The sequence below is a fragment of the Chelon labrosus genome (genome assembly GCF_963514085.1).
Source record: "Chelon labrosus genome assembly, chromosome: 17".
NCBI classification, from domain to species: Eukaryota; Metazoa; Chordata; class Actinopteri; order Mugiliformes; family Mugilidae; genus Chelon; species Chelon labrosus.
The window spans coordinates 3928330-3988318 of NC_140350.1; the positions used below are offsets into that span (position 1 = coordinate 3928330).

General features: G+C 40.7%; 7 protein-coding genes across 8 annotated transcripts; 4 read left to right on the plus strand and 3 right to left on the minus strand.

Annotated features, from left to right (window-relative positions):
• Nucleotides 1-218: 218 nt before the first annotated feature.
• On the minus strand, nucleotides 219-15907 carry LOC311501982 (gap junction delta-2 protein-like; the record flags this gene model as incomplete). The annotated part of the gene is made up of 2 exons (XM_084564064.1): nucleotides 219-1196; nucleotides 15837-15907. 2 exons carry the CDS (start codon nucleotides 15905-15907, stop codon nucleotides 332-334), a joined length of 936 nt encoding a protein of 311 aa, XP_084420190.1. The 3' UTR covers nucleotides 219-331.
• Nucleotides 15908-20652: 4745 nt separating this feature from the next.
• On the plus strand, nucleotides 20653-29459 carry LOC311502807 (ras-related protein Rab-6A). Of its 2 annotated transcripts, none has more exons than XM_084565198.1 (8): nucleotides 20653-20995; nucleotides 23683-23741; nucleotides 23836-23889; nucleotides 24546-24651; nucleotides 24860-24971; nucleotides 25359-25452; nucleotides 26899-26965; nucleotides 28036-29459. In XM_084565198.1, exons 1-8 carry the CDS (start codon nucleotides 20926-20928, stop codon nucleotides 28098-28100), a joined length of 627 nt encoding a protein of 208 aa, XP_084421324.1. In that variant the 5' UTR covers nucleotides 20653-20925; the 3' UTR covers nucleotides 28101-29459. The 2 variants fall into 2 exon arrangements, with proteins under 2 accessions (XP_084421324.1, XP_084421325.1); XM_084565199.1 differs by lacking the exon at nucleotides 25359-25452 and adding an exon at nucleotides 26124-26217.
• A 535-nt stretch (nucleotides 29460-29994) lies between these two features.
• Nucleotides 29995-34830, plus strand: dnajb13 (DnaJ heat shock protein family (Hsp40) member B13). The gene is made up of 8 exons (XM_084564376.1): nucleotides 29995-30362; nucleotides 30456-30559; nucleotides 32977-33138; nucleotides 33236-33387; nucleotides 33534-33647; nucleotides 34161-34274; nucleotides 34369-34445; nucleotides 34640-34830. The coding sequence occupies exons 1-8, from the start codon at nucleotides 30295-30297 to the stop codon at nucleotides 34797-34799; spliced, it is 951 nt and encodes a 316-aa protein (XP_084420502.1). The 5' UTR covers nucleotides 29995-30294; the 3' UTR covers nucleotides 34800-34830.
• Nucleotide 34831: 1 nt separating this feature from the next.
• ucp2 (uncoupling protein 2) lies at nucleotides 34832-37423 on the minus strand. Its single transcript, XM_084564377.1, has 8 exons — nucleotides 37136-37423; nucleotides 36893-37046; nucleotides 36541-36741; nucleotides 36207-36423; nucleotides 35713-35910; nucleotides 35527-35628; nucleotides 35239-35419; nucleotides 34832-35089 (listed from the first exon to the last, which is right to left on the minus strand). Exons 3-8 carry the CDS (start codon nucleotides 36664-36666, stop codon nucleotides 34978-34980), a joined length of 936 nt encoding a protein of 311 aa, XP_084420503.1. The 5' UTR covers nucleotides 36667-36741; nucleotides 36893-37046; nucleotides 37136-37423; the 3' UTR covers nucleotides 34832-34977.
• A 1494-nt stretch (nucleotides 37424-38917) lies between these two features.
• Nucleotides 38918-42012, minus strand: LOC311502241 (dicarboxylate carrier UCP2-like). Its single transcript, XM_084564375.1, has 7 exons — nucleotides 41257-42012; nucleotides 40897-41084; nucleotides 40591-40798; nucleotides 40308-40505; nucleotides 40120-40221; nucleotides 39833-40013; nucleotides 38918-39733 (listed from the first exon to the last, which is right to left on the minus strand). Exons 2-7 carry the CDS (start codon nucleotides 41020-41022, stop codon nucleotides 39619-39621), a joined length of 930 nt encoding a protein of 309 aa, XP_084420501.1. The 5' UTR covers nucleotides 41023-41084; nucleotides 41257-42012; the 3' UTR covers nucleotides 38918-39618.
• A 2748-nt stretch (nucleotides 42013-44760) lies between these two features.
• ppme1 (protein phosphatase methylesterase 1) lies at nucleotides 44761-53171 on the plus strand. The gene is made up of 14 exons (XM_084564190.1): nucleotides 44761-45057; nucleotides 46017-46110; nucleotides 46789-46881; nucleotides 47066-47123; nucleotides 47369-47420; nucleotides 48369-48523; nucleotides 48648-48738; nucleotides 48878-48943; nucleotides 49025-49151; nucleotides 49248-49377; nucleotides 49545-49589; nucleotides 49692-49756; nucleotides 49943-50010; nucleotides 50404-53171. The coding sequence occupies exons 1-14, from the start codon at nucleotides 44972-44974 to the stop codon at nucleotides 50405-50407; spliced, it is 1134 nt and encodes a 377-aa protein (XP_084420316.1). The 5' UTR covers nucleotides 44761-44971; the 3' UTR covers nucleotides 50408-53171.
• Nucleotides 53172-55053: 1882 nt separating this feature from the next.
• Nucleotides 55054-57977, plus strand: LOC311503065 (odorant receptor 131-2-like). Its single transcript, XM_084565580.1, has one exon. It carries the CDS (start codon nucleotides 56026-56028, stop codon nucleotides 56998-57000), a length of 975 nt encoding a protein of 324 aa, XP_084421706.1. The 5' UTR covers nucleotides 55054-56025; the 3' UTR covers nucleotides 57001-57977.
• The last annotated feature ends 2012 nt before the right edge of the window (nucleotides 57978-59989 follow it).

Sequence of the window (59989 nt, forward strand, 5' to 3'; positions counted from 1 at the left end):
TATTTGTAATTGCTCAGTTTTATCTGTTGGGTTCTTCAAAGGCACCTAGTGTCACCTAGGCAGAGCAGGACTCTCATATTGTCAGCTTTAGGTGTAAGCTCTGTTACAGCAAAACAGTTGCTTTTTGGGAAGGCAGTTCTTCTTCTCTCTTGAAGTGTCAAAATGTCTACTTGGTGAATTAACGTTTTGTCATGACTATACACAGAATCTATCTGTGCTCCTGAATAATAATGCAGTGGTGATCGCCCTACTGATCCGGGCTCCGGGGCCAGGGGAAAGCTCTTCGCCAAAATTTAAAAGGTCCTCGAGCCCCCAGGCAGAGAAGCCTCTGTCAGACGTAGGCTGACTCACTAGACTGGGTCCTGCCCAGGTTTGGGGCCTGGGACAGGTGTGAAACATCCTTCTTGCGCACTTCACAGATGGACTTCCGTCGGGCCTGCACACCTCGCATGGCCGTCTTTATCTTCCTCCAGCCAAGGTGGTTGAGCTCAGCCAGATTGAGCAGCACACATATGCCACTCACTGCAAACATGAAGACCAGAAACACAGTCTTTTCTGTGGGACGAGAGACGTAACACTCCACTTCCTTCACACATGGGTAGCGATCGCACTCAAACATCCCTGGAACATTGAAGCCATAGAGGAAGTACTGGCCGGCCAAGAAGCCAATCTCCAGCGCGTTGCGAAACACAACCTGGATGACATAAAAACGGGAGATGCCTTCTTGCCGTCGCACTTTAGAACTCTTGTGTGTTTGAGGGAGTCCCCGGGGTCCGTTAGGGATCTCCTTGACCTCCAAACAGTCATGATCTTCCTTACTGCTGTCAGGGTGCACCAGAATGCCATTGATGTTGCGAGAGTGAAGCTTGCGAGCATGATGGTCATGATGGCGACCATGGTGACCATGACCATGGTGATCCATGTGAGGATGCAAGAGAGAGTAGCTTCGATCGCGTGCTTTAGCAGACTGGTGAACAGAATACGTGATGAAGCACAGGCTCGGCGTGCACACCAAGATGATCTGGAAAACCCAGTAGCGGATGTGCGAGATTGGGAAGGCCTTGTCGTAGCAAGCCTGGTTGCAGCCGGGCTGCATGGTGTTACAGATGAACATGATTTGTTCATCTTCATACACCTTCTCGCCCACTATGCCGACTATTAGTATACGGAAAATCACCACCACTGTCAGCAGGATCCTGCAGAGAGACAGAAGGAGAAGGAAAGGACAGGAAGGGGAGGGAAAGGGAGAAAGACAACATCAGTTAATGAGGTGAGAATGCATAGATTTTCAGGGCTTATCTGGGTATGACTCCGACCATTTAAAATCAGTAGCAAGTCTTGGTTCAGTATAATCTAGCCGGTGATTGAATGATTTCTTTGGAGATTTTTAATTTCGTATTGTTTTTTTTTTTTTTAAACTTAAGGTACAAAGTGACATTTAGTCACTTTTTACCTTAAATCCATCTAAAAGCCATTGAATGAAAATAGTTTTCAGGCTAAAACCATACAGCCTGTATGTACATGTGCATAGGTTTGTGCATTCAAGAACGTGTGTGTGTGTGTGTGTGTGTGTGTGTGTGTGTGTTGGTGTGTGTGTGTGTAGCTACACGTGTCATCATTCAGCTGCTGTGACAGACAATACTGTGGGATGGTAGAGTTATGCTCTGTATAGCATGCACACATCTGGTCACTTATCATGGGAGACTCAAACAGGAGGAAGATTAAGGTGACAAGTCATCTTCACTGCTGGGCTGCAATGGAACAACGGCGGGTGTGAGTACAGTACATGCTTAAACAGTGATTGTGTCTTAAGAATCGGTGTGGTACCATTAATTGTTATTATATTTTGATAATATTAATTCCTGCCAGTCATTACAATCTCAGAAATATTGTTATCGGTGCCAATAATTAATATTTAGTAACTTGCTTTACAAATGAGCTCCTTCTGTCGTTGCTGAACTATGAGATGAGAGAGAGAGGAGGAACACCAAGGGGCAAAAACACCTAATCACCTAATATGGCCCTCTCGTCTGCCCCCCTTGGATGAAGCCACCATATTAGGGGGGAATAACTGTCATTGTTTCAGATCTTATCTGTTTAAAGAGCTCACATACCAGACTAGTGAGTTGCTTTAAATCTGCCAAAAGATGGGCAGCTGCTCTCCAAAGGGTCATAGCCTGACACTTGGTTATTAACAACTTATCGCTGAACCACATGGGCTACATTTTCTAAAAACAGAGAGGACTTCCCATTGAGCATTATTAGTGCATTGCTGCAGTCACAGCTAGCCGTGTCCAGGGACCTGTGAGAGTCTAGAGAGTAGTGCAGCTGCCTCTGAGAGACTGGTGTGCTGTACTGTTATCTTCTGGTGTCGATCCAGCATGGGCACTGCGGAGGAGGACTGGGGCTTTAGGGCTGCGCAGTCAGCTCTTTCTAATGAGTGAGGAAAGCCTGAACATTATGGGGCTCCCCGGTATTTATGCCACAATGCGGTGGACGTGCATGCTCCCTGAGTGGAGGAACCAATTATGAAACACATTTGTTTCAAAGCGCAAGAGGGCCACCCACAGCTACTAAAGGAACTGAGAAAGACCTGAATAAATAGCATCTACTGTACTTATGACAGTACCGTTTAAGGGTGATTAAAGGTTATGCATTTCCTGTGTAATTTAAATATAAAGTTCTGTTATTTTGTTCCACACTTCAAATGAGACTCTAATAAGAACTCAAAATGGCCTATTACCGCAGCAACCGGATGAAATATGAGGATCTTAAAACAAGTGGGGGGTTGTAGAAGATGGAGTAAAAAATTGTCTAAAACTATGACTAATGTGTGACCGGTTAAAATTCCTTGGGGAGTAAAAAGCTCAATGTCTCTGAATGAGTCCATCAAACAGACAACTCGGACATTAGAGTGGAAAACAGGTGAAGGTAAGCGGCAGAGCAGAGGAACACGTGTTAGCGTAAAACAGAATTAAAATAGAGCAGTGCGCCGCTGCAGGACTGTTCCTGCTCCACCTGCGAAAGCATGCCTGTGTATGTGTTTTTTTTTGTGTGTGTGAGTGTGACAAAGACAGACACAAGGACACAGAGACAAAGAGGGAGAGTCAGCCATGTGTATGACTTGTACAAAATGGCAAACGCGTCCAGCCGCCTGCGCTCAGAGCAGCTGCGACTGTATACGCTACACTGGCTTTAAGTGAGTTTGGAAGTACAGCAAAATCCCTGCGCTTTTGGTTTTCCTGGAGTTAAATGCAGATGCTGTGTATAATTTACATAAAGATATTCAGCCTGTCTGTTCCTTTACCGCGCGCCCGATGTGTATCTGCCTTCAGTGGTGATTTGCCGGCCGCTGATTTGACCAAAGGGCTGATATTGATGGTTCTCTGCAGCACAAAGAGTCACTTGACGCATACTGCTCACTGAGATGGAAACCTGTGGTCTGCTCCGCTCTCCTCATTTATATGGAAATATTTGTTTAGATAATGCGGTAAATACGTCCAACGCATGTCAGTGTGAGAGTCTGCAGAGATGTACACTGAATTAAAACTATATAAGAAGCGGGAGAGCAGCTTGACTGCATGAGTGCATCACTTTGTGTGGTCTGCTCCTTCTCATCCCACTGATAATTACTGGGCTACGTCGTAATAACATTAACTAAATGTCACTAAGTCTGCCTGCTATCCATATCTCCGTATAGTGACACACGCTCATAACATCCTTGGTTCATTTTCTCTATATTGTTTTCATACCAGATGGTTTGTAACAGATGGGTTGTGTTTGACTATTAATAGATGGTTTATGGAATCTCTGCAGAATAAAAGGATACATCAACTCTGTGAAACCACTCTGCAATCAACTGGAAAACGCTCTCTTTGCAATATGGTCTGTGCAGACTTGTGACATCCTCCTCACCCGCGGACACGTCTATCCATAATATGCACTATGCGCCAGACTGCGCTGTATCCATGTCAGCTTGTACAAGGTTGCCTTCCCATGCATTAATTTTTGTCCTATTTGTCTTTTAAATTGTCCCACTGTCCTTACCCCTCATGCAATCCATTCTTTCTAGTTTTTCAGAACAAACTTTGCAGACTGAGCATAGATTTAATTTAGTAGAAAGCTGCCAGAATACATGAAAAGTGTCTTTAAAATGTTGCAATTCCTTAATAATATCCATTGAATGTATTCTATAAGGAATATTAAAGGGTTTAAAAATGTAGTTTCACTATTTTTATCCACAAATACACATGAAAAATAAAAGTAAACACTATAATGCAGTCTATTAGTAGGTATAAAGATTTTAGCCCAACTTCTTATTGTGTTCCACATCAGCCTTTTCATTTTGTACATTATTTTAAATAAGGTTATGTCTTTTTAAATAAAACATACTAAGAAGAATATGAATGAGGACTTCCATTTGGACTGAACAAGTTTGTCTTCTATAGGATTCATTGTGGAATTATTATAGGCTGACTCATACCTTCACATAGGCCAAATGTAACAGCATGTGTTCATCTCCATGGCACTAGCAAGTCCAAACTATGACTTTATACTGTTTACACTGCTTAAGCCCTTTTCTTTATAAATAGACAGAGCCTGTGTGCTAGTCTCCTGAATGTGTGCTGACTGCTTGAATGCAGCATAAACATTTGATTGGGGCGCTAAAGATTTTGGAATTACATGCACCCAAGGGTAAATCTTTCGTGACTGCAGTTTTCGCAGTGCAGCTTTGTTCACCTCAACAGTTAGAGCTTTCAGACTTTCTTATAAACTTTCAATAGTTATTGCAGATATTTGGCCATTTGGTCGGTACGTCCGCACTTTTTTGTCATTAAAAAAACCCCCAAGACGCTGCATGTATCGAGCGCTGTGGTGTGTTTGCTAGTGCGTGTGTGTGCATTTGTGTGTGCTGGTGTACGTGTGTACTGTACTGCTGGATAACGGGATAATCAGCACGGCTCAGATTGCTGCATTAGCAGAAAGCAGTGCACGGAGGTTATCTGCAAACATCAGTGTTTTAAGTCCTGCAGAGTAACAAGCCGATACTTTGAATTAGAAGAGGATTTGGGCACGACAGCCGAGAGGCCTGAACCTGCAGAATATTCAATAGCCATCATAAATGATGGAAAAGATTTTAGAGTTTTTAACATCTCAAATCTGAGGGGCAGAAAGTAAAAATAAACCAACATGCTGAGTTGGCATTACAACACATTTCTCTATCATGTGGTGCTTATTTATTTAGTTGTTTGTTTTTAACAAAACTTCCTTAACTAACCGGTAACTTATCTCCCACTGTCAGTCACCACACATCACTTCATTTGGTTGCATCCTTCCCTGAGCACTTGCTTGAAGCTAAGACTAATCATGACATATTTGGATACCTTCTACAATAGATTCCTCACACTGTCAATGAAATTTAATTAAATCTGATAGTAAATGAATCCTTCTGTGTGCCTGGATTGTGTTCACATGTCAAACTTCTTTCCTTATTTTCATTTTCTTGTGGTGCTGAGCTGAGAGCTGGCATTTTCACAAAGTGCAACGGCAGCTCATGGCTAATGTTAATATCTAGAGGGACCACGAATGGACGACGAGGTAAAGAAGGACACGGGCCTTGCTTTGTAACTCCTCATGCTCATCGGTAGGAAGCTGTCTGACCTGTAGGACCGTGGCTATAATGGTAGCTGCTCTTCAGCTGGTGTGGTGGCTGGACATGTTTGCTATGTCTTTCCCAGAGGCTTACACACAAACACACGCACACACACATATGCACGTTCATTCATACAGCAGCTGCTGTCGCCAGCCTCCACTGAGAACAGTGGCCCCGAGCACAGGAGCAGATGCATCAGGAAACACGCACACACACTTGCTCTTTCACACAGATAGCGAACATAATAAATCTTGGTCTACTGTATATGAGTCAAGACTAACAAACATAAGAAGGTGTAAAGTACATCTGCACATATAAGTGCACAGACAGGCCTCCGAAGGAGCGGATAAGTGCATACCATGGTATAAAAATATTCTTCCCGCCCATACTCTCTCAATAATAAGCTCCACTGATTGCTGATGGCAGCACATAATGAATAAAGACCTTACCAGGCCTAGAAATTAGTCATCGTAATGATCAGAGTGAAGACTTTTCTTGTCTCCCACCCCTCATCACCGCTCCTCTCTCAAGCTGTTTTAATAGTTTAAGGTCTTGCCCACATATCAGGCCGACAAGCACGACTGCCTGAGGTGCCGCTGAGAGTCGGTGTGACGAATGCATTAATATAAGCCAAACTTGTGTGCCTTCAGCTGAGCTGGTGCTCTCCACAGTTTAAAATACTTTAATGGGAGTGTAAAAGCTATAGCGGTTTAAAATGAAACTGGCCTGATACTTGTGATATCTTAGACTGGAGGACTTCTTGTGAGTTTCCTTTGTGCCACAACACAGACTGAGCACGTGCAGAGATGTAATTATGCCACTTGTTCATTCAGTGTCTCTGAGGGAAATGGCTTCCAGCTGTTTTCCAGGAATACAGGAGGAAACAGAGAGAGTTAATTGGGGGCGACTCTACAGGTATCAATGCCAATTATATCTATGCTAACAACAACATCAACAACATCTGAGTTTTGGTAGCACTGTACGTGTTGTTGTCGTTTGCTTTTGAGAAAAAGACTAGACCGTGTTTGAATCTTCCTGAAGGATGTTTCTTGTCTTATGCACAACTGCTTCTGGTTAAACAGACAACAAAACTGCAGGAGGCTGAAGAAATTGCACACACAACTTATATATTAACTCTTTGCAAGGCCTAACCGTGCATGATGATGATTCAGAGCACACCAGATGCAGATTTCCTCAATCCCATTTGTCTTTATGTCATCTAAAATTACTTTTTCATCTCAATCCAAGCTAAGGGAGACACACTTTTGGCAGAAGGGATTTTATCTACAACATCCTGAAAGCTACAAAACCACTCAAATGACTAGATCCTGACCAGGACATTTTGCTGATTGCATCAATATGTGATATTGCTTCAGTGTGAACAGAAAGAACAGAAAGGTTCAATATAATCTGTGGATATAAATTGTTTCTGCCTGCGGTACATCTAACTTTTTAGTAGAGATGCACCGGATCCTGATTTTTAGGATCCTGCCGGATACCGGATCCACTGCTTAAGATCCTGCCGGATCCGGAACCGGATCCGGATCCTACTCCGATCATCAGCTTGTACATTATAATGCAGTAAAACAGCGGAGATGTTGAGTACACTTTAACGTTTTTACCTCGAGACAAACTTTGACAGCAAAGCGTGCATATCGCATGACTTGAATCTCCCTCTACCAGTTTAAAGTACTGCCACACAGCACTTTTTCGGCTCCCTGCTTCCATTTCCGACGAGGACTGCTAACACAATGTAGTGGATGGCTTCTCTAAACATTAACCGCGTAATCACGTTCTTCCGGGTCCGGATCCGGTTGCCACGCTAGGTATCCGGCAGTAACCGGACCCCATAAAAACGCCATTATCCGGCCGGATCCGGATCCGGAACCTGGATCCGGTGCATCTCTACTTTTTAGTGAAGAATAACTCAAGTGGACTTTAAATTGCACAAATATTTCACAAAACCCATGCAGCACCTAAAGGGAACTGAACTCAAATTTTAAATGGGTTTGTTCAGCATTTTATTTCAGTTCGAAAGTTCCCAGAATACATTAGCTCTATTGTATCTCTGTAATATTTTAGACTCACTGCATGGATGTTTGTTTTTAAGTGTAGCTGCAGGGGAAATAAACTGCTTCTAAGAATGTGTACTGAATCTGTTTAATATTTATACACCTGAATAAATCAATAGATTATGTAAATTAATTATGTATTTTTCATGTTTTTAATGCATTCAAATTAACCGGAAACACAGAGGACTGATGTGAGTTCAGCTCCTCAGTCATATATGTGGACACTGACTAGGCTGAACAGAGATGGCCCCACTTGGCCCACTGAGCAGAACAGAGTTGAAGATGGAGGATTCAGGGATGTAGAAATAAATCTGACTTGACATGAACAATGAAATAAATGTTCATAACTGTTCTTGTTCTGAATGAAGCTCTGCGCAAAACACATTTCCATCACAGTGTGTCACTGTACGTTCAAGATGTCAGGTGTCAACTGAGATCAGCGACTGAGTTTCTGACACGTCTCCTCCCTTTTTATATATATATATATAGTACTAATATTTAAAACATGCCTTCATTGTTACATTTTACCTTACAAAAACACTGGGGGACATTTGAAATTATTATTTTTGTGTGTATCTAAAAAGGTGTGAAAATATCCCTCCTGTCCTTCTACTGTTCATAACTTTTAGTGAATGCGTTTTTTGTTTCCACTAACTAAAAGAAATACAGGAATCAAAACAGAGAAGCTAGAAGCTGTGACACCAAAATGATGGCCTGAAAGATGATAAAACTGTAAACTCATGTGCTAACTCTCAGTAGGGTCCCTGTGAGTGGCCCATTACACAGTGGTCCTATATTAAATTAACGTAGTACATTTAAAAAGCACAGCGTTAATTAATTGGCCACCGTCAGTCTTTCCTTGCCTAGAAGGCTTCTGCAATATTTTGTATAATCTCCCAATATGATGCAGTCACCCTGCCACTAATATTTGTAGCAAGTTTTCTTTTTCACTTCCTTTCATAGTTTTTACCTTATTTCTTAATTTCTTAGTTAATGGGTGAAAATATTGTACTTTTGCGCGATGTTTGGTAATCAGTGTTGGCCATTCCTAGTTAATTTGGTCTTTTGCTTAATCAAAGCTTAAAACTTAAAGCTCAGCTCCACCAAGAAAAGAATACACTGCAAATAAAGACAACAGTTGTTAAATCTCAGAAATCTGTTTTGGTAGCTGCCTGGATTAGGGAAAGATGAGTCACTGTCATGTTCAGCACGACCGTACTGCAGAGAAATTGACATTGATGGATTGCCTTACATTCTTTTTATCTTTCTAAATCAATCTTTATTTTCGCTTGATGAAGTAAATGTATGGGGCAGACTCTCTGATATCTGGTTTTGTTTTCTCTGGCCAGTGTTAATAATCTGTCCATGTCTTCAACCGCTCAAACCTTCAGTACCTGTGCTCTGTATGAGTTTTGGGATTTACCAAAATATCACAAAATTGAACAAATCCCATTGTAACCTAATCAAGATGTTTCGCCACAAGAATAAAGAACATTTAATCTATGTATAGAGAAACATTACATGGCCAGTAAAGCTCATACTCACACCGCTGATGTGTTGCCGAAATGAATAATGGCCTGCGCTGAATGAAAGCTGAGCTCAGCTTTACCAGCAAAATCCGTCCTCCCCGTCAAACACTACAATCAATAGCATTCAACATCGGGGATTGCTGCACAAATAAACTAATGGCATCTCTGGATGTGCAGAAAAAACGGTTTAATTTGAAACACAGCCCCGCTCTCTGCTGCTGGATGATGGATTACTAATCCTGTTGAATGCCGAGAAATTGACGCCATTGTTTTGCTGCGCAACACAATATTCTCTGGCAGTATAGAATTTATCCAGGAAGATGACTATTAATGACACATTCTGGTTTACTACTAGGCAGCATAATGCCCTCAATTCAAGCATTCCCACATCTCAGATTATCTTGGGAGAAGTGTGCTTCTTAAAGTAGGGTGCCTCCTTCTTGTGGGTATCCTGACCCATTTAGGAAAAGTGGAAAGATGAAAACTACAGGAGTGAGCAACTTCAGGTTTAAAAAAACACACTTCGTCTGTATTTTTGCTTTTAGAGCCAACAAAAAAGGATGTAGACAAATTTGGTTTCATGAAACCTTTCAGGACTAGCCATTTGAGTGCAAACCGCAAGGACGCGCAACAAGGTATTTTATCCACCACTTTGTTTGCTGCATTAATACGCTGGTCAACCCTGCATACATATTTAATGAATTGCTTGACATCAGTTGCAACTTGCAACAAGAGCCATATAACATTTATTAAGATTTTATGATTCATAATGCTCAGGTGGGAAGTGATAGACCATAAATAATAGATGGTGTAGCTCTTTTACTTAGGGGGAAAAGCAAATAGGGAAACATTTATAGAACTTTAAGAGTACATACATTTAATGACTAAACAGAATTTTCTAAAGAAACATTAATGTCACTGAAGTACAATATATCAAATGTAATAAAAAAATAATACATGAGTCATTTTGAGTCGACAACAGAGAGCTCCTGCCTCTTACTATCCGTGCTGCTTATTCAGCCAAACCTGTATTGCTGCATTCACACGGGTGGTTAAATTTGCATGTAATTCCTCTCAGAACGGCACCACCCTCGCCTTTCACAAGAGCTACATTGTGAACTTTCAGAGGAAATCAAAAAAAGGTCGGGTGTATTTTCAGCGAACCTCATCAATGCAGAGGACACATATTGGGTTTGTGTGTGCAGCAGCGGGGTCAGTCAGCAGCTCCAGAGCAGGCAGCTCTGACACAGATTCTCCGTGCTAAACCTCTGCAGAGGGAAAACTTTTCTTCCTTCCTCTGCCTCCTGCTTCCCCCGGCTGTACCCTTTTTGTTCTGCCTCTACAGCTCACATCATCTCTTCTCTGTCCATCTGGCAACCTTCATTATTTTATCTTTCTTGGATCGCTCTAGTCCTCCATTAGCTCTGCCTTTTTTTTTTTCCTCTACTTGTCTTTGGCGGTGACCTCACTACAGCATTGCAGTCTAAAGGAAGATGCATCAACACAGTTCCTTTCTCTCTTCCTTTCTACCTGCAAGGTACATAACTCAAACCCAAAGGCTTCTTCTTCTCACGGTAGAATGCATCCTTTTCCCCCTAAAACCACAAACATGCACACCTGAGGTCTGCAAAACATCTGTGTTTGCAGACCAAATGTGACAAAAAAAAGATGTTTTGCATCGTGTTTTAATATGAGAATATCATAAATTGTATTACCCCATAAGTAGAATGTGTTTAATGTGTTTTTATAACAACTCATAGCAAAAAAAATGGATTGTTACACAAAACATTTAGGCCAGCCCTAAAGACATGTTCACAAGGACAAATGGTTCTCACTGCTAGACACGTTCAGTTGTTTGCAGTGTTTTTGGCAGCAAGCAGTCAACATTTTATTTGCATGTGTTTGTATATTGTGAAGGTGTTCATTTGTTAGTCTGATAAGCAAGAGTAATACAGAATAGGGGAAAATAGAGGAACTATTGCAATATTCGTCTTGTGAAAACCCTTTGTAAATGATGATACTCCAAAATGCAACACCAATCCTACCAGCAAACCTCTATCTGATTGGTCGATATCACTTACAAACCTGTATATTTTTACAAATCACAAAAATGCATTTACTCTCCTGAGTGCAGTCATGTGTGTAAATTAATTATTATGCACAACATTTTGAGACATTAAGACAGTCACAAACATTATCAAGGCTGCTGGTTTATATTTTACAAAAAAACTGCTGTACCATCATGTTGATGGTACAGCAGTTTTTTTCTGCACATCCAGAGATGCCATTAGTTTATTTGTGCAGCATAAAAACATTTTATTTATTTTGGTGGCGGCTATCGAGCATAGCCTACAGAGATCTCTAAACGGAGACAGAGAGCAGTGGTAATGAACTCCACTTGGCAGTTGTGATCAAATAACTTGTGTAAGATTGCATTTTTATTATAACCCTGGATCTGCGATGACCTGTTAGCAAGCTATCTCTGCCCATCAAGACCAGAAAATGAATTTAAACTCTTAATTAACAAACTGAATGAACAGGTATGGCTTTACAGGCCATACTAAACTGTCAGTTATCTATCGATGAAAGCCCCAGGGTCATTGTAAGTGTGATTATACATTAAACTTTATTTTGGTCTAGAGAATGAGGTTAATGCAGCCTTGACAATGATTTCTTTCACTGAACAATCATGATTACAATTATTGGTTATCCATGCACACATTATGTACATTGCAGAGTTAGAAGTCAAGCTTATGGAAATCACAATACACAACATTAATCTTTGAATGAGTCACAATATGCAAGGCACCTGTGGTTAGTCAGAGGCACAGAAGCAACTCTCAGTTTCAGTTTGTCTGTTTGAAAGACCATAATTAAGCTAACCTATGCCATTGTGTAGAATTGGTCTATTTCTATTTTTAGCACTGTTCCATGTTCCTGTGCTGATTATCTATCCTATGCCAGGGCATAGGTTAGCTTAAAACCTACAATTAAGAAACAGCTTAATTGTAGCTGGAAAAGACAGTCTAGACATGTGGCAGTACTATGTGACTGTTTCTGATAGTGGAACTACTGTACATCCTCATGATGGCACTCAAAAAGATGACTGACATGCAACCATGTTCCAAAGTGTTGATGCAGGGGAGACTTCAGCCATGGGGAGACATCACTGTTCTGTACTTTGGAACGGCATCCTTTGAACTGCAAGCGCACACATGCAAACTCTTTGAAAGTAACGACACACAGGCTGAACATCCTACTTGTGATGCCATCTAGCAGTCGGTGCATGCTCTGGCCACACCCTGTGAAGTGCAGGACTTCACAATGCACAACAGTGCAACACTACATCACAGTTGGTTGTGTTCACAAGGGCAACGGACCACACCTGACCACACCCAACAATACAGTTGGGTGTGGTCATGGTGCGACAGACTCGAACCTTTCAACCCATAGAGGTCAGTGCAACAATTTTGACTCCATATGTAATTTATTGTGGAGTTGCTTCATTAACAATCTACGAGGCACCTTTTCAGCACAAAACTGTGCCAGTGGTGAACAATTCTCCAACTTGCCGGTACATCCAGAAACATCATTCTTATTGTTTAAATGTTAAGTGTCATAGATTTCCTGACCATGCAGACACATGCTTCAGATTAAGAATCAAGTTATTATCTTTAGCAGTTTTCCTGTTGTTGCTAATATTCCCTATCTAATATCTAATGTCTAAAATGCCTTTCTATATGAAAAAATCCAGGATCCAGAAAATAGGTTTCTACAAGTTAACCCAAACTCGCTCTTTCCAATCTGCTTAAGAATTGTCTAATACAATTTTTTTTTTTAGATATTCTGCAAACAAGCTAACTAACAGGGACCAAATTAAATTGATTTGAAAAGGTAAAAAGAAATTCAGGGACCTAAGACAAACAAAATACTCACAAATACTGTTCAAAGTGACGCCAAAGACAATGTTTCTTGGCTCACGTAGCATAGACAAGCAGAGTAGAAGGAGGGAAGCCCACTGGAAAGCAGCTAATGTTACAGCTAATGCCCTAGGGTCAACTAGAGAGCCTTGTAGGACAAACACAGTCTGAGGAAAGCCAAACACAAAGGGATCATTTACAAAGCATTTCACTGTATTCAGCACAGTAACACAAAGCTGTCAATTTTGTACAAGCTAATTCCTGAATGAGGGGATCTTTCATCACATTATCATTTAACTGTCTAATGCCATGTCACTTGGGAATATTTGACGCTGTGGATTTCCAATCTAGCAGACTCTATCATAGGTCAAACAAACACTGATGCATGTAATGTTATTCTAAATTAATTCATAAAGCACTGCTCATTTTACAGACACATTTTAGGTATTCAGGGAACCCTTTTAAATGTTCAGCCAGTGAAGTGCATGATCAACAAATAGCTCAAATTAAGCATATGAGAAGAAACCATTTCATCATCAGAGATTTCAATATAACTTTTGAAAGAGGTAGCAGACAAATTGAGAGTTGCTTCTGTGCCTCTGAAAAACTGTAGGTGGCTTGAATCATCCAGAGATAAATTTTCAGCATACTTTGTACCCTGCACTCGCAGGGTTTTACTGATTCAGCTGCCAGGACTGGATTTTAAAGCTGCATTAAGTAATTTTTGACCACTAGGGGGCGGAAAGACTCCAAAACAAGTTCACAACAGTTAGCATCTAGCTTATCAAGTTGTTATGGCTAACGTGTTAGCAAACAGTTGCCTACTCACATATCCAGCAGAAACAGAGCAACGCGGACATCCCTTTGGTCTCCTTTTTCTGGCCACCTGTTGAATGTAATTCCGATATTGACTGGCATTTTAGCCCTTGCTTGGTCCTCCAGCTCATGAAAAAAATACCTGCCTCTTTTTGACTTGCAAATTGTCTGACTTCCTTCAACAGTACTTCGGATCTTTGCCATTTTGCGCTTGGCATTTAGCCTACAATTAATTAACTTTAGCTTCTGTGCTGGGAGCGGCTACCAACGTTCCTAAACGAGCAGTCATTGTTTGGCTTTGTCATTTTGAGAACCAAAACAATGAGCTTAAAATGGCTAAAAAAAAAAACCTGCGCAGGGCTTCAACGCGAGATGTTGATTCTCAGTGGTAGCAATAATACTACCAATCCCAAAAGTGGGAGGGAGTCATGTGATTAAATGATCCAAAAATATTGCTTAATGCATCTTTAAATCAAGTCAACATGCAGGTTTTCGTTCCATCTGAGGACTAGACCAGGTAATTTCATTAGTTAATGCACTGTCAGAACTGACTGAAATGACTTGGTGTAGTATTTGGTTGGAAGGAAAATCTCCATCACACATGGTTTCAGATCCCTGATCCCTGATCAACACAAGTTGGGCTACAATGCAGCTCACATCATCTCTGTCAGTCCGATGCAGTTGCAGTTATTTGGAGGAGACATCTTTATGGCTCTATGCACCCAGGACAAAGTATAGTCAATGAATGCATGGGCCAATTTCTGCTCTTTAACACACACACAATCACACTCACACTCACACACACATACGCACACTGCCTCACAAAAAACCACTGGAGCAGAGAAAAGGTCAGGCCATGCCCTTATTGCAGGCTACCTGTGATTTGGGTTAATGGGCACAGTGGTGCAATCACATTCATTGTCTTCAAGATTGTGGTGTTAGTTTTTTTGTTTTTTCTGGAAAGCAATTTTCAGATTACAGATCTATACATCCAGATTTCACAGGCTAAAGCATGTCGACTCTTCACTTTTCCAAATGAGCATCCCAGCATGACATTTGGATTATGTTCACTGGGTGGAAAATTCCACTTTTGCATTTAATTAATCACACAGAGATGATGTGGAGCACATATTTCACACAGATTTTACAGCATGTCTCCATGGCATGTCTCCACTGCTAATCAAACTAAAAGCTCATCTGTTCAACTCTCCACCACGAACCGTTGTCACGCAAAATATGAGAAATGATTGCAATTTGGTGTCTGCTGGAGGAATTGAACTTTAACTTTTTTACTGAAGAAACTATCTCTCAGAGTTCCGTCATTTACTCCTCCTTTGATTCTACATTCTACACCCGCTTGCTCACCATCCTTTCATCTTCCGCACCTCTGCTCTACTCGCACTCCTACTCCCCTCTCCTCCTCCTCCTCCTGTCCCATTGGTCTGTGGCCAACAGCATCAAGCACAAACTATCAATAGCTAGGCTATTAGGTAGTACCAACACAGGAACCCCTAGGAATTAACCATAATGCCTAGTAAAGCCTGCTATTGATTATGTGCAATTAGTTTATCCCTTAACTAATGATGGATGGAGAGGATAAGAGTGAGGAGAGCAGGGAGGAGGAGAGGGCATGGGATGCAGGGAAGACTGTGGGGGATTGTAGAACAGAGGAGCACTGGGACAAGCCTGAGGGGGGGGGGGGGGGGGGGGGGTCTGTAGAGATGCCATCAGCTGATCTCTACAAAATAACATGTACTGTACAGAAAAACACCCAGCTCATTAGTATAAATCAAAAACAGAAAATAAAACCTTTGCACGCAAAACCACACACAAATCAGTGTCTTACCTTCCAATCATGGTAGAGTGCTGCTGGACAGCCGCCTCCAGCAGCCTCTCCAAAATCGTCCATTCTCCCATGGTGGCGGCAGAACGGTCCGAAGAAACAGCACTTGGGAGCTGACCTTTCTTCCTCCAGCGGACTCCTTCTTCTTCCTACTAGGACCAGCCTGTACTCTTGAGGACCAGCAGGGGTGCGCCTAACCCCCGTCCCACACCAGCTCCCTTATGACCTCTACACGTTGACCTGGCTGCTCGTCAGATCGCCTTGGTGTGTGTGAGTAAGTGTCTTCTGCTGGGCCTGTCCCGCTTCCCTTCCTGGTGGAAGAGAGGTGCTGAGCTGATTGCCTCCCCCTCCTCTTTCCCTCAGTCTCTCCCCCTCCCCTGTGCAGTGATGCTTGTCCTCCCCCTGCAGCACCACTCTGCTCTGCGCTACAGCATATGCTATAGCTCACTGTATGACAGCCATGATCACCCTCTCTTTTCCACTTGCCTCTACCCGTCCTTTCTCCTCTTCCTCTTCTGTCCCTGCCTTCGTCCTCCACCCTACCCCCAGGGCACTCCTTGTACTTTAGCTGCACTCCCTGCCATCAGTGCTGCTCTGCACTCGTCCTTGCATTGTGTGGGATCTTTGCCTTTGCTGCACTCTTACTGCTCTAACCTAAACACACTCATGCCTCATATAGATGATCCTCCTTGGCTCACCTCAGCTAACAGAACTGTAAACACACACACACTTGCGCTCGCTTGACAGCTCTGAATCCTACTCTCGCACTTCCTACTGAGGACTGCAGATCCACACCAGCACACAAAGCTCCTGCCTGCTAAATGTCATTTTATGACTGGAGGAATGGTCGCTCCCACCGCTCCGAACGCTACAAGGACCCATAAAATCCTGCATACACACACACACACACGCACACACACCCAGAGCCACACACACAAACACGCTGCCACCCAGCCCCTCAGTAATAAATCAGCTGCCTTGCTGCATCCAGTGAGGCTGAACCGAGGCAGTACACTGCAGACCTGCTGTCCTGTGTTGTCCCCCTGGCTAATTTCAGCACAGTCCAATGCCCAGAGTCACGTCTGCTGCGGAGAGTAGGGATGAAAAGCTGTCCTGTGAAGCCTATTTCTGGGCTCCATCATCTTGCATCCCCCCTTCTCTCTCTCTCTCTCTCTCTCTCTCTCTCTCTCCCCCTCGCTCTCTCTCTCTCCCTCTCTCTCTCTCCCTCCTCCTGCTCTCCTTCAGCCTCCACTCTCTTCCTCCTTTCCCCTCTTTTGCTCAAGCCTGTGTGTAGATCTCAGCTACCTCCACTACCTCTGTCTCAGTGTTCGCTGCCCATCTCTGCTCTGTGCTCTCCTCTCTGTGTCTGTGTCTCTCTCTCTCTCGTTCACCGCTCTATCTCTGTCACACTCTGTGAGCATGCAACACCCCCCTCCTCCTCCTCTCATAGATCTGCTCTCTCTCATCCCTCTCCCTCCTTCTCTCCCTCCCTCCCTCCTTCCCTGCCTCCTCTGGTAAATGTGCTTGGATTGCTACCCTGATCGCTGCTTCACTTATGCTTGCAAGAATGCCTCCCACCGTACTGCTGTGTCTGTTCCTGCCTGATGTTGCACAGAAAAGAGGGATTTGAGATCTAACCGTGCCTTCTGCCCGGTCTTCACTGCAATCCTTTGTTCCAGTCTGGAAGCTCAGCGGTGTTTCCCCCTACACTTCAAATGCTCTCTTCCTCTTTTTTTTTTCCCTCACTCACTTACACACATCATTTAGCCCATGCTTCCAGGAAGAGGATTACAGGAAAATTGTCTGCTACACCCCATCCCCCATCTACCTCCTCCTTTTCTCCATCTTACTGTACTGGGGATGACAGCACACCTATTTTACCCTGACCCAACCCTCGTGCCCTTTCTGTATTTCCTCTCCTCATCTGCTCCTTCGCCTCCTCATTCCCCCCCTCCTTTATTATAGCCCCCGTGCTCTCTCTCCCTCTCAGGAGAGATGAGCGCCGTATTGTACTTTGCTGTGACATTGAAAGCTGCATTCATTAGATTTATCTTAAGGTGGTGTGGAAATATGATGGTCTCCCTCCATTACAGGCACGGATACAGTCATAGGTATGGCATGCACTCAACATGCTCACACACCAATACAGTAGTATACGTGTGTGTCATCGTCTAAAAGCCAAAGAAACAGAAGATACAGAACAAGAGAAAATAAATCACCACACGTTTTTTTTTTTTTTTTACCCCCCACAGTGTGATTCATACCAAGGTTTTCCCGATTCAGATGACTAAGTTAAGTTATGCAGACGTAAATGATGCAGTGGCATGACATGAGACCCGTATGGCAGAAGGTGGCAAGTTTGATTCATTTGCGCCACGCTTTATGTTAGTTTTCATGTTGAATTACATGTTTTTCTAGCTGACTGTTCATTTGCAGCATAAGGTGCATGCCTTAGGGTGCTTTAGAAGATGTGATACCACCTTAACATCCTCAAATGCTGTGCGCTGGTCTGTTAAAAAAAATAATGAAAATATCAGTGAGGTGAGCATATTCAAAATCTCAACCCGTACACAGCGACCTGGGCTGTGTATTAGAGATTTCTCTGTCTTGTTAGGTGCATGCATGCAAACTCCCTCTGTATGCGCGCACAGAAAAGAAAGACTGGGTGGGGGAGACATAGCGCAAAATAGATTTTGTTGGTTCAGCATCTTTAGTGGGGGGACTTGGGGTCTTTCCCTAACCAAGGACATAGGAGTGCTGTTGTGCTACTGAGGAGAGCAGGAAGGGGAGGCGGGCAGCGAGTGAGATGGCTCTTGTTTAGCGAAGCTCAGGACGCAAACAGAACAGCTGAAGCGAAGGCATCAGCTGCTTCAGCTTCATCGGCTCTCAAAGAAGAGACTTGAGAGCGAGATGGTGCATGAATGAGAGAGGGGCGCAGGTGTGTCTTGTCTTCAGTGACCTAGAACAGACAGCTAAAACAGTCAGAAATACACACACTGCACTCACACGTTCATAATGCATCACCATATACTTACATCAATTATAAAAACATAAACAACTCAACATTCGTGCAGAAACATATCGAAGTGTGAAACGTGGCATGGTTGCACATTCTGTAGGGATCCAGCAATTTAAAACAGCTCATGTTTGAGCTCATAAAGATGCTTGTGTCAACATAACCAATGTATGCCCTCATGCACTGTATATATCTAGCAGCAATGATAAATATTTAATTACGTGTAATGTTTATAAGACTTACTTTTTGTAAGAGAGAATTTGTCCTTACAACAAGGTCAGAGTTGGGTGTTAATAAATGGGAGTCTGATTATGATGCTTCCTGGTTTGGTATTCAAATGAATGCAGGTAGGAAGAGCAGACATGTAGCTTTGTCAGTGTCCTTTAGAAATATAGAAATTTAGTCTTTATAAATACACTGTAACGGAATATTTTTGTCCCTAGTCGGTAGTAAAACTAACACAGGAACACTATATACATACAGTATAATTTGGCCAGATTAGTGTTCTGAGAAAGTGTTTCTGAAGCACTGTTTAATATTTTCTCTTACATTTTCCACTTGGACTTGATAGGAGAAGATAATCTGAACTAATGTATTGTATGTCTGTTTGATTTTGAGTCTTCATTTTATGTCAATATGTCAATCTTCATCATATAAATAATACAAATAGATTAATCTAATTGTATTATTATTCATTAAAGCATAAGCTGAACACTAATAAATGTAATATAATTAAATCATAAACTGCTTGTACCATTTTTACTCATTTATTTATGTATTATTTTTTTCATCTATATGTCCTGGTGAAGTAAATAAATCATGTCACCTTGCCTCTGGGCTTCAACCTTCAGGACAGCATCTGTCCAAAGAGCTGGAGGTCATGTGCAATCCAGTAAGAGCTACAGTAAATATCACAGCCTGATACCAAATCTGTTAAAGTGTCTGACATATTAAACCTAACAAGTTAGACTTCCACTTTTACACCTACAACCTGCTAACCATAACTGTGATTTCATTTTGTTCACAAAAATAATTCACACCAGTTGGCTTGCTGTTGGGACGTTGCCAGCAAAACCTGGGATTTATATAGCAAATATAAGATGGTACATGTGCAGCCCTGTCTTAAAATAATATTTTAACAATGCTTCATACTATCAGGGGAGGACGCCACATCTTATCCCTTTCTGTCTATAATATTATACAAGAAAATTATTATGGTTGGGTACACTGACTGTGTCCACTCACTTGTTGGTTTAAAATAGGAAAAAATCTAAATATATAACATATCAATCCAAGTAAACTGGATAAGATGGTCTCTAGAACGCATGTAACTCGGGTAAGAATTACAGGAAACATTTAGTGGCAAGTATTTCATGATGAATACTAATTAAGTAGGAGAACTGATACTTACACATGTTTTGTATGTGATAATAACACAAGTACAGGCCACATCGGAGATCCTCGAGACAAATCATAATTCAGATTATGTTAAAAATTGCTTAGTGTGTGAAATCTTGGCTGTGACGTGAGTACGCCCTCTTGTGGATATGGGAAAATACAACATGCAGCTTCCACAAACTGGTTCTTGTGTTCCAGACACTATTTGACCAAGATGTGTGAACTTAAAGAAGAAATGATGAATAGCATTCAGCTCGTGTCTGTTCGCGTTAATTTTGTTGCTGCTGTCCTCTGCTGTGAGGTCAGTCTGTTTTTTAATGCGCATTTTTACTCCGCCAGTAGAGGGCGGCATTACAATATACCTGACAAACAGTCAAATTTGTGTCTGAAGAAGAGTGGTTCAGGGTGGCTCGTCTGGTTGGTAGACATGTCACAGATCCGAGAGTAATGCTAACTTGGCCGCAGTAGTTAGTGAGTTGTCCAAAAGTGTCTCGAAGCTTAAAGGGGTGATTGTAGAGCTTGAAACCTCGTCAGGTGGCCCGTTAAGAGGGTTGGCAAAGCGGTACGAACGCTACGGATCCCGGAACTTTGATAACTGACAGCAGCTGGTTTAGCTAGCTTTAGCTGACTAGCTGGGGAGCTCCCGAAAAGTAACGTCAGGGTTTGTTTCATACAGTCATGTCTGCGGCCGGAGACTTCGGAAACCCTTTAAGGAAATTTAAATTGGTCTTCCTCGGGGAGCAGAGTGGTAAGTCTGGTGCTAACATTGAAACTAAACGGCATATCTGAAGTAATGCTCTGTAAGCTAACACTAGAGTTTGATGGCTCGGTCGGGTGATTAACGTCAACCAGTTAGCAAGCTAACACTAGCGGCGGATCGTCAAACTTGGCACAGTGATAGCATTGCGACAGCTAACTTGTTCCCTACTGCTTGTCCACGCTGGCATTGTGGAAATGCAACTATGTTCTTCACAGATGAGTCATGTCTGTGGAAATTGACTTCTTCATCTCTTGTGGTGTAAACATACAGTTAATAGGCAGTGGCTGCAGGGAGAGAGCAGCGAAGTGTAATTTATATGCTGAGACAGAGTGACTAACATAAATAATACATTGAAGTGTTCATTGGATAATAATATCAATTATATATTTTCCTGACTTGGCATGTTTATGTTGTATCTACTGGATACATTGACTGGATTACTGACTAGTTATACTGACTCATTAGTTGTCTGAATTAGATCTTTGATCAATCTCGGTTAAAGTCCATAAAAGCTATTAGTCATTGCATCGATTAGTTTTTCTACCTCGAGGACACTTCCCAATTACCCAAACCTGCCCAGTAGCATTCCTATAGACTCCCTATTCGTTTTCCTCTTGAGTCAAAGAGAGCGCACTGGAAGAGATATAGGGAGGCAGGGAATATGTCAAGTACAGTCCCATACGTAACAATTGTGTGTGTTCAAAGGTAAAGGTGTGGTGGTATTGGTTATGCACAATAAAACACAGTGTAAACTGAATGTAATGTTTCATACAGAATGGAGATTTACTGATCCAGCCTTTTCTTCTCCTTTGTTATCAGCAGATCCCGTAGGGAGAAACTAATATACTAATATGATAGATAGTATGATAGTTTTTCATCCACAGCAAGAAAGCAAAGAACTTGACATCCTTACAGTTAAGACAAACTGTGTCAGAATAAACTCAAATAGTCTAAATAAACAGCTAGAATAACACAGCAATATCAAACAAGCCAAAACTCTAAAACTATCTAGTTTTCATGAAGCAAATATATATACATATATAAATGAATCTGGGCAGAATTTCAAACAAAAAGTGCCTTTTATATATAAAGCCATGAAATTCACCATGTTCATTTTGGTGTATAGTAACATGAAGCCAGGTTGGGATATGGAGCTAAAACACTTGAGGACATGTTGCGGCACAATCTCTGAAACGACTCATGGAAAATGTCATGGCATTCATGAACACAGATCCATGTCTTCTGGTCTAAAATACCTACTGCAGTTTCTCCTCTACCAGTATTTGTTTTAAAATGGAGGTGTATCTTGTAATGTGACCCTCCACTCCCATCGAGATAAGACAGCCAGACTTTGTATTTGTCAGTCGGTCTGTGATCAGCTGTAGCCTTGTAAACAGCAGTGTTGGCTTTAGCCATGTCACCATCACTTGATGCACATTGTAACTGATAATGTAACTCGAGCTCAAAAAAAAACAGGCCGGCGAGCACAGTCTGGGGGCTCAGAGCTTGTCTGAGTGTCCCTCTCTGTACTGATGTGTTAAAGGAATGTTTTATCAGTAAACATCGGCGAGATTTTTAGTCATTCAACAGTTGCTATGTTTAGAAAATGTTGTAATGGTGTGGTAATAACACAGAGTGATTTCAGAACTAAATCTTCCCAGTAGGCCGACTGAGGCCTGGTTATACCAAGGCAAAAAACTATGAATGGGGAAGTTGCTTCCCAACCTTATTTGTGTCTCAATCTTCCTCAACCGTCTAATTTCTCATCAGCTATTTAAAACGTGCACCACACCCTTTAAAAGACCAGGACTGTCAGAGAGCAGTGAGAGTTGCATGATGAGCTCCTGTCAGCTTTTATCAATTAAAAAGGATGTTTATCTGTGGCTCATGGACTATACACAGATTTGGTGTTGGCACTGTTATAACCCAACTGTAATCCATCCAGTTAGTATTTGTTTATTTTTTTATTTTTTGCACATGTTTGCCTGATTAGAGAGTCATTTTGCAGTGTTGGTACACATGAGGGAAGACGGCCACAGTGCCTATTTTGGATTAGATTAATAACACATTTCAACACAAAAAGCAGAGCATTTCTCTTTCTTATTAATATCAAGAATACTCAATTGTCATTATGTGAGAACATAACGGAATTTTGGGCTATAGCTCCTGGCTTAAATAGTGCAAAATATGACTATTACTGTTATTACTACTAAATATGTATTTGGGTTTCACAATTATTCAGTTATCATCCAGGATTATATTAAGACAGAAATATTATTATTGTTTGTGTGGAGCTGAGAAAATTGATATTCTCTATTTTGATAATTGCTGTATTAGATAACATCAGAACAGTTCAAGCCTAGCTTTTCAAGTGCTGCATCTCTTTATTGTATGAGATTATAAACTCACTCGCCAGTTCATTAGGGAACACTGGTGAAAACAAATATGTTCCAATATAACAGTCCTGCACTCAATCCCCCTTGAAGACATCACATTGGGAGCTGAGATTTTTCAGAATAGAGACAGTTTCCTTAAATAAATAAATGGATGCTACTTACACCCCAAACCAGTAAAGCCACGTTATTTTGATTGTTTTGAATTAGAATATAAGAACTGATTAACCTACAGAACTGATGTGAAAGTGTAATTTTTTATAATTTCTGTTTGTTTTTTAGTGGGAAAGACTTCACTGATCACCAGGTTCATGTATGACAGCTTCGACAATACTTACCAAGTGAGACTAACACCTCAGCTTTTTGTATCATTATTTATAACATCTGTATTCTCCTGACTTTGTGAACATTTGACTTATTTTTATCCACTTTCAGGCAACAATAGGAATAGATTTCCTGTCGAAAACCATGTACCTTGAAGACAGAACAGTAAGTTCTTTGGTCTTGACCATACTGGGGAAACAGTCGGTGTGACTGTAAGGGTTGGGTGCTGGGATTTTTAAGGCCCAGGTGTTGATTTCTGACAATATTTATTCATTCTTGATAGTTATGTCCTTTCCAACAAATGCACAAAGCATTTGTACCATCCTGTTACTGTGAACAGGATGCTGTACCTCCCCGGAGAGTCCTTCCTTTCTCTATTTGTGTCCTTCTTCAACACAGGTTTTCTTCCTCTCCTTCCTACCCATCCATGTATTCTCCCATCACTGTTTTGAAATTAAACACCTTACTTGATCAAGAGAGGAGGGTTGATGATAAGTGAAGGGTGATTACTTATTTCTCTCCCCTCCAGGCCCAGACAGCTTGCTCTCTCTGGTGGTCATTCTCTACCTGCATGCACTACGCTCTCTCTCTCTCTACCTCTCTCTCGCTATCTCTTGCTATCTCTCTGTCTGTTCTCTCTCTCTTCTCCCATTACTCTGACCTTATTTAGTTTACTTTCAATTTGCTTTTTGTCATATAAACTTGCCTCATTTGTCTATTTGTTTTATTTTCATACTTTCTGTTTTTTATTTTCCTTTTCTCTTTTTCTTTTTTTTTTTTTTCTTTTTTTTGTTCCATCCCTTCCCCTTCCTGCCCAACAGATCAGGTTGCAGTTGTGGGACACGGCGGGGCAGGAGCGGTTTCGTAGCCTCATCCCAAGTTACATCAGGGACTCTGCTGCTGCTGTCGTAGTGTACGACATTACAAGTAGGTGGATCACCTGTCCACTGTGCTGTTTTAATAACATGCCATGTTTGCCTTGTCCTCTGTGACGTGCATTCTGTTTGTGACATGTTCAAGAGTAAATTCATGTCTTTTTATATGACTTAGTTCTCTTTCCTTTTTGTCTTTGACAGCTGAGGCTCTTCATCTCCTGAATACTTAATACCGCGCCTCTTGTTTGTCTCTCTTTCAGATGTCAACTCTTTCCAGCAAACCACAAAATGGATTGATGACGTGAGAACGGAAAGGGGAAGTGACGTCATTATCATGCTGGTGGGAAACAAGACAGACCTTGCAGACAAAAGGTAATCTGTTCTTCCGTCCTCTTGTCTCTGTGTAAGCAGGCAATCCATTAAGAGCATACTAATGAAGTCATTGATTGTTACTGCTCTGTCAATACACAAGTGCTCAGCAGCGTCTGACGCAGCACTGGATCGGAGAAACTTGTGTACATGCTGTACATAAACTCCAGTCAGCTATAACATTATGTCATAATTACTGGTCAAGTGGATGACAGCCATTATCTTGTTATCGTGGGTGGAATATGTTAGCCAGGAAATGAACATCTTATCCTCAGAGATGATGTGTGACGTTTGATCTGAAAGTATCTACTGTGTGACACATTTAATACACCTGTTTAATGATGTTGCATTCTCTTGCTGTGCATCTTTTAACTGCCTTGTCTACCACAGGCAAGTATCTATCGAAGAGGGTGAGCGGAAAGCCAAAGAACTAAATGTAATGTTTATTGAGACTAGTGCTAAAGCTGGCTACAACGTAAAGCAGGTAAGGGTGTACGTGAGTCGTGCTCTGTAGTCCTGCTGCAGATACTGGCGCCTGGGCTCCACATCCAAAGTTCACCCTATAAATTAGAGGTCAGAGGCTAACTTCTTCTACTTATGTATATAAAACAGCCATTTTAGAAAAGTTAAATTTGCAAGTTGTGTCTCTCAGGAATAATCCAGTGCATAAATCCAGAAAAGACAGGGATTCTTTTTACATCTTTGTATCTAAACATCAAGAGCCAGAGTTGGAATGCAATAACCCTCTGGACAAAGCCACCCTTGTTCTAGTCTTTGTGCTAAGCTAAGCAATTGCAGCTCAGCTCCATATTTATATTACAAATATGAGAAATGTATCAGTCTTTTGAACCAGCCGTTGGCAAGAACGTGAATCTGCATATTTCCCTAAATATTGACTTGTCCTCTTTAAGCCTTCTCTTCATGTTTTGGAGATCAGCTGACACACTGAACATTATGAAGGTCTGGGAGACTTTTGGTCTTGAGCACTGGTGGCAGTATCAGCAGGAAGGGGCACGGCTCGTTGATGTACTTCAACATAATCACAGTCTGTGTTTGTTTTTTTTCCCCCCCTGTCTTTGTGTGGATGTCTGTGGCGGTATGTGTGTGCGTGTGTCCTGGTGGGTGGTGTTCGCGGTGATTCGTTGCTCATCACAGACAGATAACCACAGAGGAGGGAGAACAAAGAGCGAAAGAGATGAATGTTCTGTTTATTGAAACAAGTGCAAAGACAGGCTACAATGTCAAACAGGTAGAGCGTGTGCACCTTCCTGTGTGTGTGTTCATAGTGCTCATGCTCTCTTCTGATTGGCTTCTATTTCACACATGCATGCGTGCATTAAGGTGTGCTGTACACATCGGCTTCCTCTGGTCGTAAGTGAGGCGCATATTTGTTTTTCAAGCTCTCTCCCGCTCAGTAAGGATTTTTATTGGCCAACCTTTGATGAGAAATACCCAGAGGGAGGGTCAGAGTTTGCAAACCAATAACGTGCACTGATTCGCACAGTAGCAGTGTTTTTGAAATCTGCATGTTTTTAAGTCTAGCTTCATGTTTTGCCGCTAAGTATGGTTTGGACATGTGCAGGATCACATCATCACACATACAGTGCACATGTCTTAAATTTCATGAAGATCCACCAATCACCTCCCAATCTTTATCAGTGGAAGATATCAGGTAAACTATATCCTCTTTCCGAAGCCTGTTGTGCCACACAGAAATATAGCTTGGAAGAAGCTCGGACGCAAGGTGCTAAATTCATATCTAATCTGGAAAAGCTCTGTTGGGCGTCTTCCTCTGTGGGAGCTTCAAGTTAATTCTCAATCTTATAATGGGATTAAATGCAACACGCTGACTTGGTTTTAGTCTGTATTTTTGTCATGCTTTGAGTTATTCTCTGTCTGACAGAATAAATCTGCTTCTCTTTCCCTCCAGCTTTTCCGTCGTGTGGCTGCAGCCCTCCCCGGCATGGATACCACACAGGACAAGAGTAGAGAGGACAGTATCCTTTGTGCACATGTCTGTGTCTGACATGACAGAGGAGAGTTGAGAGGACTCCTCGGCTCTCTTATGACCTGTCCCTGCCACAGGGAAAATCTAGTGCAGCGCTGCATCTGACTGTTGTCATTTAGCCCACATCCCTTTAGATTTATTTTACCAGCCAGGACACATATCGTGGTCCAGCTCAGTGACTATTTTATTGTGTATAATCCTAGGGGAATTCCCCAGAAAAGGAGAGATGTGGGCTTCACAGCAGCTACAATAAATCATGTTCATAGAAACGTCAAACTCTCGACCAAGCCAGAATATCTCGGTGGAGATTCTTGAATGAGATTGTTCCCAATTAAATGTTGTGCGGTTGTTTGAGTTTGGTTAAGTTAACAAAAGGCGGTGTTGTTTAAAAGAAAAAAATAGGTTAATAATAATACAATAAACAATAAGTGTTTTGCTGTTATCGCCTAAAATCTATTTATTTATAGAAAATATACTCACTTGCCAAAACATTTGGTACTCTACTGAAAAAAAAATGCATTCCAATTTAACAGTCCTGTACTAAATCCTGGCTTCATGAAAATTAGGAGGCTGTGGTTTGTAGTACTATTGAATTGTATTATGTTGTACCGACACATATTTCTATTACTTTGACAACCGCATTTTAGTCCGTGGGCTAGGCTAAATAATGGAAACAATCAAGTGTTTCATTCAATACAGTTTAACTGCACCACAAACGACATCCTCCAACATGATCATTCAGTTGAATTCCCACCTTTCTGATGCTGTTTCAACTTAAACTGAACATTAGAACAGTCATGAAGGGGGATTCGGTGCAGGACTGTTATATCAAAATGCATTCATTTTCAGGAGTGTACCTAATGAACTGGCTGTGAGTGTAATTTTAATATCTTTTGGTTGGTATATAGGTCACAAACTAAAACTACTTGATCATCTTTGGGTCTGAGTTATTTCCAAAATAGAGCCAATTAAATAATATATATAAAACATATATATACAAAATGATATAGCTGTATTTTGTCTTTTTCTGTGATGTTCTTTAACTCCTAACTCCTTCAGTGATTGACATTAAGCTGGAGAGGCCACCAGAGCAACCTGTCAGTGAAGGAGGCTGTTCCTGCTAATGTTCCCGCCTCCGTTACTGGCTGATCCGTTCAGTTTTTCTGTACACATACCCGTCACTACATCCGCCTCTGGTCCCCTGCCTGAAAAAGAACACTACATCTGTTATCCACACCATCTTGGAAACCTCCTCTGACAGTCATGAATCACTTTGAATTTAACACTTGCACTGTAACACATATACACTGAAACAGTATTTACAGCTAGAGCTCTGCCTTCTACTGAGCTCCATTTGTCTGTCTTTTGAGACAAAGATCATGGTACAAGAGTAATAAGTCACGTTGGTGTAGTTTGACCTTTTGAACCAAACTGAAAAATGTCTGTCTTCAAGTGAAGGCTGAGTTTGATCCTAATCCTTAAAAAGATGCTATGGCTTTAAGCTTAACAAGCACAATGTGGCTGCTGTGTGTATTTGTCAGCTGTGAACAAATGTTGTTGTTTTTTTAATGTTTGGAATAATATGCAGAAAAGGTTGCAAAGTTGTGTTGGGATTAGCAACATTTAGGAGATGCCATTTTAGACACTGTACAGTCATAATGCAGCTGATGTCGTAAGTGTAAGCCGTGAGCTTATTTTGAAATTTCAGGTGCTTGTACCAGCAGTCACAGTCTCCCAACATGTACCAGCATGGAATGACAACACACTGAAAACCACACAGTCTCACATCACATCACAAACATAACATGACTGCATCTTCCACATTACCGTCCTTCCCTCTTCCCCTGCACACTCCCTTGAGGTGGGTTATTTTTACCTTGGCTTCCATTTTCTATTACTTTTTTATTTGGATGTTTAATTGTTTCCTAAAAATACAGCTGTCATAGATTATAATTATTTCTTTGATGATAGTGTTTGAGGAGGTTTTTTTTTCTCATTAAACCTACCATGAACATTAGATATGGAGGTGTATATATATGCCTTTTGGAGTTAAATCATAGAGGGCTTCCTGGCTTTGGGTTTGTCTAGTTTGGTTAAGGCGTTTTATGAACACTTATGGTTTTTATTTTTTGGCATTGATCTTTTGTTAGTGATTATTCTACTTGTGTATTTAATCCACCATGACATGTAATATTTATTTCTGTTGGATTCATGTTTCTTTTTTTATGGCTGTTAATATCTTCTCTCTTGGTATGAGTCCTGAATCGCTAATAAAATATGCATCCACCTGGACCACCTTTAACGGAATCGGTAGGGAACGTCTGCTGCTTCATCCACCACCTCTAGGTGGCAGCTTGATCACACTGATAATATTTTGTGCAATTTTTTTTGTGTGAGGAAAGTCCAACTTGTATAGCATAGAAGTCCTTAACGTTTCTGTCTGGAATGGTTTTAAATGAAAAAATAAAAATACACTTATCACGGCTGCTGGAATTCATTTGCAACTTTAAAGACAGTTGGATCCAAGTTATTTTTCAAGTATCTGTTATAAATCAAAGTGCAGAGATGGTTCCTAGAAGTGGTGACAATGTGTGAACTGCAGGAACTCTATTTGGAGCAAATATAAGCTCTTACTGATTGGTCTTGTGTCCTGAATAACTCAATATAATCAGCCCTACTCGCTGTCCTTCAGGTGGAATATGCTGGACATTTTCACTGCAGGAACAGCACAGATAGAACTGAGGGCAGCCTCCCAAAACTGAGCTGTCCTAAGCAATCCTGAATGTTCAGTATCGGGGCTAACAATTATTTGGTCAATTGCAAATAATTTAATGGTGCACTCAAGAGTCTGTGTGTTTTGTGGTATTAGATGACCCATGTGTTAAATACTGTAGTAGTTTTCAGATTAAAATAATTTTGGTTACAATGTAACCAATGCACATATATTTTAAATTGTATATAGTTTATTTTAAGCCAATCAAGTTTGAGTTTTTTCAGACTTGTCGGTTATCCTTTCAAAACAAATGGTTATTTGCATGCTGTGATACTACAGACTTTACAACACAAAGCATGTAACTATTTCTTGCTGTATTTTTCTCCAACAAAAACAGAAGTCAACTATAAATACGTTTTTGTTTGTTTGTTTAGTAGAATTCAGCAACCTCTCCATTCCCGCAATTTTCACAAACCTCGCGAGAGTCTCCACAGGCAGCCGTTACCCTGGAAACGAAGCGAAACAACTGCTCTGTGTTTTAGCTAGTTAGCTTAATTTTGATTTACTTTAAACTGCTAGTATAGTTTTTACAACTTTATTCCACAATGAGCAGCGATTACTACGAGGTGTTGGAAATAAACAGAAATGCAACGGATGCAGATATCAAAAAGGCGTAAGTGACGTGATACTTGTAGCAGTTTTTTTTATTTTTTTTATGTCTTTATTGTGTTTATGTGTTTATTAAAATCTAAACTTATCTTCCCAGGTATCGACGCCTTGCGTTGAAGTTTCACCCGAGCAAGAACAGAGAACCTGGAAGCACCGAGAAATTCATTCAGCTGAGTGAAGCTTATGATGTTTTGAGCGACCGTAAGTAGAGGAATGGCTTTTCTTTTATTTTGAATATGAACGTTAGATCGTGTATTTTGCTCGGGCATCCCTTCATGTACAAAAAGCAGAGCTGCCAACTCTCACGCTTTCGCCGTGTGACACACGGTTTTGCCTGTTTTCACACGCACTCACGCCACACATCCAATTTCTCACGCTTAAAAAAAAAAATAAAAATCCGATCTTGGTCCGAGACTCTTCCGTTCCTTTTCAAACTCCACGACGTTAGATGGCGCTGATGAGCGCCCCTGAACCTTTGCGCTGCGCTACACCTGCAGTGCACCCCTTTACTATCTATGCCTGCACCCCGAAGTAGACAGAAGAAGAGATACAGAGATCACCAAGACCACTACCGTAATTTCCAGACTATAAGGAGCACCTGAATATAAGCCGCACCAGCTAAATTTTGGAGAAACTACAGATCGTGCCATATATAAGCCGCACCCGACTATAAGCCGGTGGTGTTTTAATGTTTAATTACCGTAAGGGTTTCTTCTACCACGGAGGGGATTGTCGGGACAGAAATGACTGTTTGGAAACGCAAAGCGTCCCATATTTACATTTGACAAACATCTTTCGATCAATCAAACAAAAAATCAATTGATCAAACTTTCACATCTTTGACATTACAAACAGCATTCGTGCAGTGCACAAATAACACAACGGTGCGCTCCTAGCGCACTTCCTGCAGTCATAGTACCGTAGTAGTGCAGTATAACAAAAAACAAAGTTTGCAACGCTTGACGAGGCAATAACGTTAAATGGCTAAATTTAATTTGTTTGTAAAAGTGCTTGCCTGTAACACGGCAGCAAAAGTGCAGTAACCCGGCTGCTCAACAAAATAACCAGCATCTTTTTCGAAAACAGCCAACACAGCAGTAAAGGTGCAGTAACACGGCCGTTTACTGTATCAAAATAACCAGTCTACTATACCAGAAAAGTCAGTTCTTAATCCTCGTGTCATCGTCTATGACATAATAGTGCGCCCCTGGTGACCGTTAGCTGTAAAAATCCATCTGCCGTTGTATAAGCCGCAGGGTCCAAAGCAAGTGACAAAAGTAGCGGCTTATAGTCCGGAATTTACGGTACTTTGAGAAGTCTGATAAAGAAGAGAATCTGAGTTGAGACTAGGCCAGTATAACCATGCACACAGATTATAGACAAGGACTTTACCCAGCTTCTGACCTGCATCGGGTACTGATTATGCCTCATTTTAGCTGTTTTTGTAATGCATTCATCTGTTTTATTGCTTGAAAAAGTTGTACTGTTTAAGCACTTTATTTGTCTCTGATGGACCATGTGGTGGGAGACTTTGAATGAAGAATAATGTCCCTCCCTAACTAATCTTGTGTCGTTTTTGGCTGAACATAAATCATTAAGTGCTCTTAAGAATACAATTATTCACAACATAGGTTAGGTTTTAGTTAAGAATTAGTTTAATACCATTTTAATTAAAATATCAATCAACCTACCTAGGTCAAATTTTAAACACTGATCTATGAATAAGGCTTTATTGTCATTTAGTTTTCTGGTTGAATGTTCAGCTCAAGTCTACAGACTAAGACCTACAAGTCATGATGCCGAACATGAATCAGAATAAGTTCAGGTATTGCACATCTTTAGAAGACCGCCCAAAAATCCACTAGAATGCTGGAAACCACATCTGCTTAATCCAAAATGGCTATGTCTGCTTCACAGAATGTAACCAATATTGTCCATCTCCAGTGGGCTGCCCCTATCAACAGCTTTGGACCTCCCCACAAACCACCAGAATGCAGGGTACAACATGGGTACAACATCAAATTAATTCCAGTTATCTTATATCTGAGCCACCAATTTGTGTGACTGCGTGCACGGCATAATTTTGGTCACCCACGACAAAATCTCACTCCAAGGTTTTTTGAAAAGTTGGCAGGTATGAAAAAGTATTCACCTCCTTGGATGTTACCCCTTTTTATTGATTTTCTAAGTAATGGTCAATTTAAAATACAAAAATAACTCTTTACTGTTAACAGCTCTACAAAGTAATGTAAATCAATATATAAATAATTCTAAATATATAAATAATGTAAAATAAGTGGTTGCATAGGCAAGTCAGGATTTATATGCACCATTGGCTACAAAAACAACACTGAGTGTGTGTGTGTGGATACATCTGGGCACTGCAATCTTACTAAAAATTTCTTAGGAGTAACACTATATAACCAATAAGTAAAACTAATAGGCTACACTGTATGCATGTAACATTTCTAATAAAGGGCATGCCATGTACACTTTCAATTAGTCAGATGGTTAAAATATGTGCATAATGCCTTTTAAAGATCCACATTTGAGCAAAACAGCAATATTCGTGCCTATACCAGTGTTTTGACTGCACATGCCCATTTTGTTCATGACAGTTCGAAAAAAGGCAACATACGACAAGTTTGGCGAGGAGGGTCTAAAAGGTGGCATCCCCCCTGAGTTCGGCATTGGTGGGGCTTGGTCATCAAAATATGTCTACCACGGTAACCCAGACAAAACATTCAGAGAGTTTTTTGGCGGCGACAACCCATTTGCAGGTGAGACAAACTAAACCAAAGACCATGCAGTGAATTCTAATATGTTAAATATTCATACCAGAGGCAGTAATAATAATGTTTAATAATGTTTTTTTAGACTTCTATGCGAGCGATGCACCGCTACAGTTCGGTGGGATGCAGGCAGGATTGGTGAAAAAGACGCAAGATTCTCCAATAGAGAGAGACCTACATTTGTCTCTGGATGATCTGTTCCATGGCTGCACAAAAAAGATTAAGATTTCTCGCAGGGTAAACTTTGAAGAGTTAAACTATTCATGTATCCCTTTGACCTAGAGCTCCTCACAGACTCTGATTCGAGGGGCTTTTATCCAACTAATAAACCAAATAAAACACACTCATTGATTTTACACTTAATACTTTGTCTTGTGTTTAAGGTTATGAATGACAATGGCTACACATCCAGCATCAAAGACAAGATCCTGTCTATAGATGTAAAGCCTGGATGGAAGGAAGGCACAAGAATCATTTTTTCCAAAGAGGGGGATCAGGTAAATGAAGTCAACACCATTTCAGAAAGCTCGTCAGTTGATATGATGGCTTATTTTCATGCTTTTATACAAAAATCTATGTTATGGTCTGAGTCTGAGCTTGTGGTGCTGTCCCTGGTGCTGGTTTAACTTTAAGTGGCCTCACAGAGCTGCAAAAGTATTAGATTTTTGGATTTCAGTGTTTAATCTTTTATTGAAAATATTAGTAAAGAATTAATGTTTGTGTTATATCCATGAACCTTTGTTAGTTAATATCTATACTATTAAAGAAATGTTTGTATAAAAGGGGATGGAAAGGATAGCCTGGAGGAAGGTTTATTACTTTATTAAGCTATGAAATTTAATAGCTGAATAATTTCATTGCTAATTTACAGCGAATCTCCTTCATTGACATAGAAAAGTGGCTCACAGACTAATGTGATCACTTCCAAATGAAGGTTTTTAAAATATAATCTGTTGCACAGGTCATTCTTCACTAACGATACATACTGTTTGTAATCCTTTTGCCTTTAGGGACCCAACAGCATCCCTGCAGATATTGTGTTCATAGTGCGACAGAAAAGTCATCCTCAGTTTGTAAGACAGGACAATGACCTGATCTACAAGGCCAAGATCTCTCTGGAGATGGTGAGTCATGTCTGGGTTTAGCTATTGGCCATTCTAAAAGATTTAGCCTTAGCAGAATAAACACTGAAGCTGCAATTGATCCCCCTTCCCACAGGCACTGGCTGGCTTCTCTGTGGATGTGCAAACACTAGATGGCAGGCTGCTCAGTATTCCTGTCAATGACATTGTCCAGTAAGTGCTTTCATGTTCATTTCTAATACCAATAAGGGAAAATGTGTGTGTGTGTGTGTTGGGGGGGGGGGGGTCATATAAGTATCATGGCATATATCAATGGCACACTTAGACTGTGATGTTTATTTAGCACTATGCATTGATTTTGTGCGTCATTTTCCTCTTTCTGATTTGTTTTTGTCATAATGCATCAGCCCTACGTACAAAAAAGTGCTCACTGGAGAGGGAATGCCGCTGTCCCAGAATCCTTCCCAGAGAGGAAACCTCATCGTTACTTTTGACATCCAGTTCCCAGAGCAGCTCTCCGCCGAGAGGAAGCAATTGATCAGACAAGCTCTAACCTTTAAAGAGTGATTTTAAATATATGTGTTGCACTCCTACAACTAATGATTCACATGGTTACATTTCTGTCATCACAGATTTTTTTTTAATACAAAAAGTTGAAACATGCATGAAAAAACAACAAGATGTAAACATAATTGTATATAATACAACTGTGGTACAATATCAGCTTCCTGGCAGACAGTAATGATCACAGTAACGTGTAGCTGTGATTCGCTGCCATCATGGCTCTTTTCAGCTGCTCATATGTCACAAACATCACGACGTTCCAGGACCCCAGGCGTAAGAACGATGGCATGAACCTTGAAGGAAAGAAAAACAACACAATTTATTGCAATCCATTCATATTAATAGCTGTTATTTAGTTTACAGACGTTTAAATCTTCCTCCATAAATGTTTAATTTACATCCTCATTAGTCTTTCAGCATCATCTGTGGAGTTATTGCTTACCCTTTATAAAAGGCACGGGGGCCCTCTTTGGTCATCATGGCAGCAGCACAGTTGAGGACGCTGCTGTACTGACCAAGAGCAGAGTTCATATATCTTGTCTTGACCACATCGACAGGAGAGGCGATCACTGTTGTGCATAACCCCGCTCCAAAAGCTGACACGAAGTGACAGGGCAGGTTATCTGTGGAATACAAGATGAATGTTACTAATCCAGGATGGAGAACACTTGGGTATTATATTGGGTATTATATCACACCTGGATCACATAGGACTGTAGTTAATGTTTACCTGTCAGAGGAGTGGACTGAAGAAGCATATCCTTGATGAAGTCATACGTCACAAGTTCTGTGCAGTTAACAATAGCGTTCCGTGTGATGTTTGGAGCTGTCCCTGCAGAACAGAGTTGTAAAAGTGCATAAAATGACGCACCAGGAGAAATAAAAGTCACACCTTAGTTTCGCAATCTCCAGTTACCTTTCCACAGACCACGGATGCCTTCTTCCTTGCCAATGGTCCTGTATGCGTCAATAGTGCTACTATAAAGTCTGGTGTTCCCAGGAGACCTGGCCTGTGCCTGGAAGCGGACTTTGACCACGTCTGTTGGCTGAGCCAAAGCAACCGCCATGGCACCTGTAGTACATCCCGCAAGCAGTCGACTGCCGATGCTGACATCTGAACAAGTGAAAAGAGAGATATCAAGCCTGATTAGTGCAGGGCTCACAATTAATTTGAATTAAACTATATGCTTAATGCCATAACCTGATAAGATGTAGTGCAGGACTGTTATATTAGAATGCAATTCGTTTACACCAGTGTACCTAATGTTTTGGCAAGCAAGTGTAAATGGAATGTAGTGCCTGTTGCAATATAATACATTATAATAACATATCCTTTTCACACAAACTGCAGTGAAGTGTAGAATAACTGCCATAGGTGATACACTTTAGAGTCCATTCACAGATACTCACGGTCAGAGCCTTTAGTGTAGAACTGTTTAACAGAGTCATAGAGACCAATGCGGACAGAGGCAAAGCTCATCTGTCTCTGGAGTCCTGCCACCAGTCCATTGTAAAGACTCAGAGGTCCCTCTGTGCGCACCATGGTGGTGATGGTGCCAAACACTCCCCGATACTTCACTGCAGAGCCTTTCCCTCCTGATGCTGAGGCTGTGCTCTCTCCTTGGATCTGTGTAGGATATAATTAAATCTCATATGACTTAGGAGAAGAGACTTTTTAGCTGCTTTAGGGTTGGAGACATTGTTGCATGCATATGGAATAAAGTTCAGAGCTTTTTTCCTTTACCTGCAGCCGCACTTTGGCTGTGTCCAGAGGGAAGGTGAGCAGGTCAGCGAAGCACGCTGCAGTTCCTGCTCCCACAAACTTTACAGCTGCCGACGGAGGCACATCTGCAGGTCTAAATCCAACCATTTTCCAAAATTGGTTTGATCAATACAGGGACTGAAGAGAGGCTTGTTAAAGCTGGCGGACAAGAAGCTCCAAAATCTGAAAAAATAAAATATTCCTACATTAATTCAGAGACAAAGATTCATCTCTTTGAGGAGAAAATGCAAAGCCACTCAACTCTACAAAGCTGGCAAAGAAGATTCAGTTAGTTTAGTAACGACTCATTTACATTTTTTTATATTTGACTTACCTTTATTGGAGAGTTTAAGGGCAGAAGCATTAGAGATCAGGATTCTCTAAAGGTGTCCCTTTGACTAAATTTCGTTCCAGTTATAAATTGTTTTCCTTGTTTTTCCATGAAATGATTTTCAAAAGTGATGAGTCTTAAAATCATACTCCAAAACCTGGAAAACAGAACTAATCATCAGTGAAACAAGTCTTTGATAATGAAGACACAAACAAAAGAACATTATTTGAAAGAGTTTGGTTTTACCGTGACTTGATCTGTGAAAGTTGAAATGCCTCCTGCCGAGTCTCACACTATGAATGGACACAATGTGGAGAAAGAAAGCCGCCTCTTTAAATACAGTCACGGTGCTGTTACATCACTGCATGACATGTGTTAGAGGTGGGGCCCCACCCCGGCTCCATATATCTGAGAGCTGCCTGCTGATCAAACAGGCGCGCTATAAAAGTCTTTGTCTCTGTGTGACAAACAGCATATCTTTGTGTAAGTCTTTGTATACGAAGTGTGATTACAGAGATTGTTCTTTCTTGACTTCATTATCAAGCCTGCTCTCTGTTGTGCCCCTATGACAGTATCAAAACACTCTGATCTGATTTTGGCAATTAAAGATTTTATCTGTAAAATCGTGCTAAAACTTTTTTGCTCATTCATACAGTTGTTTTTTTTTTTAAGTTTGTATTTCAGAGTAAATGCTGAGTCATGCTGAAACACATGTTAACTGCCTGACAAATTAAGGCCATATGTTGAGAACGGTAATCCCAGTGTTGTTGTTCCTGCATTGATTAATGAGGCACTACATTGAAACATTCTGTTTAATTATGTTATATATAATAATTCTATGATGCATTTAAAACCATTGTGTGTCTATTGTTCATATTTAATTTGTATATTTTATAAATAAAGCCACGCAATATTCTGTAGCCAGCCTGAACAGGGAAGTTACTATATGCACACTCGATAACATAAGTAATGACTTTATTATTATGGTTGCATGACAAATATGAAGAAGTAGTCTTATGAAATACATGGTATATAAATCCCGAAGACTGCTTAGGTACATGTTGTCCTACATATGTATTGAACCATGCCTCTGTGCGTCTATATATATCTTACTGACCTAACTGTGAAACTGCAGCAACAGGATCAGTTGCCACTGGAAGTATTCCATACCATCTACACAAAACTGGATATACAACTTTTCAACAACCTAATGCAATATATGAATATGTGATTACCTTTTTTTATTTTCATTATTTCAACAGTAACAGTAATAACACCCCTCCCAACCAAACAAGCAACCCCAACTCCAAACCATCACCATCTATACTGATCCCTCTCTGGTTGCCAGCATCCATTGCTGTGCTCCTTCATGTACAGCTACCACAGCTAATAAAATGAAATACATACAAAAATATAAAGAAGTAGCACAAGCATGTATGTATCCTGTCAGAGCTGAATGTTCACCCAGAACAAAAGATCTAAAGTTAAAAGAGATTTGTATCTCTGTGATCTGACATAGATTATCTTAAAATTGGCCTAGAATTGTTGGACTTTGTCACAGGACCATAAAACATGAACTAAATTACCGTCCTCAGATTTGCATCGCCAACAGTTTGATGTGGGTAATAAACCTAATCTAAATAATCTGGAAAGAATCCAGTAAAACCGATGCATAATTTTGAATTGAATGAGACGTACTCTTGCATCCCTTGGTACTGCTTTAACACGAATATGTTTATCTGATAAATTATCACAATTCTCATAACACAGTATATTCTGCTTGGTGCCTCTGGGAATGTCACATTCACTATGTCTCAGAGGATCCTCTTACCTTAAAATAAAAGATGTTCAACTCTCACATCTACATTGAGACTGAAAGATGATTTTTTCTTTATTCCAAGGAAATTCTGACATCTTTGCAACGTTCAATTAAGCATTGTAATTTATTTTTCCTCTTGTTTTATTCAAACCATTTCAAGTGTCTCCTGGGATTTCTTTGTTGAAAAACCCAACAAATCTAAAGTAAAATTCATACACTACAGAAAAAAACGGCCATTTTGATCATTATAGCATCCTTTTTTATAATTGTGTGCAACATAATTACGATTCACTGGCCAGCAATAAATCAAACTGTTTACATTAAGGGACACATACATTAAATCATAAACCCTTGGCCACATACTGCAAAGAATGATAAACACTGTAAACAATCTGCAGTAGAGGACAGGATACAAAGACAATGTCAAAGACGTACTGTGGAAATGATGACCATATTCATTTGCGCCCTCAGTTCATTCTTGTAAACGTTAAAGTCCGTAGTCAACTGTCCACCTGATCAAGGTTTGAGCAGCAATATAACTTCTGGATTTACTGTAACATTTCACATCCATCTCTTACACATGCACTGGATTTTTGCAATGGAAGCACTGATCATTACAATGGATAAAATATATCTAGAAATCCTACTCTAATCTTTATATCATTCTAGTATTGCAACGATGTCCCCGAGTTCTCTTGCGACATGGTTTTATAACATGTGAGTGTTTATAACACACAAAGTCCACCTCTGAGTCGGTAATGTGATCATGGGCCTCAAAACCATTCTCTTCTTTTCTGGGCCTCCACATTCGGTAAAGGTCTCCTTTCCCGACCAACCATGAGTCTTCACTGCATCCTGGTGCATGTTAGGTCTATGTATCTGTGCAGTTCTGACTTAAAAAGAGCTTCGGTCAAAATGGTGACTCCCAGTACTGTTGCGTCCTGCACATTCCTCTTTTAATTTGTTCATACGTCACAAACATGACAATGTTCCAGGAACCCAGACGCAGGAAAGAAGGCATGAACCTTAAAGAGTCAAAGGAAAGTAAAAGTAAAGAAGTGTTCGACAGAGCTTATTTTATTGCCTTATTGTTTCACTGTAAGGTTGTGTAGTGTGTTGCTTACCCTTTATAGAAGGCTGTGGGTCCTTCATTCCTCAGCATTGTGAGAGCACAGTTGACAGCGCTGCTGTACTGTCCAGTTCCTGAGTTCATGAACCGTGTTTTAACTACATCCACAGGAGAAGCCACAATTGTTGTGCAGAAGCCTGCACCAAAGGCAGCTGTGAAGTGGCAGGGCAGATTGTCTGGGGGGGAACAGAGGAGATGTCACTTACTACCACAGTATTTGAACTATTTGATCTATAAGTTTGTTGAACTGATATCTTCCTACAGTCATTTTCTTTGACTAACCTGACATTAGGTCATACTTCAGGATGAGTTCCTTGATCATGTCGTAGGTCACCAGCTCTGCACAGTTCACAATGGCATTACGGGTGATGTTTGGCATGCAGCCTGGAAAAAAGCAGAGAATAGTTACTTTACATTCAGAGGAGGTAGTTTGCATGATGAGATTAACTTTGAAGTAAAAAGGTAAGCACCTTTCCAAAGGCCTCGTACGCCCTCATTCCGGGCGATCGTCTTATAGGCTTCCAGAGTGCTGTTGTATCTCCTGCCACCATCAGCCAGCCGTGCCTGGGCTTGGAATCGCACCTTCACCACATCCGTTGGTTGTGCAAAAGCCACAGCCATGGCTCCCGTGGTACAGCCCGCCATGAGCCGAGTAACAATGCCAGCACCTGTGCAGAACTTATGTTAGTCAAAATGAAGGAGTGGGAGAGAAACTACCTTGTTTGTGTAACGCAATGGACACATGACACTCACTCTCAGTGCCTCGAGTGTAGAATTGCTTCATGGAGTCATAAAGGCCAATACGGACAGAGGCGAAACTCATCTGTCTCTGGAGTCCTGCTACAAGTCCATTGTAAAGACTCATGGGACCCTCTGTGCGCACCATTGTGGTGATGGTTCCAAACACGCCCCGATACTTCATTGCCTTGGTCCCCTCAACTTTCGCAGACTCTCCCTGAATCTGTACAAGAAGATGACATTCAAGCGTTCTTCGGTTAAAACTGAACAAGACACATCTTGGACAAAATGTATAGCCTTCTTGAACGCTGTGCGCCTTACCTGCAGCCTGACTTTGGCAGTATCCAGTGGAAAGGTGATGAGGTCAGCAATGCAGGCGGCGGTGCCTGCTCCGAAGAACTTGACTGCCGCAGAGGGCATCATGTCTTTGGGTGTCATGCCAACCATTTGCGTTCCTGGGCTGATGACGTAAATGGAAAGATGTGCTCTTGATGCTATTTGCCCCGGACCTTTGTGTGAAGTACACCACGCAATGAAGAAGATGGTGAAGACACGTGGAATAGAGGTGCTCAAATTTTATCACATTTTGCTTGGATTATTACATCTATGGTGTGGTCAAGTGTAGGTGTTAAAGTATTTAGCGTATTGGATGTATTTAAATGTGCTTAGCATTGGGCATACCTGGAAGTGAGGATAATGACAAGCTTCAAGTTTTCTCAAGAAGTACACAAGTCTTTGGAAGTGGTTCTGTTGTGGAAATGCCTTGGGCCATAAACTGTCTTTGAAGTGAGCCAGCCAGCATACCACCCCTCACTGAAAAAAACAAGCATTTATTATATATATATACATATATTCTAAGGATTTCATCTATATTTTTCTGTTCCTGTAGTTTACAATTTGAAAGCATAACAGTTTGAAATTGTCATCTGTCTTGACATACAAGTTTACCTTAATAGTTTTCCCAATCCCAAACCCAGACAGTGGAAATATACACAATCCTTTAGGCAGGTAGTGGTGTCCTAGTCGTATGCTGCGTCTTTACTGCTCCACCGTGGAAGAAGCCCCTGAATTTATAGACGCTGATTGCACATGACTGCAGGACCGCGCTACAAGTTGTACACACCTGTTATGTGAAGCTCATGTTTACCAGACCATGAAAGACAGTTGGATATTTGAGCTCTTGTTGATCTGCTTCAGGCACCGTCATTACGGGAGCCTGGACGCCATGAGCACACAAACATTAAGAATATTTTCATGTCTATTTCCATTTGCTTATTGGAACTTAGTTCACATTTTAAATCCAAAACTACTTATGTAACAGTTTTGGCTTTAATGGATACCATCTCCTATTACCACACTAACGTCACAGGGCATATCTGATTTTTCTATTGGCTGATAACTTCAGCCAATCAGACCGAGAGGCCTGTCTGAATTTTTTAAACGCTTTCAAGGGGCATTCGACTGGCTGGGTAACATTTGCACCGCATTTCCTTTTCTTAGTGGGAGTGTCTACACAACACAATTCTAACAAGTTCAGGAGTTTTAGGAATTCCCTCATCCCTCCTCCCAGCAAGTAGTAAAAAGTCACAGAATGCCCCAGGAAAAGAAACCGCCGTGCTTCTCAGCCAATCCATACGAGGAACAAGGGTGGGTGTATGCACGCAGCATCTGAATGCAATCATTTAGGCTGTCTGAACACGCAAACCAGCAGCACCCAACAAGAGGACTGGATATTGAGTGAAAAGTGATAGAGAGGGGAGACACGGTGTAGGTAGAGTGTTGGAGTGTCTGCATGCCTTTGTGCATGTGATTTTCCACAGCAGCTCCAGGTCTTGGCCTCAGTGGGTTTACATCAAACACCCAACAGGCTATGCAAAAACTGTCTCCATCATTCATTTTATAATTCACCTGCTACTACATTCATCAGTTGGTGTTCAATTCCCAAAACTACACTTGTGTTTTCTCCCCATGTGACTTTAGACAATGATGAAAGGATTTTATATTCCATGTGTCAAATCAGGCTGCAGATCTGCACTTGCACAATTTCCACTTATACGTAGAACTCTGAATGTTCTTTCTTAAATAAACCATACAAAAGTAATCTGCCAAAGTCGGCGAGAAAATTGGACTGCACTTACTGTATGCACATGTTTGAGCAACGCTGCATTTGCTCTGCGTTCAAACTTTAACACAGTTCCCTAATGAAAGGTACAAAGAAAAAGAAGGAGCCACTTCCTCCCCCTGCTTTCTTCACACCTCTTGAGAACATTGTGTCAGTAACCTTTGAGCAAAAGTCAGACCAGTAAACAAGTCAGTGGTTCCGGCTTCAACCAGCCCTCACTGGCCTCCCCCACCACCCCTGAAAAAGAAACTGAGCAGGCACGCTGCCGTCACCACTGTGCTCTCCTCTTTGGATACCGTGAATCATGAATCAGTGCTGTGAAACAGACAATCTCCATTTCACTATAAATAGAGTTAGCCGTTGCATCTATTAAAGGTTACTGGAGCGGAGTGGAGTGACCAGACATGACTGTTTTCTTCATTCAGACACTGATTCACCTTTGTCCCAATTTCAATTTAGTCCCAAATCTAAGGCAATTGAACAAGCATCTGATGTCGATCAGTCACTCAGTTGTCGTTTTTAATGCTCTATTTTCTACTAGTTAGCAAAATACTGTAAAAAAAATAAAAAAAATAAAGCAAAATAAAAAACTTGACTCAAGCTTTTAGCGTTTTTCCAACCTCGTCAGCGGCCTCTGGAATTCATTCCAACATATGGTATTTCACAGCACACATGATGAGATGTTTTGCTGCACACAGCAAATGCCCCCACATACCAGGAATGACTCATCAGTCTGCTAATAGCTCATACTTGGTTGCTATTGTTGCTCTGAAGTTTTGTTCTTTCAGCTTCTAGAGAAAATCATGGCAATCAATTAAAAAGTCTTGAATGGATGACTGAAGAAGCCAAAGAGATATATTGTACAGCCCTAACTCCAGTTGCCTTTCTTTAACACTTTTGGATATAGCATGACCTGGATGACTGAGAACCTTCCTCGTCCACTGTGCTGCATATGCTGACAAGACACAGACAACTTTCACTTCCCTATAACTACCACTTCTACTCAGTTTAATTGCAGTGGAAAGATGGAAAGTCCATCTGTTCGGGTGGTTGGACAGGAAAGGCTCACATTACAGATTATGCTTGTCATTGTTGCTTAAATAGATATAATTATCACCTGAGTCGTATTACTAAAGGCACCTTTGTCCCAGTGTTTCAGGTAACACTGTATGTGAGCCCAACTCCCCATTAGTCCTTTAGAACTGAAGGAGCTCTTGGATGAGTGGCAAAACTCTACAAGTCCAGCTGCCTTTCTTTAACGCTTTTGGAAACACCATGACCTGGGTGACCGACAACCTTCGCATACATGAGCCACTCTGTCTACTCAGCGTCACCCGTTCCTGACCTCTCCCCTGCTTCTCACTTTCAAATTAGCAGTTCTGCATGATAATCATCTGTGATAACATCTCTTTATGTAACCGCATTTACAGTCTCTCAAATATCTTCCAGTGAGCTTTAGTGTTCATGATCAGTTTCAGTGGATCATAAACACACCGTAATGATAGCACTTTCTTTTTTTACTATTAGTATTCATTTTTGCAGTTACTGTGATAAATAAATGAGATAAAACAGATCAAGCTCCCTCTGAGCCACATCTCACTTCTGTTTTCAGAGACTGAGTAGCACTAAATGATGAGTAAACTGCGTGTCATCTGGCACAGATAAAGAGTGCAATGCTGTCACCTTGTGTTCAAGAATTGTACTGTAAACTTATCCTCAAATGTGCTGTTGTGCAGGTTTCTTGGATTGACAAATTGAAGAATCTTAGACTTAGGACAACTGATGCAATTTCGATGCAATGCAATATTTTGTTCACACAACATGGTTCTATTTTATTCTTGAACTGTTGCTGTTTGTTTTGTTTTGTTGTTTTTAATTTTTATTGCAAAATTCTGCTTATTTGTATTTACTCATCAAAACGGAGCTAGAAACGCTCTGAATACACTTCTGAAAACCACTAACACTGAAAGACTGTCAACTACTGATGTAGACAATTATGGAGTCAGTAGATGGCAGTGACGCTTTCAAATGTCTGTGCTACTACTGAGACAGAAGGAGAAGAAGAAGAAGCGACGTACCAAACATAATCCCAGCAGCAGCAGCAGCAGCAGAAGAAGAAGAAGAGCGCTAGCTGTTAGCTTGTCACTCAAACGCAATTTATCAAATGTCTGCCTAACCTTCTGTGTTGGTGTCGAAGGAAATCATATGCGGGGAAGGAGAGGGAAGGGCATATTAAACAGCTCCTGACACAGACCAACCCGACTTTTTAAAAACATGGAGAAACAGCTGCATTTGAACCTGTTAGCCTCCAGACCTCCTATGGCAGGTGGTTTTCAGTCCGGTTCCAAAATGAAAATGGGGTGAGTTAGCTAGCATGTTATTAGCATCCTGTCAGCTGTGTCGGGTATTTAATGTTTACCCACCATCACACCTGTTGGTTAGTGTTCCTGAAGCCAGACGCTGGACGCGTATATGTACAGTTTGTTTAAAACTACTCCGACAAAGTGATTCCGTTAGCCAAGCTAAATAAGCTACTGCTGCTACCAGAGTTTGAACCATCACTGTTGGATAATATGATTGACTTAGCTAGTAGCTTTGCCATGTACGCATTTTATATTTATTAGCTCCGTCCGTTAGTATTTATACGATATTAGCCAAGATGCGTTAAGACGTAAACATTCGTGACCATACATGTACACCAAGTACAACGCTAATACTCTCTGGAACTAGGTTAGAATCATTGCTAACAGGTTTAGCTGCAGGGTTTGTGCCACCTTCATTTCCGTTTGCACAGCCAGTGTAATGAAGGTCAGAGCTTGTTTACATCACCATGTCAAAGTAGATGTGTAAACATGTTCGTGCTTCTTGACTGCATACCCTCTGTGTATTACCTTTGTGAATAAAACTCCATCCATGCTCCCCCTGGAGATTGTGTGTAGGCTATGTCAGTCAGAGACATTTGATTCTTTTAGTTTAAAGGTAAAGCTAGATAAATGACGTTGCAGTGTTAGAAAGGAATGGTGCAGAATAAAAATGTTATTTGAGCAGTGTGTTTTAAGTTCATGACCAAGGTGGAGCAAAGGTTGATTGCAGAATTACTTGATCAGTGTGTGGCACTTAATCCTGTTATTTGACAAAGTAAAAAGGTGATAAGAGATTAAGTATGTCCCTCAATAGAGACGCTGTCCAGAGATTTTTGTCTTGCGGTGATGCATTTATACTTTTTTTGTTTTCATTAGTGTGTCTAATGAACTGGCAAGTTCTACTGGAATGCTGAATCACACCAGACACGAACTGATTTACATCTTCCTTTTCACAGACCTGGACGGAAGAGAGATTTCTCCCCCCTGACCTGGAGTCAGTACTTTGAAACCATGGAGGACGTTGAGGTTGAAAATGAAAATGGCAAAGATATATCCTTGACTACTGATTTATGAATTAGTGATGCTTTGATGTGTGATTTGATTCAACTCTTATTTTGTTAAGGAGACATCAAATAGGTGAAGTGTGAATATTCACTGGAGGGAACAGGAGCATACAAGGTAAAAGCTTGACCGTTAGACTCCAAGAGTGACGGTATCATTAAACAAGATCTCAGATGACGGAGGTAGAAGGGGAGACAGGACCTCCCCAGAGTCTAGACGCTGGTGGTGGTGGAGAAAAAGATAAAACTGACAGGTGGCTGAAGGAGACCTCTGATGAAGACTCGTAGAATGACTATGGTGAGGTGGAGATGGGGAGGAGCAGGGTACAACCTGCAGACGAAGTGACAGAATGACAAATAGTTGATTGAATGGAAGTAGTGAGGCAGTAACTGAGAATGGACTGATTTTGACACCGTGGGAAAATGTAAGAGATGAGGAAATGGAGTGACAGCCCACATTCACAGGAGGGGAACAGATCATGATGGGACAGATTTTCCTTATTGAACTTTTGCCCAAGCTTCATATTCATAGCAGTGTGCCATATATCTTGCAACAGCACATTTACAATCAGTTCATAGGGTTCATGTTTATTCTGTTTTGAGAAGCATCTGTTTACTTTGTTGCTCTTACGCAGCTCTGGCTTGTGTTTCCTTGACTACCTTGAACGTTTTCAGAATTTACTGCAGTGGCTCCCATGGTCCTGTGCTGCTCCTGCTCCATGGAGGAGGCCACTCTGCGCTTTCCTGGGCAGTGTTTACTGTAAGCATTATTATGTTATTAACACAGTTACACAGTTATTGTTGCAGTTACTGAAACTCTAACTTCTTTGGTCTGAGAAAGGTATGTTAAAATACTCACCAAACTGTGTGCTATAAAGTTGTTTATCACAGCACACTTGCTGCCTGCTATTTTATTTAAATGGTTTCTGTGTTTTTCTTTGTAGGCCGTCATATACAGCAGGATCAACTGCAGGGTGGTGGCTATGGACCTTCGAGGTCATGGTACGTCTAAGTGGTTGTGTGATACAACATTAATTATTAGACATATTTTGTTCATAGTTTAAAAGTTTTTTAAGAAATGGAGAGCTTTCTAAACTACATACACATGCAGACATCCCCTGATTCATTCTACCAGTGCAGCTTGATCACCATGTTATCAGAGGATAATTCCTCATTCAGTATTTGTTATGATTCTTTAGCTCAGACGGAATAAATTCTGAAATTTGTCTCTCTGCCATCATCTACAGGCGACTCCAAAGTGAAAAATCCTGAAGATCTTTCTGCAGACACGATGGCCAAGTGAGTTCTTATTTGCACAGTTAAGCAAGACACTGGTGTGGAACCATTGAGTTTTAACTTTATGTCACAGAAGCATGGGAATCAATTAAGGCGGTGATGATTCATGTCCCTTCTTCCCAGCTGTGTTTACAATCCCCATACAAGTCTGCATGCATGTCAACACCCATTACTCTTGTTTGAATTACTCAATAATTCATCATTGCGTAGACATGTAACATATTTAACATGAAAGAGTGGAAATAAGCTTTGGACTGATATTTGTCAAATATCTGTACTTGTAAAAATAATGTCGTCATGAAGACATATCAAACTTCTGTGAGTAATAAGCTTTTTGTAGTCATTTCTTCACCCATTTTAACACTTGTGCTTGTCAGCTGAATAGTCCCAATCACTTCACAATCTGCTGCACACCAAAATAAACAGCAGGACATTCCCTAATCAGGTTTTGAAATCACAGCAAGTTTCTGCTTTTTCTCTATCAAAGGCCTGATATTATGTCCCTCTATTACATAAAAAAAATACAAAATGTATGTGCTCTCCTTGGCAATGATTCAGAAGACTTGTTTTATGCCAAGTTATAGACATCCCCACTACAGTATTTATAGTATATTGCCAGATTCCAGATAATTTCTCCAATTTCATAATTTACTATATAGCTTTTCTTTGTTGGGAAAAATATTGAAAAGAAAAACATGAATCATAATATAATATAATGTCTGATAGGGTTAATGGAAGTCGAATCAGGCGCTGCTTTAAATTCTGCCACTCCCCACTTAACGGCAATGAGTATTTAATGCCTAGGTGCATCCTTAAATAGTCACGATTTCACAGTTTATTCTGGTAGAAATAAATAAATTCTAGTGTTTGGTTGGTCCTTGACTGAAAAATATTTACTCAGTGCAGATTATAACATGATTAACAAATTGTCCTTGATTTTTCTTTCATTAGAGACATTGGCAAAGTGGTGGAGGCACTCTATGGAGAGAACCCCCCTCCAATTATGATTATTGGACACAGCATGGGCGGGGCCATTGCAGTTCACACAGCCGTGGCTAATCATGTACCATCCCTGCTTGGTCTCTGTGTCATTGACGTTGTGGAGGGTAAGATTTTTTGCTTAAATTGACCAAGAATTGGAATAATATTAATTAGTAACTGTATCAAATTAATGATGAGCTCAGTATTACTTGTTTTATAATGACGAATAATTTACTCGATTTCATTTAGGTACGGCAATGGATGCTTTGAACAGTATGCAGAATTTCCTCAGAAGTCGGCCAAAGACGTTTAAATCTCTGGAGAATGCCATTGAGTGGAGGTAAACATTAAGTTAGTGATCTCTGTGATTAGACAAGATTGTACTCTTCTGTAATTCAGCAGCCTTGTTGAATCAGTTGCTTCTATTTATAGAGTCTGGATTCTCAGTCTTTCTCTCTGTCTGCCACCTTTGATTTCAGTGTGAAGAGTGGCCAGATCAGAAACATCGAGTCAGCACGGGTGTCAATGGGCGGCCAAGTGAAAAAGTACGTCCACTCGGTTTCTCGTCTGTACATTAATAGCAACTGTATGTTTCACTCACTGTATTTTACTTCCAACATTCCTAGGTGTGAAGAACCCACCAGCAGTCCAGGTGTCCCCAACAGCATTGGCGAAGGTATTATAGAAGAAGAGGAGGACGAAGAAGTGGAAGAAGAATCCAACAAGAAAAGAATGAAGGAAGACGACCAAGAGGTTTAGTCTCTTTCTATATTTTGCCTTCTTATGTAACCAGTAAATGTGTTGGAAAGATGTTGAAAATGACCTATACACATATTTTTTTCCTCACAGACAAAGAAGGAGAGCATCTTTACCTGGCGAGTTGAGCTTTCAAAGACAGAAAAATATTGGGACGGCTGGTTCAGAGGTCTGTCTGCTCTCTTCCTCACCTGCCCTGTGCCAAAGCTGCTCCTGCTCGCAGGTTTGAACCCTCTCCGTGTCACACAGAGAACATATTCATTTTTTTTCTGTATTACATATTAAGTATCTGGGCAGTCCAGCTAGTTTGGATGGACACAAATGATTCAAATTCAAGCTATTTTGCCTTTGACTGCACATTTTCACCCCTGACTTATTCTAATTGTACAGGAGTAGACAGACTTGACAAAGACCTTACTATTGGACAGATGCAAGGTAAAGGACACAGATTGTTTATGACGCATTTTTTCTTCCATGTTTGTTTCTTATCTAACACTGTAAAATACACAAGTCTCAAAAATCGTTGTTTGTGCACAGGAAAGTTTCAAATGCAGGTCCTCCCCCAGTGTGGTCATGCAGTTCACGAGGACGCACCTGAAAAAGTAAGTGATCCTTACCTGAGTCATTATATTTATTTTTATGTTTCATTTATTGTCTGATAACAGAATCACTGTACAGTTTGATGCCTGTTTTCTCAGTATAGTTTTTGTGTGTGTTAGTTCAGTAGGACCAGTTTGATCCAGATTCAGTTTGTTGCTATTTTTTAACCTCTTGTCGTTTGTTGCTAGGTAGCAGATGCTATAGCAACATTTATGGTCCGGCACAAATTCACTGAGTTTAAGGAGGGATATCTGTGGTAAGTGAACTTCCTACTAAGAACTTGATCCCTTAACTACACCTGCTTGTTTCTGAGACTCACAGGAAAGCTAGATAGATTCCTCGTTAGTATAGTGGACAGTATCTCCGCCTGTCACGCGGAAGACCGGGGAGATTTGTGTGTTTTGGGGGACCTGTGAGGTAGTGGTTAGAGATGATGCTTGGGGCCAGAGGGACCCAGGTTCACATCCCCCCCGTGTCCATGGCTGCGGTGCCTTGAGCAAGCACCTAACCCCCCAACTGTACACACTACTGTGTGAACAAATGGATGGGTCAAACAGCAGGAACATAGTATTATTATTATTATCATCATTATTATTATAAGGTGAATCCACAATGCCTTATTTTTATTCCACTGTCTTTTTCTCAACAGCTAATTTCCTGTTTTCAGCCTAAACATAGCCAGCAGTCATAGAAGAAATGTTTCAAGATTCATCATTGTCCAATTTAACAGCAAATTAAGGAAAATATAATAGTATTATTATTATTATAATTATTATTATTGTGCTTTTGTTATGTAGATATATTTTGCCTTTCAGCTTTGCCTTATTTTTATTTTAAAATATTTGGACTGTACTTTTCCTTTACTATATATATTTTTTTATTTTCTGAAATACAAAGCTCTCCTTGTTTAAAGGTCCATTCAGTAGGATTTGGTGGCATCTAGCGATGAGGCGAAAGGGCCCTCTCTAGAGTCTGCGTTTGGTTTGTCCATTCAGGGCTACTGCAGAAACATGTCGGTGCAATAAGGTTCAGTTTGTGGAAGTGGACCAGCTCCCTATGTAGATATGAACGGTTCACTCTAAGCGAAAACTATTTGTAGTTATACTACAAACACTAATCAATACTAAATTTGATTTTGGCTTATTGACTCAACAAAATCCTACTCACTGGACTTTGAATGTTTTATTTTGAGTGATTGCGTCATTGTTAATGTGTGTTTGTAAGGTTTGAATTGAAACTATGATTAAAGATGGATGCAGCCAACAATGCCCCCCAACTTTTATAATGTGTGTGTGTGTGTGTGTGTGTGTACTTTTGTCATATTAATTTTAGATGCGGTATATCATTGCATCATGTAACTGCCTAGCATGATGAATGTGATCGATGTTGCCCACATCAGAAAACTTATATATACAGTTGTGCTCATAAGTTTACATACCCTGGCAGAATTTTTGATTTTCTTGGCCATTTTTTAGAGAATATGAATGATGAACGCAAAATTTTAAAGGTCAGTGAGTTTCTGGGCTCCTGACAGACCCTTGCATCTTTCATTCAGTGCTGCACTGACGTTTCTGGATTCTGAGTCATGGGGAAAGCAAAATAATTGAAGATCTGTGGGAAAAGGGAACTTAACTGAAAAGGAAAGGGATATAAAAAGATATCCAAGGAATTGAGAATGCAAATCCGCAGTGTTCAAATTCTAATTAAGTGAAAAATGAGGGATTTTGTTGAAACCAAACCACGGTTAGGTAGACCAACAAAAATATCAGCCACAAATGCCAGGAAAATAGTTCAGGATCCAAACAAATGGCACAAAGCATCCCGCTTACAATACGCCAAACAGCACAGAGACAAGCCTCAACAATTCTGGAACAAAGTAATTTGGAGTGATGAGACCAAAATTGAACTTTTATTTGGATCGCTGATGATCGCTGATGTTTTGGGGATGTGTGAGCTACAAAGGCACAGGACGCTTGGTCAAAATTTGATGGCAAGATGAATGGAGCATGTTATCAGAAAATACTGGAGGAGAATTTGCACTCATCAGCCCAAATGCTGCGCATGGGACGTACTTGGACGTTCTAACATGACAACGATCCAAAATACAAGGCTGAGTTGACCTGTTGTTGGCTACAGCAGAATAAAGTGAAGGTTCTGGAGTGGCCATCTCAGTCTCCTGACCTCGGTATCATCGAGCCACTCTGGGGAGATCTCAAACATGCAGTTCATGCAAGACAGCCCAAGAATTAACAGGAGCTGGAGGCTTTTTCCCAAGTATGGGTAGCTTTACCATCTGAGAAAATAAAGAGCCTCATCCACAACTGCCACAAAAGACTTCAAGCAGTCATTGATGTTAAAGGGGGCAATACATGGTATTAAGAACTGGGGTATGTAAACTTTTAATCAGGGTCATTTGGGTAGTTTCTGTTGTCATTATGATTTAAAAAAGAGTAAACAGTTGTTTTTTTTGTGTGTGTTATGATGCATATTCTCTGAAAAATGGCATAGATTCTGCCAGGGTATGTAAACTTATGAGTACAACTGCATCAGTCACAGGAGTATTCTAGTTTTTCCATTGTCTCATGCATCGGTCCCACTAGAATCCTTATTAGAATATGTGACAGCAGAGTTTTGTTTACACAATTTATAACTATACTTTATAAATTGAGGTGATGTTGGATGTACTGTGACACCTACAGTTTATACACAGCTTCAGCGCGTGATCGCACATCGGTTAGCACATGCTCTTTATCGCAAAATGACGTACTTTGTGTGCCTCATATACTCCATGGAACAAAGGATGTCTTTTAATTGTCCCTCTGTGGAACAACACGCTCTGAAATACGTTGCGAAGATGTGCAGTATAAACATCTGAATTATTGATGAACCTTAATGACTGTCCTCCGAAGGACTAAAGCCTCCGAGATCTTTTTGTGATTTCAGTCAGTAAACAAAGCTGAGGCGTGCTGTGGTGAACAGGGACAGATGTTTTTTTGGTTGCGTCATATAAGGCCTAGATATTACTTATTGTACATTATACACATTTTCAGCAAAGCCTGAAAAATGTGGGATGAAGGTGAATTTGTGAAATTAGAATCTTCCATACTCCCATACTAATCTAATACAATAAACATAGTGACTTAATTCTTATAAGTCATCTTGTAACTTTGTACTGATAGTTTCAAGTCAAGTACTGTAGTATTTGTATGAGAACGGATACACATGAGAGATCCAGACACTCACTATTCGTTAAACATTTTCTGTAATAGATCTTTTCTTCCAGACAGTTATTTGTGCTGGTCGGTAATGGCCATTTACATAAATTCCTCATGAACATTAAGGAGCTGTCCACTGTGCTGTGGTGCTGAAATACAACACTGATCTGTCACAACAATAAATCCCTTGACAGGTGAAGTAGATAACATAGATCGTCTTGTTAAAATGCAATGTTCTACCGAGAAATCTGTGGTCCTGGCATTCATTTGGATGACACTTCCCACCCACCTAAACCTTATTGCTGACTGTGCACCCCCGCCCTGTGGCAACAGCCGCCCCCAGCTCAAAAACTGCTGAGGAACAGTTAAGAAAAGTCATGATAAATTGCTTAGCTTGTAGTCCCCTCCCCTCAACCCGTAGGACCCAAAGAATCCCACTAAAAATGTTCTGGTGCCAGACATCACAGTAATTAAGTACACTAAAAGATAAGATAAAAAGATAAAAGATTAGTTAAATAAATAAATGCAGGCTGGAGGGATGGTGAGGCTGATGAATGATGATGATCTAAGAGTCCAGCATGTTGCTGGTCCAAAGTGATGTACAATATCAACATGGATCACATGAAGTTTAACAAAGACTGTTGTACCCAATCGCTTCCACTTTGGTATCATACCACTGTGGAATATTTAGTAGCGAGGAAATTTCATGACTGGACTTGGTGCACAGGTGATTTCATACATCTGGCCATGGAAGTGATTGGAACACTTGAAATCAATTATTTGGATGGGTGAGTGAATACTTTTGGCAATATAGTGTATGTCAAAATTAGCGAAAATGAACTTTTTCGAGCTGTAAACACAAGCATCAAAGTCCGGCTGATGTAGGCTCTTGATTTTCTCAAGTATGTCTAATTTGCTATGAATTCTGTGTAGAAGGCTTTTATAAACCGGAAAACATTTGTGACTCAACAAACATATCTCAGCTCCTTTCTTGGAGCAGTAAACCTTGACCTCAATGAGAAATGTAATAGCTACAGGTATATTTAATGTGGTTTATTGAGAGATTTCAAAAATTAAAAATAAAGAAAAGATTGAAACAATAAATGCAACCACACTCAACCTCCAACAGGTTACTCATGTCAGAAAAACAGTCTCCCTTCTCATTGTTCAGCTCCAGAATATGACTGGCAAACTCAAGTTTTGCCCCCTGCTTTTGACTCTTCTGTCAGTAGCACAAACTTGGCATCACCATGGAAACAAAGGTCTCAGATTTGTTAGCATGGCAGTACAGTGGCTAATTATTTTGATTTAAAATAAGTCAGTCTTTAATTTTGTGAAGGCCGACTGGTCCTTTCTGTGTGGAGTTTGCATGTTCTCCCTGTGTCTGCGTGGGTTCTCTCCAGGTACTCCAGCTTCCTCCCACCGTCCAAAGACATGCTGGTTAGGTTCATTGGTGATTCTAAATTGGCCGTAGGTGTGAGTGTGAGTGTGAATGGTTGTCTGTCTCTCTGTGTTAGCTCTGTGATAGACTGGTGACCTGTCCAGGGTGTACCCTGCCTCTCGCCCAATGACAGCTGGGATAGGCTCCAACCCCCCCACGACCCTCCAGAGGACAAGCATCACAGAAGATGAATGAATGAATACTAATTCATAGTCTAAAGAGCTTGGAGCTGTGAAACCTGCTCCAAGGTTACAGTATAGAGTTGAGAGTATCATAATTGCACAACATGAAACATAACAATTGGCCCTCCTCTGACACTGTATCTCAGGCCTAAGTTTTAAACCATTCATATTCTATCCCACATGCAGTAGATATCAGTGGGCAACAATCTTGTTCTCATTTACATTGTTTTGTTCTCTATCTTATTTGGCAGCTCAGTTCACTGAAACGATGAGTCAAAAATCTTGGATTCAAACTGCTGGGCATCTACCGTGTCCCGTTGCACCTGTTGTTCCCATCAGAAAAACTATTATTTCAGGAAATGCCAGCAGAATGTGAGTCATCTTTATTTATTTATTTACTTTTAGTTAATCTGATTTAAAAAGATCCAGTTGGGGTTTTGTTAAAGGAACAGACGTAAGGGAGCACTGACTGATCCTGGGGGATGAGCGTCAGCATCATCTAAATACACCGTCACCAGACAGGGCCCAGCAAAATGTTAATGTTTAGAGAGACGTCTGATGTGTTTGTGTACATCAAACTGAGTGATACACAAATTCTGTACCTCCGAGATGATAAATATCATTCACCGTGTTTCCATTCATTCATTCATCTTCTGTAACCGCTTGTCCTGTGAAGGGTCATCGGGGGGTTGGAGTCTATCCCAGCTGTCATCAGGCGAGAGGCGGGGTACACCCTGGACAGGTCACACAGGGCCAACACAGAGAGACAGACAACCATTCACACTCACATTCACACCTACGGCCAATTTAGAATCACCAATGAACCTAACAAGCATGTCTTTGGACGGTGGGAGGAAGCTGGAGTACCTGGAGAGAACCTACACAGACACGGGGAGAACAGAAAGGATTCGAACCCAGAACCTTCTTGCTGTGAGGCATCAGTGCTAACCACCTGGGAAATAAGTTGCAAATGTAACTTTTGCAATATGGGGCAGTAGTACAGCAGTTATCATATGTTTTTATAATAAATTGGGCAGAAAAGTAAATGAAAACACAGCTTCCCCAAACTTTTACCCCTTCAAAGTAACCTCCGCCAAAGCAGAGCTTTGACTGGTTGTTAAAATGACACAGGCAGTGATGTCAAGACACAGATCCTCTATAAAAAAAGGTGGCTGTGATGGGTGGAGGATCATTGTCTCCTCACATGTGTCTACTAGAACTTCATTGTCAGACTAAACCAGAAACAAGTAAGTAATTGTGTCTCAGACTTACAATAAGTTTAGAAATGTCGATATTTCTTTGTATTTTGTTTATTGTGACACTACCTAATCACATGTGTTTTGTAACTCCTTTCATTGGAGCTGTGTTTCAGATCATCACATGTTAATCTAAGATATAAAAACTATTCATTATGTGTATTAAGGATCAGTCTGATGTACCTTGTCATGCCTTTACAGACTTTACAGACAGAAGCTGTAGTCATGAATGACACAAGAGAAGTACACATAAAGCCATTTCAGACTTCTCTCACAGCTCTGCTGTCCATGCTGCCGTGTCTTCTCTTCCTGTATGTTAACAGCGTCATGGTGTTTGCCTTGCTGAGAAAGCCTCTCTTACTGGAGTCCTCCCGATATATGTTGTTTGGTCATTTGCTCTTCACTGACTCTCTCCAGCTCATAGTGACTATGTTACTGTACATCTTCGCTGTGACTATGGTCAGAATGATCGGCTATGTCTGTATCATTTTTACACTGCTTGCAGCCATCACTGTTAAAATGTCTCCCCTCAACCTAGCTGTGATGTCTTTGGAGAGATATGTTGCCATTTGTTTTCCACTAAGGCATGCTAACATTGCCACACTGCGGACGACGACTATAGCCATCACTTTTATGTGGACAGTGGCCTCTTTAGAATCATTCATACAGTTTTTCCTGTTTGTCAGTCTGGAGAACACAAGCTTCACTGTGCAAAGAGTCTGTACCAGAAACACTGTCTACCACATCCAAGTTTATGTAACTTTAAACAGAGCCTTCACCATTATGTATTTTGCATTGGTGAGTATGGTAATCATTTACACTTACATTGCAATCATGATTACTGCGCGCTCAGCTTCTTCTAGTGTGCGCAATGCCGATAAAGCATATAAGACCGTGCTGTTGCACCTGCTTCAGCTGTGCCTGTGTCTCACCTCCGCTCTCTTTAACATGATCAACTCCAGTGCCCTGCTGAACCTAAATCCTGCTATTGCTATTCATATTCAGTACATCCTCTTTTTAGGTCTGATTGTTTTCCCAAAGTGTCTGGGCCCGCTCATATATGGCCTCAGAGATCAAACCTTCAGGCATGTCTTCAAATACTATCTTACCTTTGGCCTTAAAACCACTGTTCGGCCATTTCCTCAGTTTTGATTTTCTAACTGTGTGTGCTTTTTTTTAACTTGCGCAATCATTTGCAGTAGGCATGATTGTCTGTGTAACTGTTTCTCGAGTCTGACAAGATCTGAGACGTTGTTTCTGGTCAGAGTAAAAAGAGTAGCTCAAACCATAATTGTTTGTCTGTTACTGGTAAATGCATACGTATGTTGATGGGCTAGTTTTGAGTACAACTGAGAGCATACTGTCTAAATCATTATTTAGTGATCACAAGGACAATGCACTTCTCATTTTGCTAACAAAGGTCTTCACAAATTGTTGATTTTCCATTTGTCTGAGTGATATTTTTAGCTCCCGAACACAGTCTTTAACCACAGTGTGTGCTCAACAGATTTACAGACTGAGGTTTAATAGTCCACTCTAAGTCACAATGACAAATGGTTTTGTGGAATATGTGAAATCATCCAGGCTATTTTTTAATTAAGTATTTTTAACCATTAGTTGTTGTTGTTTTGTTTTTTGTTTTTTTTGAGTAAACACATTTTAGAATGACCACTAAAACATGTTGCCATGCTTTTGATAGCTTTGATTGTTTCAAACTGAACAAACATCTCTGTCTGTATTACACTTAACACAAAAGCCTTTAACATAAATTGTAATGATCAATGTATGATTGTGTAACATTATACAACTATAGTGTTTCTCACAACTTTAAGAAGTGATATGGGTAGAAAAATAATTCACTATCTTACAATCAATTTGTAATTTAAAATGAGATTTATTTACTGTTTATTAAAAGTCCTTTTGCCTCAGATATGAAGACAACAGTCATCTCAGTTTTAATTTACAGATTAAATTGTTTGATGCTTGCCTTTTGTGTAAATAAAATGCATCTGAGGTCAGCCGTAGAATTATCTTAGCAGTGAAGAGAAGGAAATATTCCATGTTATGCTCATAAATGTCTCTGTCCTATCCTTGTTTGTGTAATACAGTTTTATTAAAACTGAAAGCATTTTGACGTGTGTAATTTCATTGTGTATATACAAATGTCTCTGAAAATTTAGCTAAATTTAATCTGTTTCTGAAAATAAACATTCATTCCCAATGGCATAACAATAGGACACAAGTTGACAAAAACACATTTACACAAGCATAAAAAAAGAACTAAAAAGAACTTTCCAAATGCTGCTGTTGGTGTGTTTAAGTTGTAACTGAATCAGTTTTATACCCATTATTATAAATCACCTTTCCAAATAACAAATAGCACTGGGTTTTATCTGATAATTTAAGCTTTTGATAACGATGGCTCAGACATTTTTACCTTGGATAAGATATTGTGAAATCTGAGTCAATATTTTTATAATGGTTACTGGTCATTATCGTTGGTAGAACTCTCTTTAACACTGAAAACTTGAGACTATGCAACATAGCTGCAGCCAAAGTGATGAAATAGTGATATCAATCTATGCGTAATGAATTCATTATTTTAACCAGCAGAGGTCGCCGTTGGTTCATAAATACACAAACTACACAAACTGAGACTCCAGTTCTAAGCCTTTAGTGTTAGTGTGCACGACGCTCATAAAATGGGCAATAGACTGCATCCAAAGTCAGACTTAATTTACCCAGATTTATTCTGAGAGTATTTGATTATATTAATGATGAAATTCCTGTCCCCTATTCGTTCTCACAGTGCAGATGGACACTTGTGTAGGAGACAGGATTGAGAAAGAGGGAACAATTTATGTGGGTAAACAGGGAGGGAGGTGCTGACCCAAAGAATAAAAGAAGAGCCTGAGCAGGAGGTGGACTAATTTAACCGATCTTTACTCCGCCACAGTGCTGAAGCCCCCTCAATACCTCTCTGGCTTTCTTGAAAGAGCACTTGAAGGGTTGAAAAACATTCCAGAGTGAGAAAGTACCTGGTGACAGAGAGCAGCTTTGGTTTAGAGCGAGAGCGGGAGGGAGAGGTTGTTATCTTGATCGCAAAACACTTCACATCCTCAACCTAGTAAATGGATTCCGTGGCTAAGTTTCTTTGTAGCCTCAGTTTTACCTTTGAACACACTGATCATGGTTCATCCACTGTGTTGTAGTATTTCCGCTGTGCACACAGGGAGTGCATCCCACGGTGGGAAAAAAGAAAAAATGGATACAGAAACAAGGGAAATGTACAGAAAGGATATCTCTGTGTTGGCCAACAAAGTAAGACGTGATCTAAGAGAAAACAGAAAGAGCATAGTAGTGGATTAATGAAAGGGAATGTCAGCATGAAACTTTGTAATATATAAATTCTGATATAGAAGAAGCCCCTAAATTGAAATAAGACAGGCATTTAACAAAGTCTCTTCTACATCTCAGATACGTGGGTCATGTAGTACCATGGCTTTCAGAATGATGCACTGCACTCAAGGCAAAAACATTTTTTGAGAACAATGGGAATACTTACACACATTTCACCCACTTCACAGTAGATTGACTAAAGATATACTGTTATGTGCATTCACACTATAGAGCTGTGGATGAATGGGATGTTGGGAGGGTAATTATACCCCCTGTGGCTCAAATTAAAACACTGACCTGGTTAGCTTTCTGTCAGTGGGAATGGGGATGCTGCCCCCCAAAGCCCACCCATCCCACCCACATTTACTCTGCAAAGATTAACTTGTTGACAGGCTGGACTATGAGCAGCTACTCAAGCTTACATATGTCTGTGCGCAACGCACCCAGATACAACTATCCGGAGAAGACAAAATGCTAGCAAGTGTCAATTCAAAAGATTCTGTTCATGATAGCACTACAATTTCAAGTGTGGGTCTGCTGAAAAATCCTTTTAAAAGTTCAAGAATCATATATGTGATCATTTACCATTCAGATATTACATAACATCACACAAACTGACACATCACCCAGAAAGTAAAGATGTCAGAATTTTTCCACTTGTGACCTTTTTAACGGCAGACATTTTTACTGATCATAGCAGGAAAAGCACAGGTGGAAGTAACAGCATTAACAATGGCTTAGT

Coding starts and splice junctions, on each gene's coding strand:
- ppme1 (XM_084564190.1), top strand. CDS start 44,972: ATGGAGAAACAGCTGCATTTGAACCTGTTAGCCTCCAGACCTCCTATG. Junction 47,124..47,368: donor TATGGACCTTCGAGGTCATG/GTACGTCTAAGT, acceptor CATCATCTACAG/GCGACTCCAAAGTGAAAAAT. Junction 48,524..48,647: donor TGTCATTGACGTTGTGGAGG/GTAAGATTTTTT, acceptor GATTTCATTTAG/GTACGGCAATGGATGCTTTG.
- dnajb13 (XM_084564376.1), top strand. CDS start 30,295: ATGAGCAGCGATTACTACGAGGTGTTGGAAATAAACAGAAATGCAACG. Junction 30,560..32,976: donor TTATGATGTTTTGAGCGACC/GTAAGTAGAGGA, acceptor TGTTCATGACAG/TTCGAAAAAAGGCAACATAC. Junction 33,648..34,160: donor TTTCCAAAGAGGGGGATCAG/GTAAATGAAGTC, acceptor TTTTGCCTTTAG/GGACCCAACAGCATCCCTGC.
- LOC311502241 (XM_084564375.1), bottom strand. CDS start 41,022: ATGGTTGGCATGACACCCAAAGACATGATGCCCTCTGCGGCAGTCAAG. Junction 40,222..40,307: donor CGTACGAGGCCTTTGGAAAG/GTGCTTACCTTT, acceptor GCTTTTTTCCAG/GCTGCATGCCAAACATCACC. Junction 40,014..40,119: donor GAAGTATGACCTAATGTCAG/GTTAGTCAAAGA, acceptor GTTCCCCCCCAG/ACAATCTGCCCTGCCACTTC.
- ucp2 (XM_084564377.1), bottom strand. CDS start 36,666: ATGGTTGGATTTAGACCTGCAGATGTGCCTCCGTCGGCAGCTGTAAAG. Junction 36,424..36,540: donor CAGCCAAAGTGCGGCTGCAG/GTAAAGGAAAAA, acceptor TATCCTACACAG/ATCCAAGGAGAGAGCACAGC. Junction 35,420..35,526: donor TCAGTCCACTCCTCTGACAG/GTAAACATTAAC, acceptor TGTATTCCACAG/ATAACCTGCCCTGTCACTTC.
- LOC311503065 (XM_084565580.1), top strand. CDS start 56,026: ATGTACCTTGTCATGCCTTTACAGACTTTACAGACAGAAGCTGTAGTC.
- LOC311502807 (XM_084565198.1), top strand. CDS start 20,926: ATGTCTGCGGCCGGAGACTTCGGAAACCCTTTAAGGAAATTTAAATTG. Junction 24,652..24,859: donor CGTAGTGTACGACATTACAA/GTAGGTGGATCA, acceptor TCTCTCTTTCAG/ATGTCAACTCTTTCCAGCAA. Junction 25,453..26,898: donor CTGGCTACAACGTAAAGCAG/GTAAGGGTGTAC, acceptor CTTTCCCTCCAG/CTTTTCCGTCGTGTGGCTGC.